The sequence below is a fragment of the Cololabis saira genome, chromosome 5, assembly GCF_033807715.1.
Source record: "Cololabis saira isolate AMF1-May2022 chromosome 5, fColSai1.1, whole genome shotgun sequence".
Taxonomy (NCBI): domain Eukaryota; kingdom Metazoa; phylum Chordata; class Actinopteri; order Beloniformes; family Belonidae; genus Cololabis; species Cololabis saira.
In genome coordinates, this window is record NC_084591.1 from 36670436 (window position 1) to 36742524 (window position 72089).

Sequence of the window (72089 nt, forward strand, 5' to 3'; positions counted from 1 at the left end):
TTTACATAAGAAACGGATGTATTCACAACACTTCCAGGATGATGTCATTTATTGGAGCATAAATGTATCATAGTTGTTAAATCAAAAACTCCTCTGTGGAGGCATTAAGTTCACATTTTCCCTGTTTTTAGCCCAAAGAATAAAAGAATTACATTATCTCTATAACGCCGACAGTCTTGTGTTCATTAACCTTTCCCCTCAAACTAAAATCATCTTTACAAAGGACAGAATTTAATTAAATGACAAACCTCTCTTCTCCGACACTTGCAGTTTACTGAACAAAACTAAAAATGCACCTCAGCGCTTGGAGACACACTCCTTTATGTGTTCATGGAAGTTAAACTCAACCTCGCCAAACTGCCAGAATTAACAGTTTCATAACGTTTCCACCATGAGTTGTTTGAATGTGTTTGCAATGATAATCAAAGATGACTTTAATAAGGAAGATCTCTTTATCCCACATGTCCCCTCGTGTGTTTGGGTTCATCAGTGATGCACCAACAACTAGTGTGGGTTAATGCTACTCATTGTATTCATATATTAACCTCCTTGTGGGTTTTGTTCGTCTCTGCTGAACTGTACAGCAGTTATGAACTACAACAAGGTATTTTCATCAAATGTTCTTACAGACTTTGCTTAAACTCAATTTCAGTGTGATAATCATACATTTATCCGTTCCAGGATAAATGCCCGACTGAAAATAGTATCATCCCTTCTCTCCATCCCAGATCTCTGTTACTAAGAATTTTGATAAGAAAACTATCCACTTTATAGTGTCATTGGAACGACACCAGGATGGCATTCCTTGTTAAAACTGACTCGCAGGCGTTGATTTTCAGTCCAGTTGTGAGTACAGTTGACACACAGACAGATGTTGGACTGGACTGCCAATTTAATTTTACTGTCTCTTAAAAGCTTTTTATTATATTTGATATATATTCTGCTTTTAAATTATGATTTTGGTTTATTATTATTTGATTGTAAAGCACTTTGTTGTTTTTAAATGTGCTTTACACATAAATTTGACCTCCATTTTAAAAAGAGATGACTAAAAATGAGCTGAGATGATTCTCAGAGATATTCAAATTAAAGTTCAGCTGATTTTACAGCCGTAACGCAGCAGTAGTAGGATGCAGGGTACACGCTTGGAGAGTGAAGAAGCTCCAGCTAAAGTCGGTCAGACTTGCACTCCCCCCCCGATCATCGCATTCCTCTCAGCATTTTTGTCTGGTGCTTGTCCTTGTCTAGACACAAAGCAGTCTTATTTGTGTTTACACAATGTTGGAATGAACCGAATGAAATATGAACTGAATAAAATATGTCCTACTGTAGTTGCTGTGGAGCCGTCAGTCACTTTACCAGCATGCGGCTTCCCTTTGAAACGAGCACACAGCAACACAGTACAGCTACAGCAGTGAGGATGACATTATTTGCACACAGAGTTAAGTCATAAAGTGGTGTAAACCAAAAGTTATGGCCTTCCATTTAAAATAAATGACCAAAGCATCTATAGAAATGTAACCATTCGTTAGATAGATGTAGATGGATCAGCTCAGTTATACGAGAGACAGGCAACTTCTTCAGGGCGGTCGGTTGCCTGCTGCTGATGAAGCTGCAGGCGTCCATCATCAGCAGCCACTTACACACTGATGCTCTCATCGCAGGCAGCTGCTCGCAGGAGTGGAGAGTGGCGCAGAATAGGCCATTAGAGTGTCATTTCCCAGACAGGAAGGAAGCTCTCAGATTCACACTTTCAGGATTACAGGAAGAGGATAAAAGACTCTCTTTTGTGTTTTTTCCACATACACTGAAACAATTCCTCCTCTGAACTTGCCAGTGTTGGCAAAGAAAGACAAGAAAGCAGCAAAGAAGGGTTTTTTAAAAACTTTATTCCTTTAAACTTGATTATCCTGGATATGTAATCTGCTTCATGTTATAAAGACATGATGTAATGGCACATCCTCTTGACTCTTGCAGGCCGGTGTTCCAGTTTATCTGTATTCATCAAGCAGCCATATGTCCCCTTGCTTGTTTTCGAAGCGGTTGCATTTGATTTAGAAACGTGCTTACTGGGAAAAGTGCTGTCTGAATATTTCATGCCGTAAATACGGTAAAGTGCCTTGTAATGTTCCCTGAAAGCTTGTCAGAATTCTGCATAATGTCTCTTCCATCACTCCCACATTACCGCTCAGCTGCTGTCACAGAATCCGCTCCGCATATAAACCACTTTTATTTTTTATAATCATGAATACAAGAGGCCCTATTTGTGCAATATTTGCACAATATGTAACAACTGCTTCATTCATTTTGTGCCTAATTCTGTTTCATTTAATTTATGTGTATAGTGCCAATTCACAACAAAAGTCATGTCAGGGCACATTACAGAGAAAGCATACAGGTACAATGCAAGTTCAGTTAAATTCAATCCAATACAGGACGGATATTTGATTGGGGAACTAGAGCCCTAACATTTATTCGGGAACTAACTTAACTTCACCAAGCCCTTGAGCCTGATTTATGCTTCTGTAAAAGCAACGATGCATGTAGGCCGCGCACAGCCTTGGCATTTACCGTATATGTTGTGGACTATTAGGCGCACCAGGTTATATGATAAAACATAAAGTGAAACAAAACAGTCTTGTAAGTCGAACTCTATTCAACTCATTCACAATAACTCAGAATATCGTTCAGTTTTAACTAATACAGAAAAATACACTCACCTTTTAAATCATTTGTCTTCCACAAATCCACAAATAAAAAGTGGAGGGTAAAGTCTCAGTTATGGTTCTGCGTCAAAATGGCGCCGTGCCTACGGCGTGTGGTTTGGATCGACGCAGAGGACACGCCGTCACCTGCGCCGTCTCTGACGTGCACCTCCCGAAAATTGTAACTACGCGTTGAGGAGACGCCGACCACACGCAGACCGAGAGGGCTGTGATTGGTTCGTTTGAAAGCGAAGCATTTCCGGTTTCCGGTTTGAAGCAGTCGTGAACTTCCAGGGCTCTTTTCTTCGTTTATATGTGATTTTTTTTGTTTTTGTTTTTTGCACAATAGTTGTCCTTATCTCTTTGATTCACTGTGACCGGAAAAAGTCGGATAAACCATTCAGAAAAAGATCGCTAACTAGTGGCCGCGGGGGGTACTGCACCGCGACCAAACGGAGAGACGGAGAAGTCAGAAGGGTTAAGCACGGCGTCACGGCTGCGGCGTGTGCTCTGCGTTGGTGTGACGCAGAACCATAACTGAGCCTTAACCGTCCTACTACGTCCTGTTCTCTGGTTCGTTCATCATTGCCAGCGATAGCGGATACCTGAAGTTAGTGTGGGGTTGGAACAACGTTGTATACCAACATTTGATTATAATTGGATTATCATACAGATTTTAAAATTGGGTAACATTGACTCGATGTTGGATGAAGGTTGATTGCCAGCGCTACATAATAGTTATATAAAGTTGTCTGACGCTGCAACCCGTATCCAACCAAGGACCAACTTTAATGTGTCAGCTGAACGCTCCGATTTTTGAGCGCATTGTATTACATAAAATTAGTTTGAGGTCAATAAGCAAATCAACATTTATACATAAGGCGCCCCTGATTACAGGGCACACTGACGATTTTTGCAAAAAATTAAGGGTTTTAAGTGCGCCTCATAGTACAGAAAATACAGTATGCAACGCTTTGTAATTAAACCTCCAACCGCTAGGGGGCATTTTGTGTCAACGGAGGGGCCCTGTGTTGCAGTGACGTTGATACGACAGTTATTTGATAAATTAGGCTTCACGCTTAATGAAGAAAATGTATTCTTCTTTGTCTTCAAATTGTAGTCATTATTTGCTCAATTCAAACAAATTTTCAAGGGATTTTGTTGATTATAAACATGAGACACTGGATATTCTGTTAGTTTCCACTAAAGCCACTCTATGTGGCAATACCACGTCTGGCCACATGGGGGCCTGTATCTGCTGTGGTGGTGAAAGAAATCCACTGACACTGCTGTGCTAATGTGGGGAAGGTCCAGCGCATCTTGTAGTACCAGTATGTCCCACTAGAGGTGTACCTCGTTGTGTCTAATGCCGGGGATTGACACATTAATTTTCTCGTGATATGCTGCGCCCTTGTGGTCAGAAGAGAAATTGCTACTTAGACTAGCTTTAAGAATCTACTTCAGTAGCTGATCTGGGACATGTGGAGACTCGAATGCACCACACAAATGTCTTACAAATAAGTCCTATTACATTTAAAGTATTTGATTATTGTAGATTGTTCTCACTATCCTGAAGCGTTGATCAAAGGGGAGTCAGGTGAAATGCCTATCTTGTGGGTGGAGGCAGGAAGGTTCGTAGACAAAGCAGTCCCCTCTTAATTTGAATACGTTTGCTGCATGCAAAGAGAGTTGAAACTGACTGGGACGAGAGCGCTGAACACAGTCAACAAGGTTTTATAGTTGGCCTGAGGATGTTATTCAAAGTATTGTTTGGGGACTGCAATTATCAGCAAATATTAAAACTGATGAGAGGACTGTTGCAGAACCACAAATGTTAAGAGAAACACAAAAGGCCAGGAGTGTTTTTGAAGCATGAGAAGTCATATTTCCTGTGCTGTGAGCAGCAAATTTGGGAGTGAATTATCACTTTAGTTTATGTAATCATTTCAACTCTGGATGGCCTCCAGCAATAGTCCTTTGGATATGGTGCCCAATTAGTCAGCTTTTCACTGTGAATTATCAGCCCACCGCATGCCAAATGCTGACAATCAAAATGTCAGCCACTAAAATAGATCCTTAGCAAAGTGAATCTGCTGAGCGGAGGGGCAAAGCCTCCGAAGCTGCTCTGCTGTTTGGTGTACAGTACAGCATGTGTTGGCTAAAGGGCAGACTGTATAGTGGCAGTTGCCGTGTCCCGTAAGGATGGAGGTTAAAACCCATCATGAGGATTACTCAACCAATCTTAAACAAAGCTTTTTTTTTTTTTTTTTAATTCCTCTCAAAGGCCAGAAAGCTGCGATCTGATTTACAAGCCTGTTCAAGCTGCAAGTGTGCTTTGGCACGAAGGCCTTAATTACAGGGATTACTGGCTTATGGTAATTCACATTTCAGAAAAGGGAACATTACAAAATTTATAGCTGTTGCACTAGAAATTTCAACCCTTGACCTGACACCCATAGAGCAAAAACATGTGTAGCTTTAAAACAGCTCAAAGGAATCAAGGCCGTTTTTAAGTCAGGGTTCCGCTGTAGGGGTGGAGGCTAAAGCGCTTTTATAGAGGTTTCCAAGGTGCTCTGCTTCTAGCTTGGTCACTGTATTGTTGTTATTGCAGTCACATCCATATCACAGATACATTTCAATCTGAATCTACAATTCGTCTTCCGTCTCTGCTGCTTTCATGTAATTCAAAGAAATTTTGCGCCTCATCTCCAGTGAACTATCTGGGACAGTTGCAAAGCCAGCTCACTACCCTCCAACTGGGCTAGTTTACACCCGGCCCATGTGTGTAGGTCACCATGGCAACAATGAGGATTACAGAACATAGACGAGGACGCACTGATCAGATCTGACCATTCCAAGTGTGTAATGTGAACAGTTAGACAGAAAATTGAGAAAAGCACGAGCAGTTGCTGCAAGACTGTTTCCTCTTGTTTTTCGAAGTTGGGATGGGAAACGATTAGAGAAGATTGAATTGAAGCTGACGTTTTAACTTGAAAAAGCTTTTTTGTGCTGCTTTGAATATAAGCCGGTATGCTTGTGATGGGTATCTCACATATCTCTGGCTTGCTTGTGCCAGTTCTCAGACGTTAACCTACACATGACGTGCAGCTTTCCAGTAAATGCAGTGTCGTGACAACAGCCTTGATTTGGGACCTTTAACCTCAATCTCAATACCGCACCTCTGCCAAGATAAGAACATCTCTTGCACATAAATCATTTACATCGTGCAGATTCCGAAATCCAAAGATCTGAATGGTCGGAGTCGTACGGTGTGTCCCTGACTGGAAAAGTCTGGTGCACAGGCGAGCATGTGAACAATTACGCCGACTACAAAGTGGGTTTTCTGTGTGAGCGCGGCATTAAAGAGCAAGTAAATTTGTGGCCTAAGGCTGCTGATTGATGAAAGCTGCATTCTCTTTGTCTCTGCTTCGTATATGCAGCACTTGGGTGCAGAACTTTATGAGGTAAAAGAGGCCAGTGATGTTTGCGAGTCACATCATCTTCCTGCACAAGATACACAGTAAGTGCCAAAATCTCTGCACCCCTACGTTTGAACGTTCAGTTGTATGTTTCTCAACTTTATCAACTGTTCATTCACCACATCAATAATTTTGATATTTAATTTTGCTTAAATGTAAATTTAATCTTAATCTTAATCTAATAGGAGGAATCAATAAGTCCTCCATTATGTTGTAGGAACAAACGGCTGATTCGGTATCGTTCTGTAAGATCTGTGGTATTTTTATGCGAGTCCTCAATTCAGGTTAGTGGCTGACGTGTTGAAGGAATCTTCTGTTTGTTAAAGACCGAGATGGAGCTCCAGATATTTGTTTTCATCCAGGTAAAACACCCGTAACCACAAATGTCATGCTTCATCAGTTTCTGTGAAACCTTTGAGATGTATTGTCAATGTGTTAGATTACAAAGCTGTTATAAAGATATAAGGATCTAGTCCTATAGTTTTTCTATTGCAAAAAAAAACAATCTAGGTGTTGACAAAAAAAGAAAATAATAATTGAATTCAATTTCCAAATAATTTCACTTTTGATGGAAGAAAGCTTATTCCCAGGTGGAAAACGTTGACAATAGTTTCCCATCTTCCCAGGAGATGTCAGACCATGCATTACTTAAGAAAAAAATAAGAGTAAATAAGAAATGCAAGGAAAAGAAGACATTAGAAATATTGTTTGAGACTGTTGCCAGGAGACAGCCTCTTCTCCCTGAAAAGATATTGCAGAAAAACCACAAGACCAAACACAGCACATCTGCACAAACAACTCATGCATGGTGGTACAAGGGCGTCGAGGCGGGCTTGTTTGCAGCCACAGGACCTGGCAGTCTTGTAATTCTCAACTCTGTCAGCACTTCCTCTGTAAAATGCAGGTCACGCAACAGGAAAATGATATCAAATCCACATCAGAATGGCTGATAAAGAAAAGAATCACGATACAGCTGACATCAGCGTGATGATGTGACCTTAAATGCCTGGAAACCTCAGTAAAAAAACACTGCAAAGACGCAGGTTTCTCCAGGATGAAGTGGGGGACTGGTAAGTTATGAAGAAAATGATCATCATTTGAGCTAAAAACCATTAAATCACAAGGTTTTTCAGGCACTATTTGTGGATTTGGCTTCATTTCTGTTAAATGAACAACCTCACGGGGTGAAATGTAATTGTTGTTCATCTGAGGTTATATTTACTTCCTTTTGAAGAGATTTTTCATGTTTTTCTGGTACATAAAACCTCAGAATCCAAAGACAATGTGTTTCTGGTCATCAGGGCCGCCGGAAGGGGTGTGCGAACCGTGCGCCCCAAGGGGCCTCGCGCTATGGGCGTTTTTTTTTTTTTTTTTTTTTTTTCAATTTTTTTTCGTTTTTTCCCTTATAAATATCAACAGTCACGTTCCATTACAGACCTAAATGTGTACTAGTCTGTGCATATCAATAAATATATGTGCAATGATGCGCGTGTCTGTTGTTCAATACAACTGATCAGACCAAGCGCAGACACAAGCTGCTCTGATCCAGACGGGTGGAGTTGGAACAAACTGTCACACAATGTCGAGAGAACGAGACGGAATCGGGAAATTTCCATCAGGGGATGAAAAAAGAAAAAAAACTAAAGAAAATGGAAGAGTTTAATGCCTCTCTGAAAGGCTTGTTTGATAAATTTGTTACAAAAATCACCGATCCGACCGGGTCTCAAGCAGCCGTGGGGCCCCGCGTCGAGGCAAGTCAAATGATGATGAGGCAGGGGAAGGTATCCAGTATTTTGCTAATTGGAGAGTTAAAATTGCGCATATAGACACCCGATCCGACCCGAAAAACCCAAAAAATTTCATGGGCCCGAGGGGCCCCCCAGCCATTTCGCACAGGGCCTCGCAAATCTCCCAGGCGGCTCTGCTGGTCATGTCACGGACGTGGTTAATGATATTTTTCAAATTTGTTGAGAGGGGGTCATTTGAATGTGAGAACTTGTCACATAAAAATCCTCACGTCAGCACAACACAGGAACCTTAATGTGTGAGTGAACAGCCGATGTGAAGCAGCCTCACCTTCCCGTACACAATCATTTTCCTCATACCACTTTTACCTTCTGGGATCACAATCTACCTTAACATTTCCCACCTCTTTTTGGAGACCAGATGAAGAGCAGGAATGAGTTTAAAATGATTTAAATTAGCAGGTGTCTGAAACAATCAAATATTAAAACAATAATAAAATAGATCATGTTGAAATGTACATATAAATATATATATATATATATAACTCGAGTAATCATCTCAGAAGAATATACCAGTGTAAGATTCTCACATCACAGTGCAGGTATTGACTGAGTTGACTGAGCAAATCAGGAAGGCTGCAATCATATGCTTAAAATTAAAATAACACATTTATTTGTTTATCAAATGTCGTAGCTGGATGCTTGAAGCGGACAAAAACTAAGAAATCCACAGGCGTGACTGCTGATTAAGGTTACATAAGGAGATTGTTTTGCATGTCTTAACATAAGCTATGCAGGGCATTATGTTTAGCAAACATGGGATTTTCCTGTGAAATGAAAGCCGTGCTTTTGGATATCTTTAGAAAAGGTTTGTGTATTTGTGTTTACCGTGACTGTAAAGCTTAAAAAATGAGGCTCTAGAGGTCAAACCTCAAACATGAGTCACTGTGTGAAATCACTTCGGGTGCTCCTTGTTGATCGCAGCATCATCATCATCTCGATCACGCCTGACTATTGCATCAACATGGACTGTAAGGACACTTCATTCAAATTCATTCTTGGAAGGCTCTCTACACAATGTCAGAGTGTCTCTTTGCGGAACATTTAAGAGGTCGGGTACTGATGTTGGATGAGAAGGCTTGACTTGTAATCTCCATAACTGGTTCTGCAAATTTAAAAAGCATTGTCCAAAATGTCTCGGTATGCTGAGGCATTAAGCCTTTTCTTAACTGAAGCTTAAGGGCCCAGCCCTAACCCTAAAAAAACAGCCCTGCACTTCACAGTCGGGACTATGCAGTCAGGCAGGTAACGTTCCCCTGACATCCACCCAAACCCATACTCGCCCATCTAGTCCATGGGCCAGAGCCCAAAATTTCACTTGTCAGTACCACTCAAGGTGACCAAACTTACAATTTTTGAAAAGATCCAAGTCTATAGATGATATTTTGGTATGAAAACCTTCCTGAGTGGCAGCTATATCATAGTTATCAGCTCATGAATTTACCCACCCCCTTCAGAAAATTACATTTTAGATGTTGGTGCATATCCTGGTTTAGACTCATGTACAGGATATCTGTCAATGTTTCACAATATTGTCTTTGGTATCATTTTAATCATTCATTCAGGCTAAGATGTGAATCTTTCTGACCAACATCGAGGTCACTGCAGCTCTTTAAACTATAAACAACACACATTTTTACACAATTTTCACCTAAATGATATACTATCTTTTAGCCCTGTGTCATCTAGGAACAACAGAGACACAAAATACAAAAATTGGAATACTCACAGGACCATTAGGATTCAGGAAATGTATCGGCATCTATGCACCGGCATCTAACTTCAGGAGCTGATAACTATGATACAGCTGCCACTCAGGAAGGGTTATCATACCAAAATATCATCTACAGACGTGGATATTTTCAAAAATCATAAGCAAGTTTGGTCACCTTGAGTGGTACTGATATCTGGCCTGGAACATGGACTAATCTGACTGCGTGATTTATCCCTCCACAATGCTCCACAGTCCCGTGTTGGTGGGCTGTACACCACTCCGTCCGACGCTCGGCAGTGGACGTGGTGATGTGAGGCGTGTATGGAGACCAATACCATGAAGCTCCCACCACCCACTGGCATTCATATTGATGGGTATTCGGAGCTCTTCAGCTATGAAACCACCAGTGGCTGAGCAGTTCTTGACCCGGCCGGCTCTGTAATTTTCTGTGGTCTTCACGGCTGAGTGGTTATTTTTCCCAAATGCTTCCACTTTCTAATAACGCCTCTTATAGTTGAATGTGAAACATTCAGGGAGGAAATATCACAAACCCCTCGTGTTGGTTTGTGAGAGGTTTTGTGTGGGAACAGGTCCGATCGAAACATCTAAATTTAGTAAATGACCAGTGTGGGAAAATACTTATTTCATATTTTTCAGACGGACAAATGGAAAAAAAAAAAAAAAACTGTGACAGCTCAAAGACTGAAACGTCTTCTGGGAAGCTCCTTTGGGCGGTCTACTCTGTCCTCCCATTGTGTCCACCCCACCCTGCTTGTAACTCAAACCTTTTTGCGAGCATTTTTCCCATGCTCAGCTGGCTGGCTCTTTGTGTGTGCGTGTGTGCCATCATACTGGCTTTTCTGGTTTTGGCCGCTTCTGCATCTTGTTTTTTTCCTTTGAGTGCTTTCACATGACGCAATTTCGGCTGGTCTTTCAAAAGTCCCCACAAGGATGTCGTCAAATACGTGCCAGTTAGATGAAACAACTTCGGAATGCAGTGTGTTTTTAAACATCACCTGTTTCCAGAGAGATCATTTTGGGTCAAAAAGCTAAGCTCACGAAGCAAAGCTGCATCAGGAAATAGGCACACTGGCTTTATTTACCTTAGAGGAAACTGGACCACGTTGGTTTATATGTGTCACGCTAGAAATCTGCTCCCCAGTGGTGCAGATTATATTACTCTATTTTAAAACCACACACTGCCCTCTTTATTGATACTCGTGTAAAAATAGAGTGCAGCGCAGCAGCATGAAATGGTTCAAAATCTAGAACAGACAGCAGTGCTCTAAATTTAGTTATGACACAATCAAACAGTGAATTGTTACATTTTCCTAACCTCAAATGAATTTTGTTTAAGTGCCCTTTCATTTATGCAGTATTAAGGCGCCCTGGAGATCTGTACAATTCAGTCTAGCAGCACTTGATTCAAACTGCTTCTCTTGTTTTCTTGGCGTATGATAAAAATCACGGATGCCGCTGCTCACCATGCAAACAGGTTTACTGCATGCAAGACGTCAGACACCGCAGGAGGTATGTTGGGAATTGCAGCTTGGAATTTTCCACTGACAGTTCCCCAGATATAGTGAAAGACGTCCTCTGCAGAGGCAACCTCCCTCCAGGTGAAATCACGGCTCTGCTCAGCAGCGTTGATTGGCTGGATGATGCAGCGCCTGGAGCTGGACTGACAGGACATCGGTTTGAAGGAGACGGCCGTGGGTCTGGACTGAAGGAGATGGTCGTTTTTTGATGACAGTGAAATTTACAAACAAATGCTTTCAGTCCCCAAAACTGCATGAAACAGGGCTGCAAGGCAGTTTTTGGGTTTTTTTTTTGCAATTAATAATTAGAATACATTTTTTCCTATTCATTTTTTGTGGGTATTAGAGTATATGACTAAGTTTGCAATAATATACACAAAGAAGATGTCACGGCATGTTTGTTTTGTTCCTGTTTTATTTTGGAAGTCTAGGTCCTTGTGTTTAGTTATTAGTTTGACTTCCCCTGTTCTCATCTGCCCTGATGGTTTGCACCTGTGTCTCGTCAAGCCCTTGCGTGTATATCTTGTCCTGTATTTCCCTTCCTCTCCTTACGGTCCTTACTGTTTCTTCCTGTGTCCCTACCGGACTGTTTGCATCCCGATTATGAGCTTTCTCTGCTGCCTCGGTTTCCAGCATTTGGGTCCTACGCTCCCTGAAGTCTTGACAGAAGAAGGCCGTAACTTGTTCTGAACGCTATATAAAGATATTACATTTTTCTTCACCTACATTATATACAGTACATGATGACTGATATCTCCTCAAATAATTAACATCAGGCAATAACATGAACAGTCATGATAGCTGGTTGCATATAATGTGTTCAGGTAAATAAAAAAAAAGACTAATTCAGTATACATATTTTGATTCTTGTGCAGGTGCAGGTGGCATTAGCATTTGGGTGCTCAATATGAAAGCGTGAAACTTACCTTGCCTTGTTTTTAATATTTAACCCATGAGGCTTTTGGTAGTGGTATGTATATTTTGCGGTATGGATAACATCAGGTGCAGTATTAAAGAGGACCTATTATGAAAAACACGTTTTTTCTTGCTTTAACATATATAAAGTGGTCTCCCCTCACCCTGACAACTCAGAGAAGGAGGAATGCAACTAAATTCTGCAGGGTCTGTACACCCCGCCCGGAGGATCCTTCCAGTGTCATGTGACTTTTACGAGCCGTTCAGATTTGTGCATTTTCGTTACGTAAGCAAAATGCAAACCACGCCTCGGTCTCCTCCGCAGCTGAAACCACGCCCACAACCAACTCCGCTGGCTGGAGCTCCGCCATTGTTCAGAAGCAGTGGCTGTTTCCACAGCGAGGGGCAATAAAAATGAGGTTTTGCATCGACACTTACCCTCATAAAAGGATCAGTACCAACAGTACGGACCCGGCAATTGCACATGAGTCAGCGGTAAGAACGTTCATTTTTTATGTTATTTATATTTGTTTACAAGTATGATCTTTGCATGGGCTAAGTATATAGCTTAGCTCTGGTGTTACTCCGTGTTACGGAGCTCTATAAGTACCGTAATACATTTTTCTTCTGTTTATGGTTTCAGATCTTTCAAGCAAAGCACATGAAGCTGTTCAACGACACATTCAAAAGATGCATGGTCCTTCCTTGAGCCAGCAATAGTGCATACATGTTATTTATATACAACTTGTGTTTTTTTTTTTAACAATAAAGTTACCATTTGGGAACCTTCAGTGTTGTGATTTCTTTAAAGTTAACATGATTCATTTGTCTTGTAACATAAGAAATGAAATGATGAGGAATCGGAGTAAATAACTGTGGTGTACCTGTTTAGAATTCAATTAAATCTTCCTGTGTGAATTAGTGTGAAGACAAGGTGACCCGGTCAGGGACCTAAAGGCTGATTTATGGTTCCGCCAGACGCAGAGCCTACGGCGTAGGGTACGCGTCGATTTAACGCAGAACCGTAAATCATGTCGTAAATCATCACTTTTTTTCTTGCTTTAACATATATAAAGTGGTCTCCCCTCAGCCTGCCAACTCAGAGAAGGAGGAAAGCAACTAAATTCTGCAGTGTCTGTACAGCCGCCCGGATGAGCCGTCCAGTCTGATGTGGCTTCTACAAGCCATTCAGATTCTGCGCCCTTCCGTTATGTAACGGCGGGAGTTGTGAGCGTGAAACCACGCCCACAACTAACTCCGCCGGCCGGAGCTTCCGCCATTTTTTCGTAGCGCTGTATGGCGTCATTCAGGCAGCCAATCAGCACAGAGCCTCATTATCATAGCCCCGCCCACTCAGAATCCTGCATAGATAATGAGGTTAGAGAATGGGATGATAAAGACATGGCTCAGAGGCTGAATTTCTAATTTATTTAGCAAAAAAAAATCAAAAGCTTGTTTTTAAGACATTCAAGGCCTGTTTAAAATAGGTATTAGATGCCATAATAGGTCCCCTTTAAGTTTTAGTTTTAGCTTTTATGACACTGTTTGAGATTTGCTCTTTTTCCGACTCTTGCTCGGTCTCGCTCTAGTTTTCACTTCCATTATTACTTATAGACTGTGAGTCTCCAGTCCCCTCTGCCATGATGTCATCATGCAGCCCTGTGAGCTAGCTTCACTGTGTGTTTCTAGTTTTCAAAAAAACAACCAAATATTGCTTCAAAAGAATCTGAAACTTGACATGAAAAACGTAAAGTCTGCAGCATTAAATTGAAGCTTTGTGTCTCAAGTTAACTAATTCAACTTGCTTTCGTTTGCATAAGTAAGCCAATACAAACTGTGTACCACACATTAACCAATGGCTGTCAAACAGTTCACTTTTAAAAGTAAAACATTTATATTTCTGCAAGGGGAGGCTATGTCAACCAATTTTCAGCCAAAAGAATCTGTTATTTTCACATGTTGTGACATGCCCAAGTGTTTCAGAAGGCCCACCCATTCATCCATTTTCTATACCCGTTTAATCCTGTGCAGGGTTGTTACAGAAGGTGTAAAATGTCAATATTTGCCATAGAGGAGTTTGGGATGTTGAGATAACTGTAAATATCCACAAAATGGAATTAGGATCACAGTTAATTAATGGCCCTTCACAGGAACTGTAGCATTAACTCTGAAAATGCAGCTCCAGATATCGGAACACCAGCGTTATTTGGTGCCGATGGGCTCCCTGAGGTTTGATTAATGCTTGTTCATCCTCTGCGATGATTGTCAGGCATCATCATCAAACTGTTGTTGACTCATTGAATTTGGAACAAAATACAGCCTCAAAAGACGGTATTTCTTATAACACTTTGGAGGATTCTTGCAACTCCTTACATTTAAAGAGTTCCTCAAACCCATGTACTATTGGTTTACTCTTAATTTCTCTTTTAAACATACAACAAAGTCTGTTTTGGCATGTGGATACAGGTGGAGGGTGAACCCAGAGCATTGTTGTACAACTTTGTGCATGTTCACGTTGTTATTGTTATAGTTCTTGGTAAGAGCTTTAGCCTATGAAATGCATCAAGAAAGCACACTGCCCAAGGTTTAAGCAATTAGGTCCTGACAATAACGTAGGCTACATGACTCTGGGCTCCATATAAGTGAAGCAGATGCAGCAAATACGCATTTTATAACTAGTCACATCTTATTTCCATTTGCTGATAAGTTTCCAGCTTACTGTGGCCTCCATCTTTATCTAGCAACTGTTTCTGTAGCAACCGCTGCAGCATAAGAGACAGACTGAATTTTAACATTTGCATACTTTTTCCACTGACATCAACAGTAAAATGATAGTTTAGTTGTTTGAGAATGATGGTTGTGTTTACGTGTGACTCATGTAGATATTTGTTTTATTACTTTTGACATCTGCAGATGCAAGCTGACAAACGGCTGTGCCCAGATCTGATAAAGATGAGATCAGTGCGGGGGGAAAAGTGCAATAAAAAATGAAAAGTCAGACGTTCCTTGCACTGCTACGGCTCTTACGAATACACATTATATGTACGTGGAAAAATATTGGAGACAATCAGGAGTTCAGCATTCATACAAGCAACAAACAAGCTATTTTTAAATAATAATTCATAACACAGGAAAAAATAGTCCCATATATCTTTAAGATACATGTATGGTGTCTGAGGTAAACATTATAGAATAACAGGTAGTGCCAGGGTTCTTTCCTCAAAGGCTTCAACAGGAAATGTCACAGTACGGTATTGTTTGGACTCCCACTCATTCTTCAAACTCTCCCAATTTTCCCAGTGCATCCCAGTAGACGTGCTTGGCTGTATTTCCACTATCCACCCATTTCCAAACGCTATAAATAGCAGCTATTTCAGAGGGCAGAACAATACCATGGAGGCTAAGCCATTCATACATTCTTGGCAACAGTCCGAGCCGTCTACACCCTCAGCCTGACTCATGCCCCTGCACATCTGCCATATGTAAACACACCAAAAAGGGCTGTAAAAGGCCCGCACAGACTCACAAACACACTAATACAATATAATCCAGTCCTTTTTAAAAAGGTCTGAAGTTCACACTGTATAAACACGAAGATATATGTCTTTACTACTCAACAGCAATGAACTCAGATGATAACTTTATCAAGCAATGACTTTACTTTTGTTGTTGTCTTGTTCAAACCATTTCTGGACCTAACTTGAGTACATGCACAGTTTTGTATCAATGATATTTAAAGCATTTGTTTCTGCTTCTTTGTTGTGTTGGAAAACTTGAGATGGTGGTTGTACGAAGGCTGGTACAATCCTTATTGTTTTGTTTCCCTTAAAACCCCCCGTTTACCAGGAAACAGACTGTGAAACTGAAAGTTTGAACGAGTAACACAAGAACTGACTGTTGTGTCATATGGACTGGTGTGGAGGGCAACGCCCTACTCACTCTTGGTGCGACACCTGGGCCGGCACACGGGGAATTTCTTAGTTTGGGATAGAAAGTGTCTAAACTATTTTAGATGTCCCTTCACAATCACCTGTTTAAACTGTTTTAAAAAAAGCAAACGCTGTTTGCGTTGACAAACTCACTGAGAAGATTCATTTCAAAATAACCAACGATATGAGCACAGCTCAGACGGTCGCAAACAAACATGGTGTTGCTGGAGTTTCCATAACTGGTCACGCTGAGTCTATTCTCACGATGAAAACCCCTGGAGACTACATCTGGCTTGCTAGTCTGATACAATCCAGGAAGTACTGAAATATGCAGTTCCTCTAATGACCACTGGTGCTGGGAGGAGTCAGCTCCTGCCAACATGGTGCTGTCTTGAAGTCTGAAAAAAGTGCTTTAAACCAACAATTCACAAATCCTGTGGATAAAATCACAGGAGGTGCTTGTCCAGTTCTTTTTATACAGTGTATGGAAACAACCAAGCAAAGTTAGAAAAACAATTCCAACTGCAACATTGGAAACACTGATGCTGTGAAACGTGTGCAGATTGCTGTTATATCAGTTGAGTGTTGCACGACAGAAAGCAGAAACCCATCAAAGTACATCCTGCAGGACATAGCTCATGTAGCTGCCTCTCGTCAGGTTTTATTGTGCTGCTTGCTTGCCATTATGTCTTATTTATCTTTAATGAATCCCAACTTAAAGTGAGGCATATCTTTAGCTAACAATACAACAGTTATGAAAGAGTGATTTTAAAGCCTCATGCCATTAGCTCAAATGTTAAAGTGATGGAATCACTTAGCCACTAAATAATAAGCCCACAAGCCTCAAACACACAGGTTGTACACTGGTTAGAGCTGTAATACAGGTTCTTTCACACGTTAGACTTTGCTCCAGAAACTACAACCGTGCATTAGATTTACATGTCTAATAATCCTGCTCATCTAAGCGTTTAATATTTACATAGTGGTCTTGGTTTTGTCACGCCACAGCACAGCTGGAGTGTAGTATGCTCCTATTTGATCAAAGCGTCCAGGGCCCCAATTGTCAGCTTGAGTTGGTAGGTTTTCACTCTTCCAGCATGCGAAGCAAAGCGCAGGACTGTGGGGAGGATTTCTGTGTGGGAGCGCTGTAGTCAGGAGCTATGCAGAGTCTACGATTCATGGTCACTTTGCTTTGGACACCTGCCCAAACTCAGTCTGAGAGCGAGCGGGCTGTGATGAATCACAGTTGACTTTTAAATACTGCCGTGATCAGTTATAGATTTCCTTGTGCACTGGTTTTTAGGAAGTGAGAGAGTGATTTTCAGGTCGGCTGGTTACACACAGAAGCAGAACTTTGGATAAAAATTATAATACCTCCTTGATTTTGATTGTCTACGTGGATAAAGTGTATGCATTAAAAACAAAAAACTGCTCCTGGGTTTAATATTCAGTTTTGCTCATGCATTTGATTTAATTTAGTACACTGACCTTTCTATTCCCTCATGCTAAATCTGCTGTTGGATACAAGACAACAACTACATCCCTTACAGCAGTAACCTGACATTTGTTGATCATCCTCTTTCGTTCCACCCCGTGATCATCACGTTATGTGGTTGCATTACATCATCACCACTGGAATACTTCATCCCAAACTTGCTGACATGATAATCCAATAATGAATGTTGGAAAATGTTCTGCAAACATCATAAGTCCTGTCATATCTATAGCTAGGCAACATAAAAACCAGAGCACAGATTTATTAGTTATTTGACTGCTGTTTCCCTGATACAGCAGCCTTTTAATTAAAATTAGACCAATTAGAAAGGACTGATTGTTCAGTGAAATCATTAAGTGGGAGCATGATCCTTTCTTTTATTTTTCCCATCTATTGAGTAGAAAAGCCGAAGCACATGTCCAAACATGTGTCTTTCAAGAAAATATGTAGGTGGAGCCAATAGCAGTCTTTACATTAGTTTAGTTTGCACCACAAATACCTCAGTCTGACTGCAACAAACTGTTGTGCACCTTGGGCTCTTTTAAAGACATTTAAAACAAATTAAATAATGAAGTAAATTTAGGAGATATGGGGCTTGAGGGAGGAATGTCTGAACGACCAACTTGATCAGTGGCCTTTAAATTGGATCCTAAGTTACATGCTTTTGCATAAACACGACACAGAGAAACTAAAAAGGTGCAAAAGAAATGTTTACTAAAGCTTTCATTCAGTCATTAATTAAAGAACAACTCTGTTTTTTTGCTGTGCAAGCTGCCGTTTTTGGGGAATTACATTTAAAAAAAAAACTTCACCTGAGCTACTGAATATTTAATCAAGTCTTTTCTTTGATCTACTTATCTTTGGAGATTGGAAAGTCTGCTTTACTAGTTGTAATGGAAGGCAGTATGATCATGATTTGTTTTTTTGTGCATTTTTTTGCGAGGGAGCAGGGGTTGGTGCAGAGCGTCAGCCACACAATTCCACTATTATTTAGCTTTTATTGGGCCGTTATTATGGTGACTAGTGACTCATCTCTGCCACTGATCCTTGGTGAGGAACTCACTAAGTAGGTTTTTTTCTACATGCACACCTAAAATGTTTTTTTTTTTTTTTATGTGCATGATTCTCATAAACATTTATGAATGAATGAAAACCTTTATTGTCCCTGTAGGGAGATTCGGTTTGTCAGCCAGCAACAGAACAGTTTAAGAATAGTTAAAATAAGTTAAAAAGAGTTAAGTTAAAAAGCAGAGTAGGTTAGTTGATGAACAAGTTGTGTGATGTGTTGCCAAATGATCATCGTATGGAGCTAAAACAGTATCAATATTCACAAATGCACAAGCCGATATACAAATGCACAAGGCGATTCACAAATACGCAGAACGTTTCACAGGTGCGTGGGACAAGATTCACAAATTTATTTCTGGTGCACACACAAATATAACCTGATTTACAACCGGCTTGTGGTCTGTGGACTTTTTGCATTGGTCTGTGAATTTTTGCGACCCTCCTGTCTAGCCCCAACCCACAAATGTCTTTTTTTAAACACTGAATGATGGGCAACCAATCAGTTATCTTCCTTGTTTCAGCCAACCATTAGAACGCACCCCCACGTGGGGGACGATTTACCCATAAGCCAATCACATTAAATCCATTCAAACCACGCTATATGCATGTGAATTTCAGTCAGTTCAACATGGCTTCCAGCAATAACAGCGGACCGCTAAGTGAAACATTTTAATTTAACATGCTTGGATAAATGTTAATCACGTTAACAGGTTTTAACATGTAATTGTACCAGGTTAACTTTTTTAAAGTAACCCTCCCAACTCTGGCCTGAACCCTGGCCTGAACTGATTAAGATTAATAACTAAACAACGTCTCATAACAAGGTGAATTATGGTTAGTGCATTCTAGTGATTTGGTGATGCTGACAATTCTAATATATGGCCATATGTCCGATATCCATTCACTGTGACTGAGTGGTTGGGAGGTGTAAATTATGGGATTTTTGTGCTGTTTAAATATTTGGATGTGTCTGTTTTGGGGTTAGTAGGACATCCGACTACAGCACTCACTCCCAACTCAAATGGTCGTCACACGGTTCTACCAGAGCTGAAACGAGGACTAGGAGAGCTCTTCTGAAACCCCACTTGGCCTGGTGCTCGCTGCGTTAGTAGCCGGTTTCTGCCTCGTGTGGTGGTAGCAAGCAACTGCGTCAGTGCAACATGACGACACATAGAAGTCTCGCGGTCTGAGGGTGTACTTCATACACTGCGTAAAATAGTGGACGAGACATTCGTTTGCGTGAACCATTGGTTTCTGAAGACCGTTTTTTCTTTGTGCGGGGCACAGCCATGTTGCTTTGGAAGCCAATGGAAAAACACGCCCACCATATGTCAGCTGAGAGCTTTGCTCCCAGCTCCTTAGGCTGAACCCCAACGAAATCAAAGCTGCAATCAGACATTTACAGTAGGATATACGGTGTAACATGTTGACCCGACAGCAAAATCAAAAATGACCATCAGGTTAATCCTAGGTTCATACGAACAGCTCTGGTCCTTTTGCTAAATGCAGTAGCATGACGATTAAGGCTGAGGAAGCGATAACAGTTAGCCATTGGCTGAGCCGACTGTCAATCAGTCGTATTAGAAATACATTTATTGCTTGATATAAACTCTCCTGGTGTGGTACAAAAGAATTCTCCCCCCTCAGTTCCGCATGAGGGTCGATTCAGAAGTAAGATGGCTGGAGCTTGGTGTACTTGAACCTTTTGTCAGTCATGTAGGTACCTTCCCCAAGTTACCATGTTTGGATAGGTGAACAGAAACAGCATAGACGGCTGAAGCCCTCGTGAAGAGAACTTTCCCACCGCCACGACCACCCAGTACAGGAAAAAAGCCTCCTTCAGAGCGACAAAAAGAGGCGATAGAAACTGGGCTAAAACCTGAGTAAATATCAGCAGTGCCTCCCCCGTTGGAGACAGTATAGCAAAGAAATTAAGTTTGATGCACAATTTGCAAGGTTTCTTCTAGATTGGTAAGTCAAGCGTTTCTGATTTTTGTTTCGCTAAACATTTTTGGTGGTAAAGTAAGTCAAGTTACTATGGAGTCAATTCAACGCCAGATGTATAGACCTTGACTACGTCCCATCTGGTAGAGTCAGTGATTTGACTCATTTCAGAATTTTAACAACCTAAAAAGACAACTCTGAAACTGATATAGTTTTATAAATGATGGCGAGAAAAGAAAAGTGTTACTGGGAAAAACTATTGTGGTCTTGGTTTAGAGATTTCGGTTGTTTTGATTCTCAGGCTTTGGGTTTTGCTTCGTAACACTTGAATTTGAATTTACCAATTGGAGGGACAGTGCGTTTTCTCGTTTCTTTCACGAGGATAGCCCAACTCACGATACTGCCCCCATTTTTACTCTGTAAGTAAGTAAGTAAGTAAGTAAGTAAGTAAATTGTATTTATATAGCACCTTTCACAGACAACAGAATGTCACAAGGTGCTTCACAAAAAAAATAAAACAACATCAATAATAACACAAATAAAACACTATAATAAAAGTAGAAATACAATAAAAACAAGACAATACCGATAAAAGCTCCTAGAATAAAAGTACATAAAATCAACATGGTGGTCATAAAACAACCCTCTCACTACTAATGTTTGAAAGCACACCTCTGGTGTGGAATATGCATTTAATGTTCGGCTTCATATTACACACTGTTCCTTTAATCCAGAAGTTGAAATGTTAGGGCTTTGTGTACTTTAGCTTGTAGTATAACATGTCCTACTGTAAGCCCCTAGTTATTTTAAAGAACTTTTTTCATAAATTTAGCAAGAAATCTGAGTTATTGTTTTACAGACTGCCGAAAAATAAGCTTAAGAAAGACAAATGGATCGCTGCAATTCGCAGAAACAACTGGATTCCAGGCACCGAAACGTGGATTTGCGGTTCCCATTTTGTATCAGGTAATGTTGGATTTTTGGGTAGCTAACGTTAAACGGTCAAATCATAAAGTTCGGTGTCCTCATCACTTTAATTTCTACAACAAATCCTGCCTTGAAGTCGGACCAAGCGTCAAGACTTTTGTAAGCCTTCAAGCTTTGCTTCGTGTATTTCCCCAGCGTAGAAATTAAGTACATATAAATATCAGGAAACTCAATTCGTGGCCAAATATTAATATCCATGGACCACTGGCTCTTCGGGTAAGCGTACGGGTCACTGTCAAGTCCAACTGCCTTTAATTTAAGCCGATAATCGGCTGTTATCCCGTCTTTTCCACAGTTTGCAGCCATTTTTGCCACTCAGTGCGAGTAAAGCCTGAGATATACTTGCTGTCGGTGCTTGCGTTTGCGTCCGTTCACATCCGTTCGAGTGCACCACCAACTGCAACGTCGCTCGCGTAGTACGTGAGGAGAGCGCGTCGTACCGGCGGTGACCGATAGGGGGCAGTAAGCAGAGCAACAGTTGGAAAAGTGATTAAATATTTAGTAGCAGCGGTAGTAGCATTACAGGTTAGAGCAACAAACAAGTTTACATGACGCCATTGGATGATGTAGGATATTATAACATTCCTTTGGATACCAGCTGGTATCTGAATGGGACCAGCTGGTATCTGACCGGGACCAGCTGGTATCTGACCGGGACCAGCTGGTATCTGACCGGGACCAGCTGGTATCTGACCGGGACCAGCTGGTATCTGACCGGGACCAGCTGGTATCTGACCGGTACCAGCTGGTATCTGACCGGTACCAGCTGCTATCTGACCGGTACCAGCTGGTATCTGACCGGGACCAGCTGGTATCTGACCGGGACCAGCTGGTATCTGACCGGGACCAGCTGGTATCTGACCAGCGGCCAGAGCGAGAACTGGAGGTCGTGTACGCGTTCAGTGTCTTTTTGAGCACGTGCACGTCGACGCGTCAAATGAACGCAGGATACACGTGGCGGCCATGATGCATGCGCGGTCTGAACTGCAAGTATATCTCAAGGCTGAATTATGGTTCTGCGTCAAACCAACGCAGAGCACACGCCGTCACTGTGATGGCGTCGTGAACCCTTCGGACTTCTCCGTCACTCCATTTCGCCGTGGTGCAGTACCCCCCGCGACCGCTAGGTCGCGATCTTTTCCTGAATGGTTTATCCGACTTTTCCGGTCACAGTGAATGAAAGAGGTAAGGAAAAAAAAAAAATCACACATACACGAAGAAAAGAGCGCTGAAAGTTCACGACTGCTTCAAACCAGAAACCGGAAATGCGTTGCTACCAAGCGAACCAATCACAGCCCTCTCGGTCTGCGTTTGGTTTGCGTCGCCTTGACGCGTAGTTACAATTTTTGGGAGGTATGCATCAACGACGGCGTAGGGTACGCGTAGGCACGGGGTCGTTTTGACGCAGAACCATAACTCTGCCTTCAGGCTTAAGGGGGCGTGGTCCAGTGGGAAAGTGTCGTCAATGCATACCCTCTATTGCTGTCTTATGTTCTTATCCACGATACACTGTATTTTTATCTTGATGTATTTTATTGTTCTTGGGAAGCACTTTGTAAATGTGTTAAAAGGAACCCTGGTTATTAAGACTTGTAGTCCCTAATTAGCCACAATTGTTCTCTTATACTAAAATATGTTGTTAGAAACACATAAAATAATCTAATTGCTTTGAAAATCTACAATGTTTATCACATATTTTGACCTGCGGGAGGCGCCATGTTTTACCTGCGCAATGCATTCTGGGGGCGATGACGTAGACCGGTGGCTCTGGGAGGATAAGCCGCGTTAGTTTAACTGGGACAGGTATCTAAAACATAGATGAGCAGCACTCTCCCGGCCGTGGAGGCTGACGAGGGAGCCCATAAGACGTCTCGGTTCAGGCAAACTGGATCAAAGTTCTGTGATGCACGGGAGATCTGCAAAAATGATCAATGTCGTGCGCATCTTACCAGTGCATTAGGCTACGCTGTCTACGCCGCAGCCTACGGCGTAGACGCCGTAGGTTACGGCGTAGACGGCGTAGCCGTGGCTCTACAGCCTGCAGCGCACCGCCATCCTCTCTCGCCGCCGCCGGGATGGAGACGCCGGTGTGCAGGATGCACGTTTGGGTGGGCATAGCCCACCCCTGCCCCCCCCTAAAACCGGCTTCGGTGCTGGGTCCACCGTTTGATGACAGACCAGAGGCTGAGGGGACTGGCCCGGGACTTTGACGAAACGGGAGGCACAGACTTCGCTTCAAATAGGCAAGAACATCTTTATTTAATTTAATGACGCTAGATCTGGCTGGGGTTTTTATTGTAGCATCGGCTATCTGCTAGTTGAAACGTGTGGTCTGTTAGTCTGTCTGAGTTTTATGGTGTTTTTATAGTTCATACTTTATGGTGCGGTACTTTTTTTTATTTATTTTTTTTACTTTTTTGTAGGTGCGCCGTCACCTTAATGTTTAGCTGTGTTTTGATCTGTGTTTCTGGTGCGCCGTCACCTGTTTAGCTGTGTTTTCATCTGTTTCTGGGTGTTAAAACAGTGTACGGGGGCCAGCAGTGGCCACCGTCTGACGTCACTACCCAGAATGTAAACAACAATGGGGACCTACGAGTTAAATTATATTTTCAAATTTTATAAAAACGAAGACATCAACAAGGTTTTTTATATCACATTGTTATAATTGATACCAACATTTATCTTTTAAGACCTACATGTCTTAATAGCCAGGGTTCCTTTTAAGAAAGGTGCTATAGAAATAAAGTTTATTATTATTATATATTAAAGATAATCGAATATTTCTTCAAATTCAAATGAATACATTCATAGTTGTTTTTATTAGAAAGTGGTGTATGACACAATAGCCTAAAGCAAATAAGAAACTAAATAATTCAACTGAACCATTCATTCATAATTAACATGTATCCATAAATGAAGTCATCCTTTACCCCCCCTCACCCGGACTGGTGCCGTGGGGGGATTTATGCTTCCGCGTTAAGGCGGATTTATGCTTCCGCGTTACACCAACGCAGAGCCTACGGCGTAAAGTACCGCGGCAAATCCTACGCCGTAACGTCTGCATCGATTTAACGCGGAACCATAAATCAGGCTTGCTGCTGCCGCGTACACGTGCCACGGGAGGAGGCGGGAGCTCGCAGCGCAGGATCCGTCAGCCAGTCAGCCATTCAGTCAGAGAGAGAGACAGAGAGAAGGACAGCCAGTCCCCAGCTGGCGGAGTTAGAGGAAGCCTCCGAGCCGCACCTCCACCTGTTTCCACCAGGGACATGCTGGGCAGAGCCGTGGCCCCGTCGTCGTCGTCGAGCCCCAGCCTGATGTTCAGACGCCAGCGCGGAGTTTGACTGCGTGGAGCTCGTCCCGCTCCTCCTCCTCCTCCTCCCGCTCCTCTTCCTCCTGCTGCCGCTGCGTGTCTCGGTTTCTCGGGGATAACCGCCGGCGGGATGCAGGTGAAGAAGCCCCGGGACTCGGAGCGCAGCAGCGCGGCCGTGCTGGAGGGAGACGGCCTCCGCAAGAACTCGTCCTGCTTCTCCAACATCAAGATCTTCCTCATCTCCGAGTGCGCGCTCATGCTGGCGCAGGGCACCGTGGGGGCTTACCTGGTGAGTGAGGGCTGAGCACACGGGGGCAGGGTTCTGCGGGGATGGGAGCGCACAAACCTGCCATTTTCGATAAAAGTTACCTTCTTTAATGCAGCTCACCTCATGACATTAATCCCGGCAGGTACTAACCTGGTCTGACCCAACATCTCATTCAAGGTCAAGACCCCCCCCTTTTTTCTCTCGTTCTTCCTGTCTCCTATTTTACACTTTTACATTTACAACCACTGATAACAGATCGGTGTTCTCTCTTCTTTTTTTTATTTAACATTTGCAAACAGTACAATGATAACAACACTTCACATTATGCAATTTCACGTTGAACTATAACATATAAAGAGTATAACTCAAATAAAAAACACAACACATTATAACCAGCCAGGGGGGATGAAATTATGAAATTATAACAGAAAGCCAAAACATTTACATACATTTATGGTTCTGATTGCTTTTGAATTAGTAGAAAACTTAATAGAGTCCAGATACTGTTTTAATTCTTCTCTCTTCTTGTGTGTCAAAACAAAGATGATAACACACCATATACTGCAAAAAAAACTCAAAATCTTACCAGGAATATTTGTCTTATTTCTAGTTAAAATGTCTAATTTTTAAGTAAAAAAATCTCATTATACTTAAAACAAGAGTCATTACCAGAAAAATAACTTATTTGACAATTTTCACCTGTTTCAAGTAAATTTTCACTTGAAATAAGTAGAAAAATCTGCCAGTGGGACAAGATTTATCTTCTCATTACAAGCAAAAAAATCTTGTTCCACTGGCAGATTTTTTTTACTTATTTTCAGTGAAAATCTACTTGAAACGGGTGAAAATTGTTATTTTTTCCAGTGACGAGTCTTGTATTAAGTGTTTTAAGTTTTGACTAAAAATGAGACATTTTAACTGGAAATGAGACAAATATTCTTAAGATTTTGAGTTTTTGCAGTGTAAACTCTTAATATAGATTATTTTGGAGCAGAGGACCCTGAGAAGCATCCGGGAGGAGCCCCGCAGCCCCAGAGCCTGCTCTCTGAATGTTTAGTTGATATTAGCAATGTTTATTCTACAATAACGAGAGGGATTTCCCACATGGCTTCCAATTAATAGACCCAAAGCCAAAATGCCTTGGCCATATTTGGAGTGGAACATCTTATCTTCAGTGTGAGTGGACTTGCAGAGGATCCTGCAGGTCATAGCGGCCCCAGAGCGCCTCGGTGCCACTTTCAGGTCACTCGTCTGATAAAACAAAGGTTAATTTGAGATAAGACAGGCCGTGCACTGTTTTATTTTATGATGCGTTAGTTTTAGACACCTGTCGAAACAGTAAACAGACTGTAAGATTAGAGGAGAGGGTGAGACAAACACATGCAGCTTTTTGGCGTGCTCCCGTCTGTCTGGACAGCAGAGCTCATTTCCATGAAGTTTTCTTTCCACAGACGGGACGCCAGATGCCTGGCTCTGCTACACACCATGAGTAAGAGTATCTCTGATCAGACGGCTTTACTTACGGCAGGAATGTTTTCTGGTAGCGGGGTGTAAAACCTCAACCATCATTGTCCTCTTACTTTCTGTGAGCTACTTACTGTACAGGACAATTGCCCTGGTTTAGTGGTCCGACTGCGGTTCAACAGGGAAACTCGCACAGCAGAAGACGGCTTTTAGAGTATAATGGTGTTCCCACGTTTACTTTGCTGTTTCATCTCTCAAGAATTCACTCAGATGACTTGCTAAGTAACAGAAAGGAGGCAGTGGGTCCCTATGATTTAAAAGTTATGTGGAAATAAGTAAAGGAAAAATTCCTCTCTACAGTCAGTTCTGTAACTAAAGTAGGTTCTCAACTATTTTTTGTCAGACCATAAATTCAGTAGTTTTTGGGGACTGGAAGATTTAGGTGTTAGTTTTAACTTATCCAAATATACATAGATTCAGATTTTGAGCTAAAGCTCAAAGGCTCTTGCAGCCTGTTTTTTGAAGGCGCAGCTCGACTCTGGACCGCCGCCTACTTGGCGAAGACAAACACTTTGCTAAATGAGCTGCATACAGAGGTGAGAGTCTGAGCAAATGATGCTGATTAAACAACACTGTGATTTCCAAGTTCCCTTCAGGTAGCACTTTCTACATTTGAAATGTAATATCTACAATCGTATACACAAATATCACACAAAATAAATGTGATAAAATTATGTTATCAATGATTTGATTTTAATTTTATGGTGGTCTTTGAGGGACGTCATTATACATGCATTATGTTTTTTATTGTAGTCTGTAGGGCTGTGCGATTAATCGATTTTAAATCTAAATCGGATTTATTAATCACAATCGATGTTAAAAAAAGGAAAATCGGAAAATCGATTTTCCTTTTTTGCAGCTGGCTGCATTACAGACAGAGCTCGTCAAGTCTTTGTTTGGTCAAGAAAATTCTAAATGTTTTCACTTTACTAAACTCAAGGAGGATTTACAGTATCTTTCAATTGCACTTCATTCCCAATAGGGAAATTTATTTGCTATTTTCTTTAAAAATGAAGATAAAATATTTGAAACAATTTATTCTATTGTCTTTTGTAGTTTTACCAAAAAAATCGAAATCGAAAATCGGGTTTTCAGAGAAAAAAATCGGGATTTTATTTTTGCCCTAGTAGTCTGAAACAAAAAGTTTGCAATAAGATAGGGACATAGAAAAAAAAAAAAGGACACAAAGTGTTAGTTTTGGAAATTAAGAATAGAGAACATTGTTCCAGCTACAGTTACAAGGTTCCTGGTCCAAATCCCGACTGGGGACGTTTCTGTGCGGAGTTGCGGTGTGCTCTGCTCTCCCATAGTTGCCCGTAGGAAAGAGTTTGTGTGTATAGTTGTTTGTCGATATATGGCCGTGCTTTTCATGGGGAAATAGCAGACGTGGGCTGCAGCAGACCCCCATGAGCCCCACCCCCACGTACAGGAAGCGACAGGTATGGAGGATGAATGGAAGGTCATAACATTCCTGTTTAAATAGTATTACATGTGAGAACATGATGCCATCACTCACAGTTGATCACTAGGCAACAAGTATATATCTCCTATTGCATTCGCTGTGGCTGTTTTTATCGCACAAATTGGTTAAAAATAAATAGTTATTTTCACTAGAGATTGGCTCAATATTTGTTTTGCGATGTGCGAATGCAATAACTGCACGCTGTCTCGTAGAATCTTAAGTCACACAATCAGCGCGGTCTTCATCTCATCTCCCATTTGATCTGTTGCAAATCTTCAGCAGTGTAAATACTGGATATACTGTATATTTACCTCAAAGGCAAACTATAAGGCCTTTTATCAGCAGCGGTGTGTTGTGGTAAAGTCTGCCCGTTACTGTAGCAGCTGGTGATGTGCCAAGATCGGTTACAAGTGTCTGATAAGACCCAGACCTGGCAGTTGAAAGCTGGAGCTATAAAGTTAAACTAACACCTGAACTGTTTATGTCACCACATACCTGTCAGACTGAAGCGGAAGTCGCACTGAGCTCTCCTCCATTCTGGTACAGCTTGTAGGTCAGGTTTTATTAAAGCAATTTTATGTATTCTCTTTTATTTATTAATGTATTTCTGCTGGTTTCCCAAAGCCGGTTCAGTATTTAGGGTCTAGTCAAAGGCGACGTGAATAGACACTGTTACACCCAGGTAATTTAACAGCGATGTCGGCCTCAGGCGTCTTCGAGGCGTTGCTTTTAACAGATTATTTGACGTCAGGCACCTCTGCGAATGAGGTAAATGGTTAAAAAAGACTAAAAGTAATTGTGCTTTTAACATTTTGAAAAACACAGACCGCCTCATAGTCCGCCCTCAGAAAGTTACACCTCCATAAAGCAGTGGAAATTATTTCAAATAGCTGTAAACAGGTGCTCAACCGTGGCAAATGGCACTATTTCAGCACTTTGGCGTCAGTGCTAAACTTTAATGTGCTGCAGCGAGTGTCGGCATGCTGACATCATAATGATGAGCCTTGTCAGTATGTTTCTGGAGGCTGAGGTTTCTGTTGCTCAGAGAAGACTCGCTCCTCTGTTTGGGTGACGGGCTGACTCTCTGCATGGCAAAGTTTGTTTTGTTGCCGTGCAACAGATTAAACATTTCCACAGACTTGAGTCATAATCTGTGCAAAATGTGGCCGTGACCGCTATCCAATGTGCATTCCACTTAGTCCCCACCCCCCGTGTAATTTGTGCTGGAAAGCTGCCTGTTTCAGAGTGGAAGAGCTAAACATGTTTATCCTGCAGAGAAGAGTGTATCCCATTAGAAGCTTTTTATTATTATTATTTTCTTTGCTCCCGAAGCTTTCAGCGACACCCGCTCCGTCCATAAGATCAAAGGATTTGACTAGGTTGTTTCTGAGAGCACTTGGAGGTCTTGTGTGATCCTATTCCAGCTGGTTGGAGACATAAATACTGCCTATCCAGTGTGTTTGCATTTTTTGGAGACGGAGACACCCAGGCAGAGAGGAGTTGTTATGACTCACGCTGAAGTTTTCCACTCACTGAACTTGACCGAGGTACTTCCACACGAGCCCTTCCCGGCAGTCGTCCTCCACGCTCTTTGATCCGTAGTGATGGAGGCGGTGCAGTTGTGATCGGAGCAGCTGCAAGGATGACCTGCTGTCACTTCTGACAAAGTCAAAAGAAGACAGCTTATTTTGAGCGTACAGTATATGACGAAGCGAAAATACGCCGACCAACAATGATGTCGCATAATTCTGGGAATTTTCAAGTTTTGGATCTTTCCATTAACTGGAGATATTTGAGAATGTGTGGGCTTCATTTATTTATTCAAATAGCACATGTCACACACAAATTCACTTCAAAAGTGCTTTACAAAGACAAATGAACAGGACAGAAGAAAGTTGATTTGATAAAAACGGCATTAAGGGGGTAACATTTGAGCTTAACATTGTGCACTGTTCCAGCAGATAATATCTAAGATCCTGTAGGCTAGACTAGGGACTATTGAAGCTATCCATCTATCTGAGTCCAAGCACTTCATCTAGTCAACTGAAGTCTGAGCAGTTTGACCACTATGTCCTATTTCCCTCCGCATCAGGTTGCAACCTATGACTCAAGGGGGCATCCCTGTACAACCTGCACTTACCGTCCTTGATGCCTTACCAACGATTAAGCCGATCCAAGTCGTACGGTGTGAGATGAAATGACCTTAGACGACTGCTGGGATGCTATTTCTTGTGCTGTAGGTTATAGTTTGATTTATCACGCTGAATTAGGAGTGCCTAACTATTCATCTAGCCCAGGGGTCGGCAACCCAAAATGTTGAAAGAGCCATATTGGAGCAAAAACACAAAAAACAAATATGTCTGGAGCCGCAAAAAATGAAAAGTCTTGTATAAGCCTTAGAATGAAGGCAAATGGCGAAAGGAGAAATGTTGAGAATAAAGTCAAAATGTCAAGAAAAAAGTCGAAATATCAAGAAAAAAAGTGGAAATGTCGAGATTAATGTTGAAGTACAATCTCGAGAAAAAAGTGGAAATGTCGAGAGAAAAGTGGAAATGTTGAGAAAAAAGTCAAAATTTCTAAATGTCGAGATCAAAAAGGAAAGGAAAAAGGAAGAAAAAAAGGAAAAAAGAAGAAAAAAAAGAAAAAAAGGTAAAACATTTTTGAAAAAGCTCCAGGAGCCACTAGGGCGGCGCTAAAGAGCCACATGCGGCTCTAGAGCCGCGGGTTGCCGACCCCTGATCTAGCCCATTTCTGTTCATTTTACCATTATTAGTCGTATTTTACTTTGCCCACTTTAGAATATGGCACTTATTTACCAGATTGTATATCTACGCATGGGATTTTATTGGTGCAACCCATTACTTGAATACTCAGATATCTGGATAGATTTGGCCCTATTTTTTTCTGCCCCTTTTTAACCCCAACTGACAACGACAGTTTACACAGCTGTGTTTGTGTAAGTGTCAGCCATGAATGCCCATCTGAAATGTCAGCTGTTTTGTAATTAAATCCCTTAATTGAGAGAGAGGTTTTGAGTTTCTCCTACACCAAAAGCAGTTTTTAGCTCTCTTTTGGAAAAGGGTGTTTTGTGCTCATGGGAACCATTTTTATTTTAGATCATGATCTAAACTTTTTCACAAACTCAGTTGGAACATGGAAAACTGCTCTGCCCTTGCATGGTTAGCGTGTGCCAAATTTATAAATAGCGTTTTGACTGCTTTGATGTGATGCTCTAATTCACATTGTACAGGCGCCCTTCCCACAAAGCACAGGCTTTGGTTTACAGTAATTTCTTTAGGATTCGGTCAAGTCTTTCTCTAAACGTAAAATATAATCGTCTAACTAAATTTATATTCTAATTGTGTGCACTTAACAATCTGCTGAATCCTCTCAGAGCAACTTTGCTGCAAACGCACTGGCCTGAATAACCAGACAGCTGTGTTTGCTTCAGCCAGAATTTTCTGGTAGGCTTTAAACTCATGAGTGGATATGTGCTGGTGAAAGAAAGAAGCTTGTGATGAGCCATGGAAGTTAGGTATTGTTTGCCTGGTTAATCAGAAACAGAGGACTGTTGGCAGGGAGGAGCCACCCCATGGAACATCTGAATAGCTCACAGTGTAGGATGTTGTAATGAAAAGGATGGCGCGCGTGCGTGCGTGCGTGCGTGCGTGCGTGTGTGTGTGTGTGTGTGTGTGTGTGTGTGTGTGTGTATATAAAAGGAAAAAATTTAAACAAGCGTCATTGAGCATACGCATTTCATTCTTTTTCTTTAGCTCATGTAGATGAAATATATATATTGGGCACGCTATTTCGTGCTTCCTAGGGGTGGGCAAAAATATTGATATGGCAATATATTGCGATCCTTTGGCGGCCGATTCAATATTAAAAATTTGAATTTCTTTTATCAAATAAATAAATCATGTTTCCAACGGGTTGTAAATCCTGTACAACTTTAATGTATATATGATCTTAAATAATATTGTTAATTTCATATTATGTGAACAATATGAAAAACATATGCACATATTTTGTAACTTTAGTTTGTATAGTTACAATAAAACGGCATGGATTATTTGAATTACATCATTTGACTCAGTTTGTCCCATGAATTATCACAATAATCTGATATACGTGCAGCTCAGATTTTAAGATGCATAATGCCTTCTACAGTTTTCAGGGAATTATGTATAACATGGCAATATATCGCAAAATTTGGATATTGTATTGTGACTGAAGTATTGTGATGTGTATCGTATTGTGAGGTCCTTGGCGATACACACCCCTAGTGTTTCCATTATAAAAGGGTTCCTTACAGCTGAACCAAACCACACCATTTCTGGGCCCCCTTCAGTTGTAGGTCCATAGGAAAACTGTACGCTAAGGGCAGAGCTACTGGCATCACACGATACCCTCCATCGTTTGGCAGACAGAAAAACGTCACTGCCTACGTCAAAAGCAGGAGGTTTTCTTCTCTTTTCGGCTGAGTTTCTCTTCGCCGCCCACAACCTCCTCTCATACATGCAGTATGTACTGTACCTACAAAAAACCAAAAACCAACCGGAACAGAAATGACCTGCTCTCCGACTTGCAGTGGGAACGCTTTCCCGAGTCGCTCTAACCGTTCTAACCCTTCCCAAACCGTACCGGTACAGTTCAGCTCTGCAACCAGCAAATTGAGCCAGAAATCATGTGGTCTGAAAGCGTCATTCGCTGCTTGAGCCAAGGTGTTCTGTGTGGCTCTGTGAGCTAGTGTCGTCATTGTTGATGCGTGACATGATGGGATCATACAGTGATACGCAGTTGACTGGAGAGATGACGGGGACTGGGGGCTACAGTTATAGTTGGTGTCTTTTTTTTTTGTCTGGTTGGGAGACCTTGAAAAATGGACAATACTTCCTAAAAAGAACCCAATATCTCTCATGTTAAATTGAAACTAGTATTTTAGCAAGTGTTGCTTTTAAACATATACACCTAACTATGTAGATAGATTAATTAATAAGGGATTATGTATATTGTTGCTTCATAATTTGTAATATTTCTTTATGTATCTTAATTATTTTACACATTTACCCTTTTTTGTGGCACTGCAATCATTCCACACATTGCCTTCTCGCACCACGTTTCCACGACCCTGCTTTGATTCCTTTGTCCTCTTGTTGTTTTCAGGTGAGCGTGTTGACTACCCTGGAGCGGCGGTTCAACCTGCAAAGCGCTGATGTCGGAGTGATAGCCAGCAGCTTCGAGATTGGCAACCTGGCGTTGATCCTGTTTGTCAGCTATTTCGGAGCCCGAGCGCATCGGCCGCGTCTGATCGGCTGCGGGGGCATCGTCATGGCCCTCGGCGCCCTTCTATCCGCTTTACCCGAGTTTCTGACGAGTCAGTACGAAGTTGGGGAAGGACTGTGGAGGACTGACATGGGTCGGGATGTTTGTGCCAACAACAGCAGAAGGGACGCTCAGTTGGGGGACACTTTATGTACCAACAAAGCCAACACCAACATGATGTACCTGCTGCTGATTGGAGCTCAGGTCCTGCTGGGGATTGGAGCCACACCAGTGCAGCCCCTGGGGGTTTCCTATATCGATGATCACGTAAAGAAGAAGGACTCTTCCCTCTATATAGGTGAGCTACAAACACACATTTCACATAATCCTAAAGACGGATTACGTGGATGCAATACAAGGGAAACCTTTAAGTTTCCCTTGTATTAAGTTAAGTTTTGATACAACAAGTACGCAGTGTGCTGAAAACAGGTCATTATCACCCAGGAAAATAAAAAATCTCGTAGCTGCATCACTGATTTCCCATGGCGACTAAAACTGGTCAAGCAGAAACGTGTTTTCACTCCGCCATCAGGTGCAATGTTTGCACAGTTTTGGTAAACGTGGGATGCATGTGTGCTCTCCCTTTGATGCAAGGACAGAGTGGTTCACACCAGTGCCAGGTGAGCACAACTTGCAGCTTTTAATCTCCATCACAACAGTTTAAGAAGCGAAAAGGCCAGACGCAGGCTTCTGCTGTGCTCGGTTCTCTCTCAAAGCCAGGATGCTGCTGATGTGGCTCTTGAGCTGCTTCCAAAGGGCTCTCTGTGCAAAATTCTGAATACACAATAGCTGTTAAGGGACACGTATTTGCTGTCATGTGAAGATTTTGCCGTTTTGGTATACAGAAAGATACTTTTATTACTTTGCATGGTCTCTGAAGGTAACAAAACCCTGATGCTATAAGCCATGCACATTTTCAGTCTGTTGTCATTTGCAGACAACCACAAATCCATATAATATTGTGTGTCTGTGTTTTGATTGTGCCTGTAATTTGCTGTCCAGACTGCTACACCAACCTTTGATGGAGTGGGGGAGATGTGTCTGTGTGTGTGCGTGTGATGTTTGTTATCAGCGTGGCGCGGAGACAATGAGAGCCTGGGTGTAGGACGAGTTCAGGCTGGCACACGGCCTTCCTGATGCATTCACACAGCAGCACGTTGTGTGGCCGCCTTTTGTCACTCAAATACAGATGTGGCGTCTGAACAAAGGCAGCAGTCTGCTCTGCAATCACAAGCCCAATGATAAATTTCTTATTTCCCACTCATGGTGTGTTTATTTTTCCTGAACATGAGCTGTTTTCAACAGCCATGTTTTCTAGAAACAATAAATATCAAGTGCTACGCCACTGTGTCAGTGGCTCGTGAACAGTTTACGGTGGAAAGTGGACTGTGAATTATTGAGGTTTGGCAGCCATAAGTGGGGAGAGATTTGGTCCTGTGTTCCTCTGATAAGCTGCTGGGAGAGTTGGTGGCAAAACAAGCGGCGGGCAGCGAGGAACAATGTGGTATTGAGACGTGCTCAGCTGATCGCCCTAATCCTTCTGCTGCAGGCTTGTCATGTGTTCTCGCCTGCATGAATGCAGTAGATTGTCCGAAACTTTCCTTTCCTCACTGTAGATCTATTTTGATTATTCATCACCACACTTCACTGTTACTGTAACATTGTTGTAGCGTTGAGGCACTTTTTTTGTTTTTGAACAGGTGCTACCGAAACACACATATGAAGCTGTCCCATAATATCACCAATGATTGTCTTTTCAAAAACAATTCCTTCCATCATATCTCTGCAGAAAGATTTTTACAAAGCATCTCTGCTATAGTAACTGCAGTTCACACCTTTTCGGCCTGAGAACAAACCCTTTACCCCAAACCGCAATTTTCACAGTTGCAGACTGACTGCAGGAATTAACACGCAGAGTAAAACTTCCTCTACTACCACATAGCTGAATCAACTCATTGTGAGGCTCGGACAATTTCCTCCCACAACGTTCTCAACAGGAGACACGGATTTAAAACATTATACTAAGTATTATTTAAACTATTATATATTTAAGCAGACACAAATTAGAAAGAGTTGGTATGATAGGAAAAATATATTTATCTGCTTCTTCCTATTTAGCATCATGGTGACCTCCTGGAGCCTATTCCTGCTCTGTTTGGGCAAAAGTCAGGTGTACACCCTGGGTGGGTCATCAGTTCATCACAGGCCAGGTAGCAAAACAATGACCACTACATTTTCTTTGACTTCTTTGTCTTTGCAGGCAGTATAAAACCATGTCTCTTCTGATCGTTTTGGTTTGGTTTGTTAATCATCATACATGCCTGCCCACAACGCTCAAAACATTTGAAGTCACTGAAGATGAAGACTTTCATTGGTCATTTTGTAGACTGCATTTTGAATTATCTGGTTAGAAAAAGAATGCATGGCGTCCATAAAGACGTGGTCTTGAAGGCAGCATTGAATTCAAGGATTTTCATTGCTGTTAGTTATGTTGTTGCATGTACAAAATGTTTCCTCTGTGTGAAGAGCCAGATGCCTCCGAGTCTGGAGATGTTGATTCCACCTCTGGATAAGGTGATGGTCACACTTTTTTTCTTTTTTCTCACGTTTTAATTGACATTTGATACTGTACTACCATACTATAATACTTGCCCGTGTACTATTACAGTTATTGATGAATGCTGATACTCTACAGCATTAGTTGAGGTTCAAAGCATCGTGCTCTAGCTAGGTCACCGAGAGTGACATCAAGTGTAGCTGATATATTTTTCTTCTGCTTTTTTTTTTTTCCCCTGTCAGAACAGCTGTTCCTGTTATGCCCCTGTTATCAAAGCACTTTTGTTTTGGTTGATGATGGACTTATTTTAAAAATGAGTGTCTGAGCTGAATGGCCAGGTGAAATATGGAGGCCAGAAAGAGCGCAGTGCATCAGATCAGAGAGACCCAGTAAGAGCCATAATTACAGAGCGAGGGAGGAATGCCAACCAGCCACCCATGAGGTGGGTCTAAGTGGGCTGGGAGGCTCATGCATACCACACAGGCCTGTGAAAAACAACTCCTCCAGAGGCTCCGGCTGCCTGTTTTTACTGTGTGTACTGCAGCAGGCATGTCTCACTGCTGTTTCAACAAGACTTGAGTGTGTAAAACACAGTTCCTCACAGAACTCTGGGTAATATATGTTCTCTGTCCTTGTTGAGATCTTCTCTGGAGCCTCCGTCCTTGTTCTTATAAGGAAATGCTTCGGCAGACAGATTCAGACGTCACATGATCAAACATCAGCCCTTATTTTAGGGGATGGGGTTGTTTGGGTTAGTCTCCCAAGTCTCTGACACTCAGCGCCGGGTAGAGAAAATAAATGTGATTGGGCAGATTGCGTCAACGGGATCTCTATTCCCACTGCTCCGTGACCTTTTACTATCCACTGCTAATTCTGTCTCTTCCCACAGGACTCCACGACCACATAAATATACAGCGCAGAACACACATACAAGGGTTTAAAGCTAACGTTGTGTATCATAGGACATAAACCTCACCCAGCTCTTTAGCTCTTTAGATTTTAGAGGCTTTCAAACTGCCTGGGGTTCCTTCATTAAACTGTAATGTGAAGCATGTAGCGCCTGCCGTACAGGACATGTGAGGGCAGACTGAAAGTATGACATAAATGTATTAATCAAGTTGATGGCTTGTTATATAAAAAAAGCCACAGATTCGTCCATGTGCATGCATCTTTTTGTATATAGCATACATCTGCATGGATTCAAAGTAATTGAATGGAAACCAAATTTACATCCACCTCCATTAGAAATGCTGCTGATATTATAGAGATTAAAACTCTATATAACATCTATATTATTCTATACGATGTTGGTCACATGTCGTGTGTTCAGGTTTGGGTGCTGGAGTCAAAGACAACCGTACCACTACTACTACTAATGTACTGTTAGACAGGGCTCAATGGGGGGGGACCTGAATACTCGGATGTCCGGATATTCATTCATTAGATAGACATCTGTGTTCTCAATCGCTGCTTCATATTTTGATTGCTGACTGGAAGGATCTGAAAGGATCTTCTGTAAACCAGTAGATCTAGAAACCAAAGGGTTTGAGGCGTTTTTACCAAACTCTAGCAGCAAATAACTCGCTTCCTTAAAAATGTAAAATGTCATTATTATGTAGCACAAGGAGACGCATGTTGTGGCAACTTTAAGCTGAAAAAAGCATGGCATAAAAACTTTACACATAATCATTTTTTATGATTTGTCTGTCCATTCTTCCTCCTCCAATCAATAATGCACCCATAGACTTGAATGCTAATTATTAGCATTTTCACACCACGATGTGTTAAGCTAGAAAAGCCTGTTGTAGACCCTTGGCTAGGATTTTTATTTTTATTTCTTCTTAAACATCATGTCCAATCTAACTATACAGTGTTTTTAATTTTTTTTATTTGTGCATTCTCTTTCCAACATGCTTATCCAACATATTTCTAGTATCCAACATATTTCTAGTATCATTTTACTTTCTGCTGTCGTAAATTCAGCCTCGGGTTCGTTGCGAAAGCCAATCGAAGTTGCTACGACGACAGAAATCTCAGAGGCATCCTCGACAGTCTTGTCAACATTCCTGATGAAATGCTCTGACTCCAAACAGTTGCTGCAGTAGGGCGTTTATATAAGCTACTTAAACTCGGAGCATGTTAATGTCATCTTGAAGGATTAGATTCTAAATGGGTTTTTCCGTCCCTGACATAAGCTTCCAAGTTGGGTTTCCCTGGCAACACTAGTTTGGTTCGTCTTGAGATGATAAATGGCATTGCAGTTAACATTCCTCCAACATCCGCTGCTCCTCTGCATCGCTGTAACGAACTCTGCAGGCTTGTCTTCACGGCGTTTGTGACATAATGCCACAGTCTGCTGTCCTGCGAGCTGACGGACCCGGAAGGTGTCTGGATGCAGCAGCGGTCACCGTCGGCTCACTCACTTTCAGCCCAGTCTTAGAGGGTAGCGAGGGCAGTGAACATGAGATTATCTTGTATCCAACTGGCCAACCGCGTACTGTCTGAGAGCTAATTAGTATTAACTCCAAAATACTCTGAGCAAGATATCGTTGACAAGAAAAAGAGGCTGCTGGGCGTGATGCTGATCGCCAGAGGACTGAACGCTTCATGGTCGCCTGGATGAGAACGGGAACGAGAAGTCACTGATTGATTTTGAAATGTTCCTCCAAGTAAAGACTCATTAAATTTGAGCAGAAGGGATGATTTGGTGAAAACTGTCCTTCCCTCAGTCTAATTAGGTCATTTCTCACTCTTGCAAAATGAACTGAGCAAATGCGTTCACGCTTAGGTTTTTCTTCAGGAGGTGATGTTTGCAGTTCCCGTTAGCTGAAGAGAGTTATATGTTTATAAGAAAAACTAATATTATACTGCACAGGTATGTAATAATGTTAAATTCAGCTGATTTCATGCATCTTTTTTATTGTTGTGCCGCATGTCTTGCTTGACGGATAAAATGCATGCATGCAAAGTCTCACTAAAATTGCCGGTTTCACACTTTTGATAAGTTGGATGTAGGCACTGTGAGGTCACCAAGATGGCAGCAGACATTACTAAACTAGTCTGGTTTCTCACTCGCCGTGCTCCTTTGCATGTCTATCCAGTGGCGACCAAAGGCAGTTACTTCTGTATTTGTTGGTGCTGCTTAGTAGAAATCAAAGTCGGATGCAGAGGGACCAGAGTAATTTTAGTTATTTTATCAAAGAAGATAAATAAGATGGTTGGCCAGGCTAATATTTACAGACGGTTCAAAACTGTTTGTTATGTGTTGTCCCAGTTAGCTGCCTGTTGCCCACTGATCACTGGCACCTTTTTTTTCTGGGTTATACGAGTGTTGGATCCTCGGTCAGACCACGACAGTAAATGGGTCAGACCTCCTGTATGATCTGGAATCACATTTGTATGAAACTGGAGGGCAGCGTCATCACAGCTTACTAAGCCATATGCTGAAGCGCAGATTGTTGTCTGCAACAGTGGACGTGAGGCTCAGTAGCCTGAACGGCATCCTGCCTTAAATCCACCTGATATTTTGGAGTGAACATGCTGGTGACACCTTTTCTTCCTCCCCATGAATCCGTGTAGCCTGCGTAAACCTGTCCGTGCCACCAGCAAGTCTTCTTGAGGCAATCTGGGTCAGGCTGCTGATTAAAAAGGGGATTTTTTTTTTTTTATTTTGTCATCCACGGAGGGAGGAGCATGGGGATGAGAGGTGGGAGGATACGGATCATAAACACAGCAGCATCCACAAGCTGTTGCCACAGAAAGGCACCGTTGTTCAAAAAATACCCAGGTGACGACATCCCAGTCGGCTCCTGCCGCTCACCGAGCTGCGTTTTTGAAAAGTAGTGAGTGGCAGATCCTGACATTGGGCGCAGGAAGTGCAGATGTGGCAACTCTCTCGTGTATTTACCACAAATCCTGAGCCTCATTGACTGAGTGGTGTGTGAGAGGTCGCTCCGTGGGCTCTGAGGATTACTCAAAGCATGTTCAGCACTTAATCGCCATATCGGGGATGGCTGAGTGTGAACGCTAACGGAGCCTAATTAAATTGGTTCTGATCAATAGGTGGTGGCCGATCACAAATAACAGTCACCTTTATTTTATTGTCATCAGGTAAATTATACAGTGATCTCATTTCTTATCACATCTGTAGGTCTGTGGAGGGGACAATGAAGTGAATCCTCGGCTTTCAGATGCCACCATTGTTATTTCTGCAGGTGCTGTTGATGTCGCACGGATGAAATGTAACGGGTCACCAATCTTTTGTGACTTGGAGATCAAATTGATCTCTAACTAAATTGATCTGAAACTACAGAAATGTATTATCCAAAGCTTAAATAATGAAGTAAACATGAATTTGTCTATGCCTGTATTTGAGGAGATGTGCTGCTATTGAAGGGAACAGCTTTCATGACGCTGTCCACGTTTTTCTCGTCTGGTTTCTTGTACAGTCCTTCTTGTTTTCTCTTTGCCATTACCTTCTTCAGCGCCCCAGTAACATTTTTATGGGCTTTAGAGCTTCAGCGGAGTATGTAAAGCTTTGTTGTGTGTGGGGAGCTTCCTTTTTAAAAGGCGTTGAACAAGTGTGCAGATGGGTTCAACCAAAGTGTCCCACAGGCACGACACCGAAAGATACTAGGCAGACATGATGGAGACTGAATGGAGCATAAGAGCAAAGGAGTTAATGTGTGCACAGCCATTTGAGGAGTGTACAACAAGATTAAATTAATTTATGTTCCTTTTTTTTTTTAAATAAAAAAAAAAATCGTCCTTTCTGGGAATAAATACGATGGGGAACGAGTTTATTTGCCGACTAGTCGCCACACAGCTGCCATCCCTTTAACGGAAAAGATGAGCACCGGACGTTCATGGAGGGAGTTGGAATCTTTTACTGCAAAACATTCAATAGAAAAACTCCACATATCGAAATGAAAACTGGATGTCCACCAAATGAATGAATATCAGGAGAAGTGAGTATTGGTGTCCAGACCAAGTCTCCCCTGCAGCTCTGTGAGATGGTTTCATCAGCGTTGGTATGTGGTCAGTGCCATGAGGTCATGCATGTGTCACTGATATTAGATGTGAGAGACTGAAAGTGTTAGATGAAGCTTCATGAAAGGAATCAAATGGAAAAAAATATATATATTTTATTTTTGTGGCACTGGGAACCTATTTATGTATTTAAATAAGCAGGCAGGAAATTGGGGCAAAAGCAAAGGATGGTAGGCACTCGAACCTGGGTTGTCTGCATGAGGACAGAAGCCGCAGTATTTGGGGCTAGCTGAGATATCTGGCACCTCGAAACTGATATTTTCACATAAAAAAAGCTTCTTTAAGCTCTGAATTGTAATAATAAGAGAGAACTGGTGTTTCATTTTGAGTCAATGCTCATTACTTGGACACAAAAGTTTTTTCTTCATGTTCAACTATCAACTGATGCTGTTTGTCTTCTCCTCTAAAGACCTCCCTCATGTAATCTTCAACATTAATTTCTTATCACATCCACTTCCTCAGGATGTGTCGGTGCCAAATATGATGTTGCACAATCACTTGAATATTATGGGCCTATTCCTCCCATACTCTCAGAGAAAAAGGGGCGAACAGGCTGCTGGCATTTTTATCCCGTTAATTTGGCCAAACCATCTGCAGCAGGAGCAGTTACCAGCTGCTGTCGGACCGCCTCGAACCTCTTCCTGCTCCTCGTCTTCAATAGAACAGCTGCAGCTCTCCAGCAGAGACAGCATCTCCACTGATCTCTCGCCCTCTGCCTGGATCCTACCAACCCCACTGCCCAACAATGGATGCTGTGTGTAGCCTCGTCTCGGCTCCGACATCTGAGGCCGCCTACAAAACAGTTCACTGTGCGGCAGGGCTTTGCTCCGTTACATTAACTCCTACAGTATTGTTCTCTCATTCTGCAAAGCCTCTGAGCTCCCAACGTCACGCCAGCACCCTGTTTGGAAACACGCTCGGCCTGTTTGTGTAATCTTATGGCACAGAAAGACCAACGTTATTACTTAAACAGCGGTCGGAGCATGCATTATAGAAGAGAGAGATGGACCTGGCAGCAGTGATTTGCAGAAAAGCGGTGAACTTCAATCAATGAGCACAGTTTTAAAGTCTGGCTGCTAAAAATTACGGTTGTCACATTTGTTTGGATAATGGACTGAAGTCGGTGCTGTTGGTCCTTGTTCACTAATGAGGCCTGTTGATGATTCAAGGCTAATTGGAGTTTAAGATTAAGTCTCTGCAGGTCAGGTTAAAGTAGCTGAATGTCACTGACGTAAGAGGTTGAAGAAGAAAGTGATCAAGAGGCATAATAAACCATTTTGGTCACGTTTATCAGCTTTGACAAGAACTAAAGGGTCGTCGATGGGGCTGGTTTCCTGATTCAGAACCATCACGTCGTCTAAACATTTTACTCTCTACTGCAATTTTAGTTTTATATATTTATCAAAACAGACCTGGAACAAAAAGTTAAATCGTCAATTTCTATAAACCCTAAGGGACTTAAAGGTCTGATCTGCTGATACTGACGTCTGACTCTGATCTACTTCCTCAGAACTATAATCAGCAGCGTATTAACTTATTGAACTATCCCATTAGCTCTATTTTTTTCATAATTGCATTAGTTAAGGCAGCAGAGGCTGTCGGCTGTATTTTTAAACTCTTAGCCTTTTATTTTCTGAGCATGCTCAGTAGGCTGAGGCTGTTTTTAAGTGTTGGATTAAGTTTGCTGTCCCAGATGTTTCGGTCGTTGTCCCTCGTTGCTGTCTTTTCTTTTCTTTTACTCGCAGTGAAAATAGTCTGCAGGAAAAGAAAAACTTCTCTGTTTTTCTCAGAATGTCCAAAAATAAATAAATAAAAGCACAGATTTTGGATATTCACGGATATTGGATATTCTCTTCACGATGTACAACCAACCCCGAAGTTTGCCCTGAGTAGTCAGCTGGTCATCAGTTTAGACTATTTACAGTAGTCTCCCCTTCAGATAATCAATCCAATTAAAACCTCCTCCTCACAATCCTTTTACCGACTTGACCTGAACAAAGCATTTATTTTCAGAGTCTAGCATTTATCTGCACGGAGGTGCGCGCAGCATATCGTGTTCTTTCCCCCCCCAAGTTAAAAAATGACGGCTCCGTCTCGTGTAATATGATGGAGCCCAGATGTGGATTTCTAGATTATAAAAACCATTTATTTCCATGCCAGGGCTTCACTTTTCCTGCTCTGTCTTGTATCTATAAAACCTTCCTCTTTTTTCCATCGTGCCGTCGAGTGTTTTACCTAAGTGATTTTTCTCTGTATTGTCATCCGAAGGATTGTGGCAGCTCAGCATCGCAGCCACTGAATTATAAAATAGGATGGAGACGTATTGGGCACAGAGGATGCTTTTTTATAACCTCTTAGACTTATGATAAAGAGAATGAATATTATAAAACAAAATAAAGCATCAACAGTATTTCTACTTGGGTTTCAAGAGCAAACCAATGGCGTGTTTGTTTAATTAGATGATGGAGATGAAAATATCTCATCAGAAGGCTCAAACCAGGAGTTGGAGACAACGTGCCACTGACTTCGACTACCAGTTTCTGACCTTTTGTTTCTGGCTGCAACCTCTCTGGGCTCAAATTGAGCCTGGGTTCAGCTTAACGGGACAGGATGTTGCAGGAAAAGACCTGCCGAGAAGCCGCTGCGTCAGCCGAGCGCAGGTCGGACGGTGTTCTGTAGTAACCCCGCCTCTTATCCTCAGGGTCAAGAGGCTAATAGCATTAAACGTGTCCTCGGCCTGCAGTCCTTGTAAAGCAGCCATATGGCACCAGTGAAACTGTTAAACACTCGCGTCTGCTTGCGCTGAAGTGAAAACGAGGATGAAGAATAGCCCCTTTTTTTTTTTATTTAACTCCAGTTTGAAGCTTTCCAGGGGCGAAGTGTTGGTTTGCAGTGTTAACACGATTTGACGTAAGCAGAAGTTTAAAGCAAGATGACCCTGATGTAATGGCATTTGAATGTGAGCTGAGAGTCTGATTTTAAGCTTTAGCTCGTTATTTAGGTCATTACTGCGCGGAGTCAAAAGGTTTCCTGCAGGCAACAGACAAACCAGCAGATCTGGTAATCTGGCAAGATCTGTTTTAATATACTCACTTGGTTATCGGCTGAAAGAAGGGGAAAAAACACTGGAAAACTGACAATATACTTTCTTTAGAGGGTAGACAGAGGACTGAGGTGCTTCTGAAGGATTTTATAAAATATTTAGTCTGAGAAAGTGTTTTCTTTGAGTGACGTTGAAGCTGAAAGCCACTCGGGTGGGTCGAGGGTTTTCATCCTGCTGTCTAATGGTGTTGCTTCCTGGTCATCACTGAAGTTTAGGTGGCCGTTAATCACCCTCCAGTCGGGCCTCTTTAAATGTTTACAGAATTCAAATCTTATTTGATCTCTGCAGAGGGATTGATTCTGTCTCTATTGGTGCATTTCCTGTCCTAACTTCTGCAGTTGTGGGTGTCAGCCAGATGAGTTAGCGTTTGTGGTGTCGTTTTGAAGATGGAGGTGGGATCTTGTTGCAGTTCGAAGTTTAAGAAATGTAAGATAAGAGTTTTGTCACTTAACCCTCATATCGTCCGAGCTGATCTTTTTTAGATGGAGATCAAAAGTTGCAGACAAAACATTCAGAAATTCATGTGTAACTTCCTTTTGCTCCACTCTCTGCTACATTTGGAGGTTTGGGAGGCATCTAATGCTTTTTTTTTTTAATAGTATTTTGAAACCTGTCTCGATTGATGTCGCCAAATTGTCTGACTGAGCAAGGCCACTGGACATTTCCCCTTTTACACCGGTTACACTCTGAGGCCAACTGATATGATCTGACGCGACACGTTGGTGTCACAACTCAGAAGTAGGGTTTCCTGTGTTTATTTCAGCTGCGGTTGGGTCTAACTTCTTGAACTGACTCGTCAACCATGAAAAACTGGGGCATAAAACTAATATATGCACAATAAAAGTTTCCCCAAAGTCATTTCAGGTAGCCGTGGGCTGTTTTCAAATATAAGTTTCATGTAATTCAACCAAATTTTAGATTTTTAATCCTAGTTTGGTTCAAATTCTGTTGACAAAGTTTGTTTGTGACTGGTTTTGACAAGTGTTCATCAGCATCGTCGGTAGATTGATTTATCCCAAATTTAGCGAGAATTTGATCAATTTTTTTTTTTTTTGGTTTTTTTTTTTTTAAATAGAAATTGATCGGTTTGATGGTGGGAAAAAAATAATTTTTGTCGTAGTCCCTACGGAGTTCCTATTATAGCCCCACCAAGAGGCCGAACCAGGGATTACAGCTCTGAAAACTCTTAAATGGTTCCTGGATCTACACACCAAATGTGGTGTCTCAGTGACTACGTTTACATGCAGTCAAAATTTGGGTTATTGCTAATATTCCGGTTACTGAAACATTCGGAATATTCCGTTTACATGCGTGAGCAAACAGGGTTATACCAAAGATCCTCTATACAGAAGATAGCGCATTACCGTTACTGCCAATGGTATGAAATGGTATACACTTCCTGTCTCCTAAGTGGGCGTGGCCGCCCCTCTCCCCACATCGTTTTGGAACATACAACACTAGATACAGTACAACTTTCTTCCAAAAAGACTTAAATAATAAAAATAACAGTATTTTTAAGCAAAGAAGCAAGTTTTAAATTTCGTTTTAAACTTCATTTTATCCAATGTTAAAACTATGAGAGCCAAATCTCGCGAGAGTGCGTTGCTCAGACAGAGACAGGTCTCAAACAAAGTTCATTTTATCCTAATCTGTCGGTCTGAAAATTGCCATTTTGGTGTCAGAATGTTCAGAAGGTTTGTGGCTTTTGGAAAATGGGTCCCATATTTACTTAGGCTACTATGGGGCGAAGGAATTGGTAATAATCTGTGCTCACGTTCACTTTTCCCATAGGACTCAATAGACTCAGGACCTACTTCCTGTCTCCTAAAGGGGCGGGGCAGTCACGTGACACAGATACAGGAAACCGAACCGTAGTGGGCTGTCTCGTTTATTGAATGTCTCTGGTTATACATGGTAATTAATCATTCGGGATATCTTGATCAAACCAGCGACGCGCGGAGAACATCATGACGCAATTCCCGTCATTTCCGCTTCTTCTTCCTGTATCCAAATTCAAAACAAATGCTGCTTCGCGCAACTTTTCGCTCACCTTCTTTTAAATCTCGTTATCCCCGTACTTTCTACCGTCTACAAATGCCAAAATGTTCATATCCTTCATTACATTTATGAAGTGATTAGTCTCCTCCTCACTCCAAAAGTGTGGTGTGGTCCTGCGTTTCTCCATGTTTAGAAGAACTTCCTGGACTCAAAAGACCAGGATTCTTTGCGAACAGAGCATGCGCAGAAAACAAATTCATGTTCCGTTTGATCGGGATATCCCATTAGGCGTTTATATGACCGAATATTCGGGTTTTAAAAGGAGTAACCCAGGGGTAATATTCGGGTTTTTAAAAACCCGAATATGAGCAAATTCCTGAGCACTCCTCAGGTTAAGGAGGAGACCTGAGCTCAGTGCAGGGCCCCCCCGGGGTTGGTAGAGGGAGCAATGCCCAGGACTGTTAGGTAGGAGCACTGTGTGATGAAATGGGGAAAAAACTGGGATAAAAATATTTTTTTTTAAAAGAAAAAAACAGTATTTGCAAAACATTTTTTCTGACCCATCAATGATGTTGCACCTCAGCCAGGGATATTTCTCTTTCCAATCGGGCGGGAACGCCGTACTTTTCTGTTTCTTTTCGGCTGGAGCCAGGGTATCATCTGTGGCAGTCTCTGTGATTTTTTTATTTTTTTATTTTATTCTTTATTTCATTAAAAGATTATTGCATCGCAGGCCACGTTTATACATACAGTAGCCGGGTATTTACAAAAACGGATATTTCCCCCTCTACGTATTGAAACATACCATCAACATACCATCATTTACATCAGATCGTTTTCAAAATCTCTTCATTTACACGAACCTGCATAAATACTAGATGGACCAAATGCGTTTGCCGTCTTGCGCAGTCTACCCTCGTCAGCTAAATAGTAGAGGGTGCAGGCTACTGTTTTCATTACACTGACCGGGGACCGCATGACAGTCGTCTGACCTTCTATGTGGGGGCGCAGTAACTACGAAAGGGACAGTAGCGATGACCGTTCTCACGCCATTCCTCCAGGACAACTACTTTGTTTTTGAAGTTTTCCCACCAGCGAGCAGTTCGCCCTGGTCGGATCCAAAAAACGACGACGATGCCGTTGCCAGGCAACCCTTTGTCATGGTTGAAGATAAAGTTGATGTAAAATTGCAGACCTCTGAGCACTCCTTCTCCTCTGCTCCTTGACATAATACAGCAGTTGTGAATGCAAATGCAAACAGACGAAAAGTGTTTGCACAAACGTAAAAACCAGCACTGCTTTAACAGCATCCATCATGATCACGGTGGCCAAACAAATCGTAAACACACATGACGCTGGTGACGTTTCTGTCGCATAATGTGACGTTCTGAAGCCTAAATGTCCGTTTCCTTCTGTTTACAAGCAAACGTGAAGACGGAGTTTTTGCAGATCTCCACTTTGGCTGGAGTTTTCAGAAATTATCGTTTTTGGTGACTTTAAGCTTCGCTTTTGTGTAAACGAACGGCCAAAACGCATGAAAACACCACAGTTTTTGCAACGTGTAAACGAGGCCTCAGTCCCATCATCGTCCTTCTCCTTAGACCCGTTTGGATTCAGGAAATAGTTTTTAGGATTAGCTTGTTTCAACATGTCTGGCCTCCCGCTATTTCTGATGCAGGCCTTGTCAGATAGGCCTGGGGATTCATTCAAATGTCAAGAATTGATTCAAATCCGAATCTTAAGATGCAGAATCGATTATCACAATTTGATTCAATCCGATATCGATTTGGGTCAGTTTGATTAAAAATGTTGTTTGAGCTTTTGCCTAAATTACATGACTGTAGTTATGCAACTTATTAATACCAGTATTAAACTTGACGCCATGATCATTTTTGATAGTTTCACACCACGTACATGTGTGAATTAAATGACGTTACTACTGGGATTAAAGTTCACTGGGTGTAAATGTGATGGAAAAAACAGATCTTTAGACATACAAATCGATTTTTAGGAAATATGAGAATCGATTTTGAAATTGGATAATCGATCGCATTGTTATGAATTGCATTCATAACAAAATAAGATTCAGTTTATTAATAAAATGACTTGTGGAAATTTAATACAATTCAAATTGTGCTCAGAGGAAATATTTTCAACGGACATTTTGACCAGAATGGTTGAAAAATACCGGACTTCGGCAGATTTTACCAGTCAAAGTCTAGTAATTACCAGACTGATAAATAAATACATATTTTTCATATTTATTATATATTAATACATTTTTATATTTTTATTCATATATATATATATATACACACACACACGCACCCGATAACGGAAACCCAGGTCCAGCCGTTTGGACCTTTTAATGAAGTAAAACAAAATTTAGCAAAATGTGTTGTAAAAGTGCCGATGAACAAATACCACAGGGAAAAAAACGACTTATTTTTGTGAAGATCACGCTTGTAGGTGTGTTGTGGGACTTCTCTGGGTGGTTGTTGTTGTTTTCATCAGCGGGTGAAGCCGTTGTTGATTCGGTGGACGTAGAGAAACCGGCCTGTGCTCATCCTGACCCCTCTGGTCTATTCAAGGAGCTTGAATCTTAAAAATGTCTCAACTTCTCCTCGCTATCATTTCATGGTTTGCATCTATTACAGTCACTTGGGGTGTTAAGCTGTGCTTGTTTGGTGCAGCCCTTCTGACCCGGGACATCTTTCAACACCCCCTCCAGAGGTAACGAGCCGAGACCCTGGCTCCCGTCTTTATCTTCAGCGGGTATTTAACTCGCCCCCCTCGGTTTCAGACCTTGTTGAGAGTGGCGCAAGCTGCCGTCCGCCCCTCTGCATTGTTCTGGCCGTCTGCTCTTATTTAGCTCGGAGGATTACTGAGCCGATTTGAGCGGGATTAACGGAGGAGAAGAAGGAATTCACTTTGTACAGTAAGAGCAGGAAATGAACTCGGGGTCACGTAGCGTTTCAGTTTAACCTCACACCGCGTTGGATTATCATTTCAGCCCCCCCCCCCCGGCTCGGATAAAGGAACCAAACTTTGCAGCGACAAAGCTTTCTTAAATCAGTTTTATGGAGGACGTTTGTATCTATGTCGAGCAGCTTTAAAGTGGCCTCTCTGGCTTTCACCTGGTTAATCCCAGAAGAAGCGAGGCCCAGTTGTCATCCATTCATACGTCACAACACTTTCTCTGATGGAGTTTGTTTCTTTTTTGTAATTCTTTTTAATAGGCATTTGCTGTTTTACCAAAGTTTTTCTCCTGAATCACCTTTTCACCTGTGCTGCGTGGGTTCTGCGTTGCATCTGGTGGTTAATTAGCACCTTGGATTGGACAGGCCTCCTAGACAAGCGGGGGGGGGCGGACTCTGCAGCCATTTCTATTAGTTTCTAAGTAAATTACAACAAGACAATAACGCTAGATCCAGCCTTTGTTATCGAATTACATCAGACATCCTCCCCCGAGAGCATAAATCACCGCGTACTAAAAGGCTTTAGGGAAGTGCAGCACAAACAAATTAGTTTGTTTTGTACTTATCTTGCAACAGCGCCGCTGGAAAGGGGACAAACGATTTACCGGAGTTGTGTATTACAAAGATTATACCCAGCTCTGGCTGTGTTATTGTCATTTAACAAGCTTCACTTATGTAATCCGGTCTTTAAAACAGGATTTTTGTTTAAGGTTTGTGCAGGTAGGGTTGTCTTATCATTGACCTGAAGATAAAGACCACGTGGCGTTTCTGGACAAACGGAGGAAGCGTGAAGCCTTTTCAGAAAAAGGGAAAGTTGCACTTCATCAAAGACCACGAGGGGCTGGTTCCAGCAACGAGTCGGCCTTGGTGTTACAGCAGACATAAACACATCTATGGCCTGGTGTAGCCAGAAGGGGTTGGATTGCATCCATATCGGATCTAAATCATCAGTTTTGAAAAATTAAATGTTCACATATTTTTCAGGTTTTATTAGCTTCAGACTTGTAGCTTCATGTTCGGCATTTAGATATGGACGGTAACATTTTTATTAGTGTGAGTGAACGCGTGTTTCCCAGTACAGACTAGGGTGTGCAATGCACTTTCTAGGTTGTTTTTTTTTTTTCTTTAGGTGCAGAATTTAAGTTTTGTGAAATGGGTCTGGTACAAAATGTACTGAACCCAGTGCAACAGGGCAGGGGTGGATGTTATGCAAAGACTCGTGCAGGAGCATCAAAGAAATACCTCCTGGAAATCAACGTCGGATGCAGAGGAACCAGATGGATCCTTTTTGTATTGAAGAGTAAAATAATTATTTCTTTTGTTTTGAACGCCCCAAATGAGGTCGGTGCAAAGGCGAAGGCTTCATAAATATTCAAATCTGTTGTGAAAATACATCGTCCATGTTTGAATTTACCCCAACTTCACAAGTGAATCCCTCATGCTTCCAACCCTCTTGGTTGGAAGCAGTGGATTGATAAACGGGGGCGTGCCGCCCCGGAGCTCGGTGCTCTCTGTCACATGCAAGGCTTAAGTTCTGCCACAAAGTTATCATCAAGAAGGCAGCGTTTCTAAAAGCAGCCGGAGGTCAGAACTGATCTCGGTGGAAACATTTATCCTCTCAGTGCCGTTGGACTCGCCGGCTCGCTGGGCCGTCGCCTCTTGGAAGGTGATTTCACTAACTGAATTTCCTCTCTGAGGTTTCCTGTGGTGAAGGCAATTGTGATGTTGCCATTCGGTTTCTAAGGAAACGGAGTGCACAGGCCTCATTTGCAACATCACAGGCAAATGCGGTAGAGAGATATTGATCGCATCTCTCCTTTATTTTATTTATTTTTTATTCTCATTTTATTTCATGACCGCAGTTGAAAACTTTACAGCTCCAGTTTGGTTCACAACAACCTCTCGACTACAACAACTCCTCCTGAGCCTGACTGTGTTTGTGGATGTGAAAAATATGATAGTGTTTTTTTTTGTTGCATTAACCTGAGAATTCATGTTAAAAAAAAAAAAAGCTACGAGAAGGAAGAGGTCAAACCTTGTCACGCTCGAGCGCCCCGTGGAAACATCTGTGTCTTTATTCATATCCGCGGCGGTGTGCCTGAACCGCAAAGATGTTTCAGTTACGTGATTCTGAAAAAAAAAAACTGGAAAAAAAAGACCCATTTCAACATGAAAGTGCCCCTTTTTTTTGTTTCTTGTTTCACTCCTCTGAGAGCTTGTTGATACTGCATTATGGGTACTGAGCCCCACCTCGCAAATCTGTGAGTCATTTCCTTTTATGTGAAGAATGAACCACGTTACGTTTATGTGGCCGCGTTGACTCCCTTCCTATGTTGGTGGTCAGGGCAGGAAGCAGGCCGTGAGTTTGCACTCGGCACCAGCAGAGAGAAACACGGAGCTCAGTCACAGTTTCCATGCTTCATTAAGTGGGTGCTTCTGGCATCTGAACATCTCGCCAGCGATGCCGACGCGTTCAAGCCAGCTTGACACCGGTGATGGGTCTTCACCGATGCCGCCGCATTAGCGGCGCGCAGGTTTAGATGCAGACGCAGCCCAGCCCTCCACACACGCTCTATTAGTACCAAACCATCAGAGTTGCAGTCTGGGAGAGATTTACCTCCCAATTTGAGCTTTGAGTTATCTGTCTGCGGTGTGACTCACAGAGCCAGACCTGCGCCCACGCTGACACGATCTAATCAGGAGTTTTGTTGATCAAACAACTGAAAGGCCTTCCTGTTTCGCTTTTTTTTAAGGACACAATAAAGCTTCATTCTGTTCCCATGTCCTCGGTTGTTTATAAATGTTCACTTGTATCCACCCGTCGGACAATATTTTGTCGGTTCTCTGACCCGGCATGTGCTTCGGGGGTCCTGTGGCATCTGTTTCTCGGTTCTTGGGTCCTTTTGGGCCCTGTGGGTTGGAGAATCGAGCTTCAGGTTTGGGGGGAAAGTCTGCAGGCTTTTATGTCCCGTTTGGAGCGCTATATCCCGCCAGGGGTGGAGGTGCTGCTGTCTGGCATTGTCATTGTGGGGGATTGTCTGCACAAGTGCTTTCTGGGTGTTTACACGTCAAAGTTGCACCTGGATATGAAAAGTCAAGGACTGGTGTATTTTTTTATAGCAGACGTGACGAGAAAAAACATAATTTTTGTCATCAGTTCAGGTTTGCATGGTACTGTGGTCTCATCCAGTTTCCTGACCTTTATCTGCATGCTTTGCACGTCTGAAGCACAAAGCTGTCACGCAGATTTCAAGGGCTGCGTGCTGCACGCAAGAAAGCTGGATCGGCATTCGGACGGCGACTCCATCCGTTATAACCGGCAGATGTGTGTGCAGCTGATCAGGGAGCGTCTGTAGTGTCTCCCCGTGGTATGTTGACCAGAAAATGTCACGGATATTTCATCGAGGCCTCGGGGGAATTCTGTCAGCCGTAGAAGAAAAGATCATAACTTGTGTCCTTTACATGAGGTCTGAAAGGTCTCAGCAGGACCACGGGGAACATCTAATGAGTCTGGGGTTGTTTTTAGGGGTGGTTTTCTGTATAAACTCAAATCAAAAGTGTCAGCATGGTGATTATGAACCAAAATCGAACAGTTCATGCTTTTTCTGAACAGGAATCCTCTTCTCCACTCTGGTGTTCGGACCCGCCTGCGGCTTCATCCTGGGCTCCGTCTGCACCAAGTTCTACGTGGACGCCATCTTCATCGACACCAGTGAGTCCAGTGTTATTGTAGTCTATTCTTTTTATTTTCCTGTTTTATTTATACGCTGCTCACTCCTTGTACGGGTTCGTCTGCAGGTAAGCTGGGCATCACCCCAGACGACCCTCGCTGGATCGGGGCCTGGTGGGCCGGCTTCCTCCTGTGTGGTGCCTTACTCTTCTGCTCGGCCGTCCTGATGTTCGGCTTCCCGCAGTCGCTGCCGACCAAGGAGAAGGAGGAGGGAACGGAGAGCGAGCAAGTGATGCTGCCTCCTTCTCTCAGTCCCGAGTATGAGACTCCAAAGCCCAGCAATGGAGCGGCGCTGGGCCATGAGCCTGTCAGCAGCGCCACCTGCTGCCAGCAGCTGAGAGGTGCGTATGCAACCATCCACAGTGGCACTGCACCGTCCCACGGAGTAACATTGAGTCACTTTGTATTATGGTCAAAAGAAATTACGCTTGGTGCCAAAGGAAATTACGCTTGGTGCCAAAAAAGACCCGCCTATCCTGCTAACCAGTTTCTCAGCCTGTGTTTTTAAAAAAAAAATGTTATACTTTTTATTTTGTCTTTTTCAAGTTTCGCAGAAAGGAAAGAGGAAAACATAATAAAAATAAATAAAAATAAAGAATGATAGTAACAATTATAACATCATAACTTCCTGGGGGAGATGTAGTATTTTGCCATTCTTTTCTTTCCCTTCTTTTAGGGCATGTCTGGGATTTGACCTTAAATGTAGACCATTTTTGCCACTTTTGAGCAAAATCCCTTCCTCTAATTCTCAAACAAAACGTCAATTTTTCCATGGCGTATATTTCTTCAACAATGTCTAGTCATTGTCTCAGCCTGGGGGATCGCTTCTCATCCAGAGTCTTGTCAATTCAATTCAATTCAATTTTATTTATATAGCGTCTAATACAACAGATGTTGTCTCTAGACGCTTTCCAGAGATCCAGAACTTGAACATAAACATAAACATAAACCCCCGAGCAATTATTACATAAACAATGGCAGGTAAAAACTCCCATAGTGGGAGAAAAACCTTAAGCCAAACAGTGGCAAGGGAAAAAGTCAGGGCCTTTTTAGCAGCAACAGTCAATATTTTGAAGAGGTAGATGTTTCTCTTTTCAATGACTTCAACAGCGATACGTCCCAGATATACAGTCCATGGGTCTTTAGGTATTCTTAGAATTAGAATTTCCTCCATTGTTTCAGTTTCTCAGCATGTTAATGATCATGTTTCAGATTTTTATTCCTGATAAATCCAAAGTTTTTAACACACAAATAATAAGAATAATAATCACTGACACACACGAGTGAGAGGTTTTCCATTAAAGCTAATAAAGGTTTCCCCCTTTTTAAAAAAAAAAAATCATCTTGTCTCTGTCAGTGATTCCCAAGGTGACCAAGCACCTGCTGTCGAACCCGGTGTTCACCTGCATCGTCCTGGCGGCCTGCATGGAGATCGCCGTGGTGGCCGGCTTCGCAGCTTTCCTGGGGAAATACCTGGAGCAGCAGTTCAACCTCACCACCACCTCAGCCAACCAGCTGCTAGGTCTGTACTCTGAGCAGACGTCACACATGCGTGCTCGCGCGTATCTGACACACGTATCCGTGTGGTAAAACGCATCTGTCCGTGGTTCAGGTATGACGGCCATTCCCTGCGCCTGTCTGGGGATCTTCATGGGCGGCCTGCTGGTGAAGAAGCTGAACCTCTCGGCGATGGGAGCTATCCGCATGGCCATGTTGGTGAACCTGATCTCCACTGCCTGCTACGTCTCCTTCCTGTTCCTGGGCTGCAACACGGGCCCCGTCGCCGGAGTAACGGTCCCATACGGCAACGAGTAAGACAAACCCTCGGCATCTGTATTTAATGAGTTTTGGAAAACTGCTTTCAGCTAAAACTAGATAAAATCTGGCTAAAACCAGAACTTAATCATCATTAAATTGTTATTGACACTGCAAATGTGGCTTCAGGTGTGTTTACGACGCTGAGAGTTGTTCCAGGTGGTTTCCGACGCGTCTCATTTCACACCCATCAAATAGGAAACGCGTCCATCCGGACGCTCTTCTCTTTCTCCCTGCCGCTCACGGTTTCACGTTACGGTCATCGATACTCGTGGGAGCCGGTCGTCTCGTCTTCCAGATCAAACGTGAGCCTGCGGCATCCACAAACCTAAATTAGTCGTCATCGGATCTCATCGCTGCGGGTTACTATTTTCGTCTTTGTTTGTTGACGATACATTTGTGGATTACTTTTCATTTTATTATTGGCCCCTTATAGATAGATAGATAGATAGATAGATAGATAGATAGATAGATAGATAGTTCTTTATTGTCATTATAACTTATGTACAACGAAATTAAAGGTGCTCTCCAGTCAGCGCATCATATATAAAAAAATAAAATAACTGAAAATAATCCAATAAAATGTAACTTAAAATATAAACAAATAAAATAAATATATATATCTCTAGACACATTCACCCTTCCACATCAACACACGGACCCCACAAGAACCTTCATCAGCATACAATCATTTTTGTTATTGCATATTAGCTTCTGTTTTTGTTAAGGGTGGTTATTGCTGTTGGATAAAAGCTGTGTTTGAGTCTGTTTGTCCTCGTTTTCATGAGTCTGTATCGTTTCCCAGATGGCAGCAGTTTGGGGAAGAAAAAAAAAGACAAAAGTTGTTCAGCAGTGAAATTAAAACTCTCCGTTCATCATTTATAGCAGCTTCTTCAGAGTCATAGGCTTCTGGAGCTCCTTGCTGGTGTTTCTCTGCTACGAGAGATAAATCAGTTTCTCGTAGAAAAGGCAGATGAAAGCAGCTATAAAATCCTCCAGCAGGTGGCAGTGAAGCTGTCCTGAAACACCATTACCCCACTGTAATGTAGGACACAAGCACGCTTACCTGCACACCTCAGTCTCCTCCTTTATTTGGTCTCTTGTGTTGTCCCTCAAGTTAGTGTCCTTGTGAAAACCCTAATCTCCTTTAGTCTGGTGTAAAACCTCCAGATGTTTCATCCCCCTCCCAGATCCAGCTCAGCGCACCGGCGCAGCAGACGGGGACACCGGTCCCACCACGGTGTCGTCCGAATGCTGATTCAGCAGGATAAAAGCAGGCGGCGGGGGGCTCATACCGCAAAAAATAACTAAAAGGAGCTTTCAGCCCTTTTTTTTTTTTATTCTGTCACGACTCAAGCTGCAACACCAATTACTTATTAGTTAGTTTGCAAAAATAATTAATTGGCAACACATTTCCTTAATTCCTTAATCGATCATGGGATGTTAGAAACAATATTAATGCCTTCCAGGTTCTGAGGCGTTCAAATATGAGACGAGCGGTGATTAAATCGGCTAATTGGGAAAATAATCTGCAGATTCATCCCTTCTGAAAGTCTGCAGCAGCGTCAGTCGCAGTAGCTTTCATCACAGCAGCTTTGCAGGGACAAACATGATAAACCAGAGCCAAAGAAAGGCTGTAGAGCGAGGAGAAAATAACTGATTACACACTGAATGGTTTTCAAATAACATTTATGTCCCTCAATTACCGCTGCAGACAAGTGAACACTCTGATGTTGTGTTGCACACGACTGTGCCGCATGAATGGACGCGTTAAGTTTAGATGGCTTTGATTAGATGATTAATCGGAGGCTGCCTGGAACACAAAAGGCTGTCATTTTGGTTTGTGTTGGACTCAAAGATGCTAAATATTTGTTTGGCACTTGGAAGTCCAAGGTCCGCTCTGTGAATGCTGGTATTTGTACAGATAAACCCTGACGATACATTTCAGTCGGGTTTATTTTTGGCACAGTCTGGCCCTGTAGAAACACTAACTTTTTCTTTTGGACGTCATCGTGTGAGCTCAACCTTCTCCAGAGCCAGCTGTGCGGCTTTGTTTCCATGGCGATGTTAAAAATGAGCCACAACTCTCTTCGTAAGAAATCGAGTCTCACCTTCGGTTTTTGTCTTCAAGCAGCTGCAACACACGGACGATGAGACGCTGACGTTTGCTCCCGTGTTTCTTTCCAGGACCTTACGAGTGGGAGAGAAACCAGAAGCTCCGTGCATCAGCCACTGCACCTGCTTCACCTCCTCCATCAGCCCCGTGTGCGGCTCCAACGGCGTCACCTACCTGTCCGCCTGCTTCGCCGGCTGCACCCGCACGGGAAACTCTCGGACCATGTCCAACATCTCTCAGGTGTCGACCTCATTGATGTCAGATAGTTATCAGTAACAGCAGCGTCGTCCGTGAAAGCGGGATTGGGGGGATTACGACGTGATGGTAATCCCTCCAAACTGATAAAAACTGCCCTTTTTTGAATTTCTTTGTATTCTGTGCTCTGCGTTTCAAAGCCCCACTAGTGCATAGTCGCTTCATCTTCATGTCAGCCCAGTCAAGCCGCTCTGTGGTCCCTCAGTTCAGCCGGTGGCTGCAGATTCATTTCACTTATCACATCTGGTTTAGAGAGAAATGATCTCAGCTTTGTCTGATGCTTCCTCACAGCCTCAGCTATCACTGTTCAGAGGAATTATTTCATGGAATGTTTTCTCTGTTTTCCGTTTTGCAGAACCTGACGGCATGTGGCTGCGTATCTACTGAAAGCGGGCTCGGCACTGCAGTTCCAGGCAAATGTCCCGTGCCGGGCTGCCAGGAGGCTTTCCTCATCTTCCTGTGCGTGATCTGCGTGTGCAGCCTGGTGGGAGCCATGGCCCAGACTCCCTCTGTCATCGTCCTAATCAGGTACGCCTGCACTTTTACCTGATGACTGTGCTCAGTGTCATGATTCATTTAAATCATGATTCTTTTTCTCTTCTTCAAGGACTGTGAATCCTGAGCTGAAGTCGTACGCACTCGGAGTGTTGTTCCTTCTGCTGCGACTCGTCGGTAAGAATCTGCTTTTTTCCACAGGCAGATATGAGATGATGTTGCCGTGAGTCATTTCTCACACCTCCGGAGAGCTTGTTAAGACTTCCAGTAAGACGGTAGCTTAGCAGAGCTCACTGAGGTGCTCGCTTAATGTTGCCTTCTCCATAAAAAGTGCATGAAAGTGCATCCTCATGTTTTTCTCTAGCTTTAGTTTGAAGCAGGTTACCTGAAAGCACACAGACGCCTTGTATCAAGCAGAGACATGACAGGGTGTTAAATGTTAAAGGACACACATGATGCTCTTTTTTTGGGATGGGGGGGTCGTAAGAATCAAGGTTTTGAGATGGCCGAGTCAAAGTCTTAACTTGATAATTGATATGAAGGGACGTTAAGAGAGCTGTGCATAAGCCAAAAGAAGTTCCTCTCTGATGTGAAATACTGATGAAGTCTCAAGTTATTGCTGCAGTTATTGCTACAAGCTATTGAATCAAGGGGGTACTTGGTTCTGCCTACCAGTTTTTCGGGGGGGGGGCTTAATTTCTATAAAATATTACGATCAATCATGTTTTGACACAAGAAACGTATCAGAGGGGAAGGACTGACTTTTGTGCAACCGTACCTCAGATGTCCAGGACAAAAACAGCCTTTCCAGCCTGGTCTTAGCACATCTGTTTGTACCAGATCGTTTATAGAGGATGGAGTCAGACACTCGACTCCTCTCCATCATCATCTTCCCCGAGGTCTCCCTCTGCGGAGATCTGTGATGTGGCTTTGCGGCGCCACTTATGTGGTGCAGCAAATGCATCACAGCATGAAGGCGGGGGGAGCTGAAGAAGGGGACGCTGGATATTTCTACTCTGACCTGGTCACTGAATTTTTCCGACTTGGAAAATCCCAAACGCAACATAGTCATGTTGTGTCAGCGCTTTTGAGCTTTAGACACCCAAAAGAGCAGAAATAGAAGCACAAAGGGAACCATGTTTGTGTGATTGTCTGAGCGAGCTTTTCTGTTTTCTAGGATTTATCCCCCCTCCTCTGATCTTCGGTGCTGCGATCGACTCCACTTGCCTTTTCTGGAGCTCGGACTGCGGCGAGAAGGGCGCCTGCCTGCTGTACAACAACGTGACGTACAGGCATCTCTACGTGAGCCTCGCCATCGGTCTCAAGGGCGTGGCCTTCCTCCTCTACGCCACCTCATGGTACTGCTTACGCAGGAACTACAGGAAATACATCAAAAGTCACGAGGGCCACATGACGGCGGCTGAGTTTTACCCGTCGCTCAGCGACGGCCCCAAACTCACAGACAGGACAAAGTTCATATATAACCTTGAGAACCATGAGTTTTGTGAAAATATGGAGTCTGTTTTATAAGGACAACGTGGACTTAAACATTCTCTCAAAGGAACTTTTGATTCTTCTTTTCTTGAAAGGATAAAGACCCGTTAGGCTCTGAGGAGACGTGCTCTGCACTGGGCTCCGCACACTTTCCCAAAGGGTCCACGGTAGTTTACCAGACAGCTGTCGTCAAGTGTCGCCAGTGAATTCCTGTGTTGACTTGGTGGTAGGAAACAACTACAGATCCGTCTGGCTCGGCCCCACTCCTTCGTTAGTGAGTGGACTTGCCGCTACTATGGCTGTAATCGCCGTACCGGACCCAGTCATGACTGGTGATCTGTGCGACGGGTTTCTTTTAATCCGCACTGTGTTCATTCACTCTCAAACAAAACTAAAATAAACACAAAAAAAAAACAGGAGAGCTTTACATGGTTAAACACAAAACAGTTGGGTTCTTCAGTTGTTTAAAAGTTGCCAAGTGTTTACATACTAAGTAGTTTAACAGTTACTGCAGTTTACTTCAATGCAGGGTGGTTTCTTAAAGCCACACTGTAACAATACCACGTCTGGCCATGAGGGGGCAGCATATCACGTAAACGCCTGGCCTAACACACCAGGAAGTAGCGCACCTCTGCTGGGACAAAGTTGTATTAGAAGAGGTGCCGGACAGTCTTCACCCATTAACACTGAATTGTCGGTGGCTCTTGTGTCGACACAGATCAAATCTGCCCCCGGGTGGTCAGAGCTGGTATTGCTACGAAGAGCGGCTTTCGAGAAGAGAGACCAGAAGCACCCGATGCGGGTTATTATAGTGGCCTATTAGATGTTTCACTTTCTTGTTCTCTTGCTGGATCGTAGACACTGTTTTTGATACTTGCTCAGACTGGACTGCAAAGTCTTGTCTTACAGGTGCAAATGTGCAATTTTCACATCTGGTATTTTCACATTTATTACCAGTCTTTTTGTCAAATCCACAGGCTTATTTTTCATAGTAGCGTTTTTGTCTTTTTTCATTTTCACTTCAGTTTTTACATCTGCAGAGTCTACTCGGCCTAACATGTCTTAATAAAAGATTAATTAAATAAGAATCACTTATTTTCGTTTTAGTTTCTGCACCAAGCAGAAGAGCAATTAGGAAACTCAAGAGTAATCATTTTATGTGCTTCAACATTCATGTTGTGATGTGATGCGCTTGCGTTATTAGGCCCAGGATATTTTATTAGCTTGTGCTTAAAACGACAGTAGAAATCATGTATAATCTAATTGTTGGGGACACGCGTGATGTCACAGAAGATTTGGGAATATTTATAGTGAGGAAGACGATATGTTGCATTATTGTTGGCAGGAAGAAAAGAAACACGGTCCGTGTCTTCAAACCGGGGCGTAATGTTTAAGGTAAAGGCTACAGAAACCACGCAGGGGACTGTGCACAAAACAAATGGCATTTAACTTATTCCTGTATTCGAACAAGACTCTGCACACGTCACATGTTACTTTACTGATCTCTGCAGTTGCAGTTTTGACGTTGTCTCTTTTCTTACACTTTTTTTGTATGGCAACATATCATTTATTTTACTGTGGAAATAAATAATTTTTCAGAAAAATCCATTTGTATGTTTTTATTTTAATGAAACTGCAGCATGTTCACGATTGATGTTTTGTATTTGATATGGTTACACACGCTCAAGTCAATTACCATTTAAAAAAAAAAAAAAAAAAACTAGTAAACTTTATCTATTAAATTACTTTAATCCAAAAAAAGCTCTTAGCAGCTTATATTCACGGCTGAACAGGTAAATATTAGTTGGTGTACCAGTTTTTTATTTTCACACTTTTAAAGATGGTCGTCCACCTCACACGGCCTCCCTGCTGTCAGCAAAAAACCTGCCAAAGTAACTTTGAATTCCTAATCTGGAAACTGTGCATCATATATATTCAAAGAAACTCATTCACAGAGCTACAAGGGACGAAAGTTGAGAAACTAAAGATGGAAGAGGAAACGAGACTGATTGGGCGTTACACCAGAGACGAGTCAGCGTTGGGTCAGCGTTGGGACAGCATTGTAAAAGCCACCCAACCTCCGCACCTATAGGGGGAGCCAGAGAGCTTAAAGCCAAAAGTTCTTTTCTGCTGTTGGAAGGTGATGTAAAAAAAAAATTAAAAATGTTTTTTTAATTGGGGACAAGACAAAAAAAGGGTTTTAAATTAATCTAACTTAAATTTGGTTGAAAAATTATTTTAAATTATAGTCCAATAGATTAAATTCTTCCAGTCTAATTCAATAAAAAGCACCACATGGACACGTCTTTTTTTTTTTTTTTTTTACCTTGTCTGCACACATTATTTATTGATACCATGACGGTAGAAACCAAAAGTGTATATATGTGCATTATTACTATATTTAATATATACATATATATACGCACACATATGCGTACACATACATAAATATACACATACAAACCCAGTGTTTTTTTTTTTTTTTTTGGGGGGGGGGGGGGGGGTGACGACATCCACTGCCAATCCAGGAAGCAGGAACACACGGAGACACACGTCAAGCACTGGAAATCTGCAACAAAAAACCACAAACAAAGCACGAAACCGGCACGGAGCCAACCAAAACACGAACAGCAATCGACTAAATCTTGAGATCTGATCGCAGTCTGAGCTAAGCTATCGCTACCGCTACCTAAACCCAAAAACTAGAGAGCCAGCATGCAGGTGAACAAGCCAGTGTGTATGTCTATGTGTGTGTGTGTGTGTATGTATATGATCATGCGTGTGTGTGTGTGTGTGTGTGTGTGTGTGTGTGTGTGTGTGTGTGTGTGTATGCATGTGACTAAATGACTGTGTGTGTGTGTGTGTAATAAACCAAACAAAGCTCCACCTGAAGTGTATCTATAGTGGGGGAGGGGGGGGGGGGGGGGGCAACCCCGCCACCCCGCCACCCCGCCACCCCGCCACCCCGCCACCCGCGAGACCAGAGGCCGACAAGGAAGAGCCCGGAACCCAGGCCACCGGCAACCCCACAGAGGGGAGAAGTAGGAGGGAGGCAACCCACCGCCTGCGAGGCCCCCCCCCCCACCCGGCGGCGGCCGAGGGGGCCCGCGGGCGGGGCCCCCACGGCGCGGAAAGAAGCAGCCAGGGATCCCGCGGCGGCGGACCGCGACCCAGGCAATCCCCGGCCACCCGGTCCGGGCCGGACACGCGGCCAGGAGGCCCTCACCCTTCAGGCCAACAACCCCCACCCGGCAGGGGGCCAGCCTGCCCGGAGAGACAGAGCCGCCCCGGCCGCCGACGCGGGCAGGCGCACCCGTCCCCCACGAAAGTGGCCCTCCAAGACCAGAGGGGCGCCCCGCCGTAGAGGCAGCGGGGGGGACCCCCCCAACAAGGCGACACCCGCGCAGGCCCGACAACGGAGGGCCCCAGACCCAGGCATCCCATTCATTCATCCATTCACCTATCCGATACCTATACTAATAATAATATAATATACTATACATAATAATAATACTAATAATAATAATAATAATAATAATAACCATCTTTGTATAATATAATATTGATAAATTATTAAGTTTTTGATGTCCTGCCAATGGAGGCTCAAATCCTCCATGGCAGGACCCTTCCATACCGCATTCTCACCGACACAGACATACAATCACGCACCGTTTCCCCCTCCCCGGGGGGGTCCAGCACCGCCAGAAGGCACCCCAGGCTGCACGGCGGGCCCCGCCAGGCCCGGGTAACCCGACCCACCTGTCCCAGGCCGGTGAGGGAACGCGGGTGATGTGGGACCCCCTCCCGCCCCTTGTGTTGAGTGCATGTGATTAATGCCATAAAAACAGGGAGGAGGGAGGGCCAAGTATCGATTGACACCGACCCCCCCCCCTCCCGAACTACGTGTCCTTGTCAAGTGTATTTATAAAGTGTTGAATTTGCAGTGTCTATTTTGCTGTTAAAACCGTGAGGCGGGGAGTGCCGGGCCACGCGGGACAGTGCCCCCCACGACCCGGACCCCCCGCCTTTCGCCTATGTGCGTATGAATCGTGTAGAGGGGGCAAGAGGGGGAGCGGAGGCCGAAGCCAGGAGGCAGGACCAGCAAAGCCGGCCCTGATAAGACACCCGCGTCCCCCCACCGGCCATCCAGTAGATGGGGGCCGGCCCTCCGAGCCGGGCCAGGGCCCCACCGCACCTCCACGGGCGCCCCCGGAGCCGCCGGAGCCCCCAGACGGAGGGGGAAACGGTCCAACATCCTCCCATTCATACTGACAACATAAGACATAGATACCTGGGAATGGCGCCACCCCGCCGCCGCGCCCGCCCGTGCACCCCCCGGTCAGGGGAGGCCCGATCCCCGGACCCGGCCCCACCCCCCCCCCGAGGCCACCCCGGTGGACACCCCAAGGGTCACGGAGTCCCCACATCCGCAGGGGCACTTGGCCCCCGCCCAGCGACGGAGGACCAAGGCAGCAATGCCCCCCCAGCGCAGACAGCCACCCCCCACCCAGGCAGGACCGGGCCCTCCGGGTGGGACCCCCACGTCCACGGCCCAGCCCCCCCCGGGAGGCCCGGAGACACCCAAGCCACAGCCCCCCGCCCGAGCCCTCCCCAGCCACCCCCCCACCGCCATGAGGTACCCCCCCCCACAGGCCCCCAAGGCCCCCACCGGCCAGGGACAGGACCCCGCGGCCCCACCCACCGCCCCCCAGGGGCCACCGGAGGCCCGCGCCCCAGACCCCCCAAGCCGACCCCCAACCCCAAGGGCTACGAGATCCCCCCCCCCCCCCCGCCCCCACTAGGTAACGAGGCCAATAATCGGGGACCACAGAGAGTGCAATTCAGCCGAGTGTTGTTCAGTGGAGGCAGACATTATCTCACTACTAATATGATCTGATAAAAGATTCCTAAAATGGTTAATACATAAACTGGATTTTTGTTTCCAATTTACTAGAATGGTTTTCTTTGCAATACATAAAGCAGTGAGAACCCGGTGTGTCCAATTAGGTTCTATTTGAGTGTCTCCCAGGTGACCTAATATACATACCGTGGGGCACACTGGGATTCTGTGGTCGGTCCATGTGGATAAATCCTCACAAATCTCCTTCCAGAACCTCTGTACCGGTGTACAGAACCATAAAGCATGCATATAATTATCTGGGGTGTTCTCTGTGCACTGTGAACAGATATTAGAGGTGACAAAGCCCATCTGGAACATCCTTTGTCCAGTATAATGTATTCTATGAAGAACTTTATACTGTATAAGTTGTAAGTTTGGGTTTTTAGTCATAGTAAACGTATTTAAGCATATTTGTGACCAAGAAAACTGGTCGGTATTCAGAGAGAGATCCGCCTCCCACTTGGAGATCGGGAGAGAGACTGACTCGTCCAGTTTAGACACTAACCTGTAAAGTTTTGATAACAACTTTAAATTGCTTAGATTTAATACATCTATTATCTTAGCGGGAAGTTGTAAGTCTAATTGTCTAATTTTGTATGTTTTATTTATTATGGCCTTGAGTTGTTGATACTCTAAAAATTTACTCCTGCTAACTCCGTATTGAACCATAAGTGTATTGAAAGGTACAAACTGTCCTCCTACAATTACGTGCTGTAAATACCGTATTCCTTGATCTCTCCATTGAACGAAGTTAACCATCTTTTTATCATTTTTCACGATCTCTGGGTTGTTCCATATGGGTGTACGGTCACATGGAAAAAGTGAAATTTTAGCTACTTTAAGAAATTCCCACCAAGCCTGAAGACGGTTTCTTAAATGTTCCATGATTTGCTTTTTCTTTTTGTAAAAGGTTCAAAATTGTCTTAAACTGCTATGTACATACTGTTTAAGCCATGTAGCAGAGATCAGCAGCTTTTGTTTGAACTCCAAACACCGATAATCCAAACCTGCGCATCTATCCCCCTTTGACAGTTGGAACAGATGCATCCTCCGATTGTCTGTAACTACGGCAATATTTATTTATTTATTTATTTATTTATTTATTTATTTATTTTTTGCACAGTGATAACACAATAAATTTTTTATCATACAAGGACAAATAATTTGTGCAGGAGAGGAAAAGAAGCCCGAAGGGCTTATAAAAAATCCTCCCCTCAATACAAAATCACCAAAACAAATCAGTCAATAGCAAAAGAATAGAAAGGAAAATAGAAAAGGTAAAAGATAATGTGCCTGATTGGTTTAGGAAAGTAACCAAGAACAGCAGCGTGAGTGGGAGCAGGGGGTGGAGGCCGTAGAGGGTGCTTATGGAGCACACAGAGAAATAGAAGATTTAGGCCCAATCCCAATACACCCCCTACTTTCTACCACTAGCCTTCCCTCACTACCACTACCCCTAAAAAAGAAGCCACAGATTTTAGGGCACTTGAAATCTTCCCAGGGCCCTGTCCCAATACACCCACTACCCCTACTTTCAGCACCACACCTAAAATCAGGAAGCTGAGAGCCAAAAGCTGTTTTAATTTCAGCTGTAGCGCTGTTAATATGTCACTTTATTAAGTTTTAATATTTTTTCAGGCGTAAAAGTAACCGTTAAGATCCCCAACCTGGGCTCAGTTTATCCAAATAACGCCTGTTTTACCGCTGGCTGAAATAAATCATTTAGGAAAATAAATGTTGGTTTAATAGATGAAATCTAACAGTTGTAGCTACGCCTGTTAAGAAATTTGCTCAGAAAATTTCGGGATTTCTGCCTGCCTGCCAGCTCGGGAGCTGATTTATGGTTCTGCGTTAAATCGACGCAGAGCTTACGCCGTAGGGTACGGCGTACGGCGCGCGTCGCCACGTAACCTACGCCATAGGCTCTGCGTTGGTGTAACGCGGAACCATAAATCAGCCTTTATTCTGGCGAGGTTTGAAAAAGACTTTGCAACAATGGGCAAACGAGTGATTATGTACATTCACTGAGTGAATATTCCATCCATCCATCGTCCGCCGCTTATCCATTCCCGGGTCGCGGGGGCAGAAGCCTCAGCAGGGATGCCCAGACTTCCCTCACCCCAGACACTTCCTCCAGCTCCTCCTAGGGGAGTCCGAGGCGTTCCCAGGCCAGCCGAGAGACATAGTCTCTCCAGCGTGTCCTGGGTCTTCCCCGGGGTCTCCTCCCAGTGGGACATGCCTGGAACACCTCCCTAGGGGAGGCGTCCAGGAGGATCCGGTACAGATGCCCAAGCCACCTCAGCTGACTCCTCTCAATGTGAAGGAGCAGCGGCTCGACTCCGAGCTCCTCCCGGGTGACCGAACTCCTCACCCTATCTCTAAGGGAGCGTCCAGCCACCCTGCGGAGGAAACTCATCTCGGCCGCTTTTATCCGCGATCTTGTCCTTTCGGTCACTACCCAAAGTTCATGACCATAGGTGAGGGTAGGTGCGTAGATTGACCGGTAAATCGAGAGCTTCGCCTTTTGGCTCAGCTACTTCTTCACCACGACGGTCCAGTACATCGACCGCATAACTGCGGACGCTGCACCGATCCGTCTGTCAATCTCCCGCTCCATCGTTCCCTCACTCGTGAACAAAATCCCGAGATACTTGAACTCCTCCACCTGAGGCAGGACTTCACCCACCCGGAGAAGGCATGCCACCCTTTTACTGGTGGAGAACCATGGCCTCGGTCTTGGAGGTGCTGATTCTCATCCCTGTCGCGTCGCACTCGGCCGCAAACCGCCCCAGCACATGCTGAAGGTCCCGGTCCGATGAAGCCAACAGGACAACATCATCTGCAAAAAGCAGAGACGAAATCCTGTGGTTCCCAAACCGGATCCCCTCCGGCCCCTGGCTGCGCCTAGAAATCCTGTCCATAAAAATTATGAACAGGACCGGTGACAAAGGGCAGCCCTGCCGGAGTCCAACATGCACCGGGAACAAGTCTGACCTACTGCCTGCAATGCGAACCAGACTCCTGCTTCGATCATACAGAGACCGGACAGCCCTTAGTAGAGGGCCCCGGACTCCATACTCACTCAGCACCCCCCACAGAATGGCACGAGGGACACGGTCAAATGCCTTCTCCAGATCCACAAAACACATGTAGACTGGCTGGGCCAATTCCCATGAACCCTCGAGCACCCTGCGGGTGTAGAGCTGGTCCAGTGTTCCACGACCGGGACGAAAACCGCATTGTGTGAATATTATGAAAGTAAAATATATATTTCTCGCTATAAATGTAATCAAAACGCATTTTTATGCAGAAACTAACTCAAAATATTGATTTTATTCACTAAAAAATAAGAAATGTCCGCCATGTTGTTTTTTTTTATTCAGTCCGCAAATGACGATGAAAAGCATTCTGGGAAATTTTTCTGGCCCTAGTTCAACTAGTGAGCATCGGAAATCCCTCGATCCATAGGGACAGATTCATAGCCACTACACTCGTTTTCTTCACTACCCCTAGGTGAAAAGAGGAATTGGGACACCACTACCCTCACAGGAACGCGCAAAATTTAGGGGTAGGGCTGAAAACTAGGGGTAGTGGGAGTATTGGGACAGGGCCTTAAGCTACACGACCTGACGACCCGACTGTGGTACTTAATAGACTCTGTGCTGATGCTATAGTCTGATGCAAGACTAGGTGCTGATCCAAGACTCGGTGCTGATCCGGGACTCAGCTCTGAAAGGAGCTGGTGTACACACTAGTTCCACAGCCCCTACAGAGCCACGTAGTTACATCACTTCCAGTGCTGTTTGAACCTCTCTTTAGCAGACTTTGGGCCCGATTTACTAAGATCCTAAATAAAGAGTACTAAATTGCGTGTGCACTGAAAAAGTTTGCACGTTCTGTTGTTGTGTGTTTTGCGGGTGATCAACTAAGATTGCGTGCGCAATTGATAACAGGTGCAAACCTCAGTATTTAAATGAGGTGTTGCGCGTCTTACGGTTTGCGGCGCAAACTTTGCGCCATGGAGAGTGGATGGAAAGCAGGATATAGTCGCAAGCGCAAAATGTAATTTGACGAGTTGGAGTTATAGAGATATTAGTGGACGAGGCAAATTGTTGTGCCGTATTCAGCACCCCTGCCGTGAAAAGCACCCCCTCGTATATTCAATGATAAGTAGACCAAGAAAAAAAACAACACACTGACACTTCAATATATTTATATATACACACTCACACAAAACCATACTTAGGAGTTTATATTATATATATTTACAAATATTATGGAAGACAACACAGTAAGCAGGCTATTGATTAATGACATCAATAACCATTTACCCGATTTTTTTTTTTTTTACCCGAATCCATGAGCGCATTTAAACATGAATCATTAACACAAAACTGGACGCTAAACAGAACGTGACACGGAATGAGAATATCATTTTTGTCAGACGAGGGGGTGCTTTTCACGGCAGGGGTGCTGAATACGGCACAACACCGGGGTATGACTGCAGAACAAGTATAGGCGCACAATGAGAAACACTTTTTTCTCCATGAAAACACGTGATTTATTTATTATCACAAATAAAAAAATGAATGGAGCTCCTGTGGCAACCTTTTGCTGAATAATACTCGATTTAACATTCAAATAAAATATTTCTCCTTTTGCATGTGGAGATTAGCACCTTCCTTTCGAACGTATTAAATACAGACGCAATCACAATCCACGCAAAAACTTTCAGGCTTGGTAAATCTCATTGCGCGTGGTAAATGGACCAATTTGCATCTTTCCCTCCCAGTATTTAGCGATTTCTGGCGGGTACGCCCCATATTGATTATTCATCAGGGCAAAAGTACTAAATGGATTGCGTGTGCTATTTTGCGCATTTGAGAGACGCAGTCGTCTTTGCACGCTGTTAGTAGATCAGCTGGCACTTTGGTTTGCGGGTGCTGTCAAGTTTGCACACGTTTTTACACACGCAAACCTTTAGTAAATCGGGCCCTTTGAGTTTCTTATGGGACCACAAAGCATAAAAGACACAGATGTTAGTGTTTGTTTCCGTGTTTTCCTTCAAAATCATCTGCTTTAATGTTGCCATTTCTACATTTATAAAGGATTCCCCAAACAACAATTTGCATTTGTGAATATTTCCTCTTATACCTAACAGCATTTTCAAATGCTGACAGGTATTTATTTAAAAGCTTTATAAAGTGGACCCCCACTAGTTCTCGTTTCAGCTCTGGCAGCACCAGCTCCGGATGTCGTTGGCCAGTGGCCTGGTTAGTCGGCTGAATGGAACCAGGCTGTTTTTTTCTTACTTCCTCAATTCTCTCTCAACATAGAACACCAGATGTTGCCCCCTGGATCGTGGTAGCTCCAGGGAAACAGCACTTCTGAAAACTGCAGCTGTTGGAAAACCCAAATTTACTTCATTTTGTTTTATATGAAAGTAGCGTGATTTTGTTTTAATGCAAACTTTGTCCTCTAAGGCCGTATCCCAGGAGCGTTGATAGTCACCTAGACGTGAGGAAACATCAGCATATGCACAACAATGGGTGTTGAACTGAGACCATGGAGGCTATACTTTTTTAAGAGCAAAATATTGGGTCTATTAACCAATAAGACAATGAATCCCTTCACAAGTATTTCAAGAGGTCGCTCACTGCAGGCTCTCGGGGTCTGACCTGAGCAGCGCTAGTCGGAGGAAGTTGTGCTGGCCTGCTGCTCTGCTGCTCTGCACGCTACACATGCAAAGAATCTGAAGGCTGTTCAGAGCACCAACGGAGCAGAAGCCTCTCTACAAGGGTAGCAAACATACTTTTATTGTCTCTTAGCGCTTACAAACATCAGTAAAAAAACATCATCCTATACTGGTTAAAAGTAACATGGTTGCAGTAGATCACAGGTTTAATAACTAATTAGGCGCTAAAATAAAAACAATTATTTCTGAACAGCTGTGAGTGCAAACATTTACAGGTGTGTTTCTGTCAGCCCGTGATGTCCGCATTGGTTGTGAGGCCTAATAATAATAATAATTAAAGCTGCAAGCAGCGATGAACGGGACCTCGCGTGTGCAATTTCCAACAATTGCGGTCAAGGACTCAAAACCAAGTCCGATGACACCACCCACGACTCTCTATGTCAAACCATTCAAAAGTTATAGCAGAAAAAAGGGACAACCAATCAGAAGAGGGGGTGGGGCTTATTTTCACCAATTATGGTCAACGACTCAATACCGAGTCCGATGACACCACCCACGACTCTCTATGTCAAACCATTCAAAAGTTATGGCAGAACTACATATCGTCCAATCAGCTACTAGTATCACTTCCTGTCTAGCGTTGAAGTTTGACGCGTCGCCACGGCCACGCCATTTTTTAACGAAAACTCACAATTTTGATAACTTTTCATGGTTAACGTCTTTTGTGTCTCCTGAGCGAGTTTCATGTCGAACGGACGATCCTGCTAGGAGGAGTTTGTTAAAGTACGACACGCCAAAATGACACAATTATTTAAAAATGGCCGACTTCCTGTTCGGTTTCGGTTTAATAATAATAGGCCAGTGCTGCTCTTCAACAAGACAGAAAAAGCTTGTGCATAATAACACAATAACAATGGCGTGTCTGATCCTCACATCTTTCCAACAAAACACCTTCTTTCCGAGAAATTGTCCTTGCCGAAAGTCAGTACACACACACACACACACACACAGATACACACTATCAATCGATGCTGAAGCAGCTGCAGGGAGGAGTTTTCTCTTTAATGGAGAGCTGTCAATTAGCCTAATGAGAGCTTTAGTGAGATGAAGTCAAGCAGAAGAAGCGGAGCAGTAAATCCTCATCAGGCTGCGCTCATGTATGTTTTTCCCACACTGTTTGTTGACAGTTTGAGTGACTGGTAATCTACTGGACACCGACCCACTGACATTGAGCTTTCAGAGCGTGGACACCTGCTTTCACAAACTCTGAACGATTACTGCTAATGTAACATGCATGTTCAGACGCTGAGTGAAAGATCAATTTACATAAAGTTTATCCACTAATTAGTGCCAGACATTTTCTAAAGGTGTTACCTATAATGTCATTATGCGTCACTGTGTCATTGTGCACTCGCAAAGCTCCAGTTGCACTTTTCAACTTATGCAAATTAGACCTTTTTCCGTGTCTGCGAAATACGACTCGCTGGAAGGTATTTTGAAAGCATTTTCGCCGCTTCGGCTACAAAATCTTTCTATTGTTTTCTTTCTACACCAACAGACTGCAGCTGTGTTACTGCTGCTGCTGCTTCTTCTTTCAGGAAGAGCGGGGAGCAAAGACACCGATGAAGGAGAAATGTACGAGGTCATTTATATTAGAGCGTTTGCTGTCCATCCTACAAACTATGTCCCTCAACTTGATAGACAGCTACTCATGGGCCCTGTTGCCGGGGCAACGCTCCACAAGAGCAATAGGAGCAAGAGATGGTGACCAAGCACAACATTTATTATTATTATTATTATGAATAATAATATGAATAATAATAAAATTCCCTAACAATGACACCGAAAACAAACAATCTACAACAAAACACTGCAATATTTTTAAATGAAGTGCTCCAAGATGTTTTTCAGCGCTTGTTTGCTATTTTGTCTCTGATATTGTGTTTCTCCAGGACTGTTTTTCACCTCGGGGCGACCCTCGTACAAATAGTTGCAATACATGAATAATAATAATCTTCACTCAAGGCAGCAACTGATCTGCTGGAATCTGATGTGAATTTCTAAAATGGGCCTTTGCGGTTCCTCCGATATCTGCAACAAAAACTGTAGGGCAGAGGAATATTCTCTGACGACGTGAAAGTAAATAACCAAAGGAAAGTCCGGCCACGGTTCTGGCGCTGGTGAGGCAACACAAAGTCATGCAGCTGGGTTCTTTTCTTGTTCCTCGCAGTTCACTGATGAAAATCTGGTGTTCCAGCCGAGCAAAATATAAACAACAAGACATGTCATTTTTCAAAAACAAACACAGAAATGCAGGCTAACTTATTGCCTCACAGCATATAAAAGTACTTTGATGCCAGGACGCCTCTCAGCAGAGGAAGGCTGAAGCTCTTCTAATGTAACAGCTGTAAAGGTGCTCGCTGACCATGAAACCTC

The 72089-nt window shown here is 43.2% G+C and overlaps 1 protein-coding gene across 2 annotated transcripts; it reads left to right on the plus strand.

The window, feature by feature from the left end:
- The first annotated feature begins 24758 nt into the window (after positions 1–24758).
- On the plus strand, positions 24759–60662 carry slco3a1a (solute carrier organic anion transporter family member 3A1a). Of its 2 annotated transcripts, none has more exons than XM_061721886.1 (10): positions 24759–25178; positions 33310–33766; positions 52767–52865; positions 52940–53224; positions 54241–54405; positions 54496–54694; positions 56886–57054; positions 57425–57597; positions 57677–57741; positions 58742–60662. In XM_061721886.1, the coding sequence occupies exons 1-10, from the start codon at positions 25020–25022 to the stop codon at positions 59092–59094; spliced, it is 2124 nt and encodes a 707-aa protein (XP_061577870.1). In that variant the 5' UTR covers positions 24759–25019; the 3' UTR covers positions 59095–60662. The 2 variants fall into 2 exon arrangements, with proteins under 2 accessions (XP_061577870.1, XP_061577871.1); XM_061721887.1 differs by having other exon boundaries at positions 52952–53224.
- Positions 60663–72089: the final 11427 nt, after the last annotated feature.

Bases quoted from the DNA above. Each gene is read 5' to 3' on its own strand.
- slco3a1a (XM_061721886.1), top strand. From the start codon at position 25,020: ATGCAGGTGAAGAAGCCCCGGGACTCGGAGCGCAGCAGCGCGGCCGTG. The intron at 25,179-33,309 runs GTGAGTGAGGGC...TGTTGTTTTCAG, and splicing joins GCACCGTGGGGGCTTACCTG to GTGAGCGTGTTGACTACCCT. The intron at 54,406-54,495 runs GTCTGTACTCTG...TCCGTGGTTCAG, and splicing joins CTCAGCCAACCAGCTGCTAG to GTATGACGGCCATTCCCTGC.